The sequence below is a fragment of the Lissotriton helveticus genome, chromosome 2_1 (genome assembly GCF_964261635.1).
Source record: "Lissotriton helveticus chromosome 2_1, aLisHel1.1, whole genome shotgun sequence".
NCBI classification, from domain to species: domain Eukaryota; kingdom Metazoa; phylum Chordata; class Amphibia; order Caudata; family Salamandridae; genus Lissotriton; species Lissotriton helveticus.
Genome location: NC_136059.1, coordinates 2,035,985,007 through 2,036,057,095, shown reverse-complemented (window position 1 = coordinate 2,036,057,095; position 72,089 = coordinate 2,035,985,007).

The following is a 72,089-nucleotide window of genomic DNA, read 5'->3' as shown; positions in this document are numbered from 1 at the left end:
TTATATTTTAATTAATTAACAATTAATAATTAATTAACAATTACTATTATATTACAGATTTAATTAATTATATTTAAATTACTTCCCACCCTATTCCCCTATAAACCCACAACCCGCTACAGAATAATATTACACAAAAAATTAAAAATATTATTAACTTACCTTAAATTCGATATTTTTGTTGTCTATATTATGTCTAGTCGATATTATGTCCATTCTATATTTTTGATTCGATATTATGTCCATTTTAGTCGATATTTTTGTTGTCTATATAATGTCTAGTCGATATTATGTCCATTCTATATTTTTTACTCGATATTCTGTCCAGTCGAAAAAAACAACTCGATATTATGACTGCACACCAACCAGAAGGCAGACACCCCGAGCACGGGGCAAGCAAAAGCACCCGAAAGGAGCAAAAAGCGCCCAAAAGTGAAAAAGGCAGGCAGGCAGGCAGGGCCGGCACCCAGACAGGCACACACCCCGCTCAAACCAACAGAAGGGCAGGAACCCAAGGGCGAAAGGAAAGTACAGAGAGGCCACACACCCGGGGAGACTGACACCCAAAACCCACCAGCAGGGAAAGGGCACAGCACAGCCAGGAACGGCAGACAGGGAGTGACCCAGGGCCAGGCCCACGAAGAACAAGCGTCCACCGAAGGCAGAGCCAAAGACCCAGCGACAAGGCGCCCCCAGGACAGAGAAAGAGCCCAACAGCCCCCCCCCAACAAGGAAACAAGGGGAGGACACAGGAAACCCGCCGAAAGCCAGAAGGCCCTAGCAGGGCCGAAGCAAAGCACCCACAGAGGAAGCAAGAGGCGACCAGCAGCGGAAACCTCAGGAAACCCAGAGGCACGAACCCGGACCGAGCCCACAGGAACGCCAGGAACCGAAGGACAGAAGGCCGCAAAAAGCAAGCCACGGCCTAGCAGGAAGACACCCCACCATGGACGGCCAGGCAGCAGGAGGACCAGAAGCCACAGCCACAGGGCAATACAGCCGCAGAGCACAGCACAAGCGGCAAACGACCCAAACCAAGCGGCAAGCACCAGAGGGAGAGGCCGGACGGAAACAGAAAAGAAAGCCAGCAAGAACCCCGGAACAGAAAGCACAGGAAACCGCAGCAGCCGGAGAACGAAAGAACAGGAGCCCGGCAAGTCCCAACCGGAACCCCCAAACAGGACACAGGCCAGGGGAACAGGAAGAAAAAGCCCAAACCAAGGCTCAAGGGCAAGCCAACCAAAGAGGCACGCCCAAGGCAAACAGGGGAGAACAGAAGCGTCCCCAGAACACAAAAAGGAAACACAGGGAACCAGGGAGCAGGCAGGAAGCGAGAGGGAACGTACACCCCTCAAAGGGCACAGGCGTACCCACCAGGGCCGCAACAAGGGCAGAGCAGGGGGGCCCGAGCAACAGGGGACCCCCCGTAGCAAAAAAGACGGCCAGGAGAACACCCGAGAGAGCCAAAAGGAGGAGGCCAACCCCCACGAAGCAGGAGGATCCCAACACAGGAGAAATACCCCAGAATTGAGGAGGCACAGGGAAGGCAAACCAAGGCAGCAACAGAAGAGCCAAGGCAGCACAGGAGACCAAGCAACATGCGGACACGAGCGGAGGAAACAGTGCAGGAAAACAGCACACACCCCACACAACCGCCAGGGAGACGCCCAGATGACTACACCCACCAGCAACCATCACGGACGGCAGCAGGCAAAGACGGAAACATGTCCAGCAAGGCCAACCTGTCCACACACAACCCAACCACCACACAGCGCACAAGGACAGTGAACAGGAAAGAAACAGGGATCGCCGTTACACGGCACTTACCATGGAGGCAGGAAAAGGGCCACAGCAGCACCCCCCCCACCCCCAACAGACTGTCCAGGCGCCCACCAGAACACCAGCGCTGGGCAGAGAAGTCCGCCCCGCCGAGGCCACAGCAAGATCCACACCGGCCACAGGCAGGGAGCCAAGGACCCGGCCCAGGAGGAACCTGCAAAGGAAAGACAGCAGGAAAGGCGGACATCAAAGAAAGAAACAGGGACCGCTACGCGGTACTCACCAGGAGGGCAGGAGGAGCGCCCCAACAGCTCATCGCCCCCAAGAAACCTGCCCAGGCGCCCACCAGGACATCAGCGCCAGGCAGAGCAGGTCACACCACACGCACATCTGGGGAAGAAAAACATCAGCCCCAAGTGAGGACACACCGGAAAAGACCCGCCAACAAGAGGCAAAGCGAGGCAGAACCAGGAATGGAGACATGGCGCCAGCGCCCGTGGCGGAATCCAATGAGGACTCTGTTAGTGCACATCCGGTATGTGGAGACGTATCCAGCTGCATTATCGACCTCAGAAGGAAGAAAAGCCGAATGGACCCGCCAGGATCTGAACCAGCGACCACAAGGTGGAACACAGGCCCCCACTGCACGAACCAGAATAGCAGGGAACACCAAAGAGCCCAAGTCCGCCCGCTCGCGCAGGCCAGACCACCAGGAGTCGCCCAAGCAGCCACCGAACACAGAACCCAGCACAAGGAAACAGACTGCGTCCAGTCTAAAAGGGAAAGGTGGCATGAATCACATGAATGCATCACAGACAGGACTTGAATAGTACAAACCCCGGAATCAGGAAGCTTGCAGCGCCGTAACCAGCAAGCCACCGAAGGCACATATAAAAGCAGCGAGCGAAGGCTTCGCCGCGCAACAGACACGGGCACAAGAAAGGAGACAATCACCGCAAAGCGGGACTCACCCGTAGTGGGGGCCGTAGCACCATGAAACAAGGCCCCCACATACCCAGCCTGCACCAGAAACCATCCAGCGTCCCGCCCGCCAGCCACAGGAGCACCGCGTCTCCCACCCGGCCAAGCTCGGGGAGACGCGCCCAGGCAACCCGGAAGTACAGCGGGATGACGGCGCACCAGCCGCAAAGGGCCGGCAATCCCGAAAGCAGCCAGGAAGAAGCCCCGCGACCCAGCAAGCCAGGCAGGCCGGGAGGCAGACCACCAGGAAGCAGCACCCCTGCCCGCGAAGCCAGGCAGCCGGGCAGGGGAAGCAGAGAAGGACCAGCACGCCAGCCCAGCAGGAGCGGGCGCCGTCCGGTAGAAGAATCCAGGTAAGGAAATTACATCACAGCACACACGAACATCCATACTGTCGGAGACAGAAAAAAAGAACAGGCTGCATGCTGGGCTGGTACTGCTTATGTACTCCCAGTGGGAGGGAGCAGGTAAGGTATCCCAGCATGCTCCTTTTCTTTTTTTCTGTCAGGGAGATGGTTATCTCCATATTTTCAGGAATGGGACGAGGTCAGGAGGGACCTGGGGGTAATGAATGTGTTAGCATGTACAACTTGATAATACAATTTTTGATTTTAAGGCTGCGAAAAAACCTGAAAATATTAAGCTAATTTCACATTTTACCAAATTCGACTCCCCTCTGTTAATAACGATGGCTGGATGACTGGTGCTGCGAGTACTATTTCTATGATATTTTAGGTTTATCGACGTGACAGATTCGCTCCGAAAGAAATGACCAAACTACCAGCTGTCCTTTGTGGAGCAAGAGTTTATGGAGTGATCTCATCATAGCTTTTTCTAAGAACGATTTCAATGAATTCCTGAGTTCAATGGAAAAAAAGCAAGTTGCATATTTCCCCGCGAGGTAAAAAAATAAAATGCACAGCCTGCTCCAGGAATACAGAAACCATTATAACCAGAGGGGAAAATGTCACATCCACAATTTCAGACACTAATCAGTAGTCAATTGGGAGAAAACCCCAGGCAAAAATCTTTATAATTGTGCTGTATTTTAAAAAGTTTCTTGCTGCCAAACTATACTGGAATAAGGTGATTGATATCCAAAAATGTATTAACTCGTTGTTCTCATAGGGCCGGCAATCCCGAAAGCAGCCAGGAAGAAGCCCCGCGACCCAGCAAGCCAGGCAGGCCGGGAGGCAGACCACCAGGAAGCAGCACCCCTGCCCGCGAAGCCAGGCAGCCGGGCAGGGGAAGCAGAGAAGGACCAGCACGCCAGCCCAGCAGGAGCGGGCGCCGTCCGGTAGAAGAATCCAGGTAAGGAAATTACATCACAGCACACACGAACATCCATACTGTCGGAGACAGAAAAAAAGAACAGGCTGCATGCTGGGCTGGTACTGCTTATGTACTCCCAGTGGGAGGGAGCAGGTAAGGTATCCCAGCATGCTCCTTTTCTTTTTTTCTGTCAGGGAGATGGTTATCTCCATATTTTCAGGAATGGGACGAGGTCAGGAGGGACCTGGGGGTAATGAATGTGTTAGCATGTACAACTTGATAATACAATTTTTGATTTTAAGGCTGCGAAAAAACCTGAAAATATTAAGCTAATTTCACATTTTACCAAATTCGACTCCCCTCTGTTAATAACGATGGCTGGATGACTGGTGCTGCGAGTACTATTTCTATGATATTTTAGGTTTATCGACGTGACAGATTCGCTCCGAAAGAAATGACCAAACTACCAGCTGTCCTTTGTGGAGCAAGAGTTTATGGAGTGATCTCATCATAGCTTTTTCTAAGAACGATTTCAATGAATTCCTGAGTTCAATGGAAAAAAAGCAAGTTGCATATTTCCCCGCGAGGTAAAAAAATAAAATGCACAGCCTGCTCCAGGAATACAGAAACCATTATAACCAGAGGGGAAAATGTCACATCCACAATTTCAGACACTAATCAGTAGTCAATTGGGAGAAAACCCCAGGCAAAAATCTTTATAATTGTGCTGTATTTTAAAAAGTTTCTTGCTGCCAAACTATACTGGAATAAGGTGATTGATATCCAAAAATGTATTAACTCGTTGTTCTCATAGGTAACATTTTCAAGTATGCCTCCAGGTTGTTAGAACCTGCATTGTAATCCATTTGCAAGATACAATGTGGGAAAATGTAATGAATTGTGAGAGCCAATTTCCCATTATATTTTTTGTCCGTTGATTTTGTTAGGTCTTGGAGGAAAACGACTGTAACATATTCTTTAAGAGGTCAGGGCCAGAAAAAAAAACCCTACAGCACGGTCTTTCTTCTAGGTGAGGAGACCAGGCAGACATGTTCAACAGCAGACGGATATGGAAACGAGCCACTCGGGCTACTGAAAAATCAAACCTGCTCTCATGAATGCCAACTAAAGGTCATTTGTACAGCTCCAAACAAGCAAGAGTGTGCTAACCCAGGTAGCCTTAGATTTTGATTTCTTCACTCTGTTCAGCTTAACGTTTAATAACATGTTGTTATTTAACAAAGTACATAAATATACAACTGGATTTATATGCATTATATATAGTTTGCATGCTAATTAAACATATTTAAATTAGATTTAAAATCGTCTGCATGTGTTGTGTGATTCCTTCTACCGGTATATAAGACCAGTGGCATGGCTAGTTACGTTCTTGAGAAATAATAATCAAATCATGTTACCTACCTTTGTCTCCAACAGTATATGGAGCAATGTAGTGTGAAAATTAACTTACTGTTATACTTTCTACCCACCAAATCTAAGACTGTCTTATATATACACACACACACACACACGTAAAACATGCAAGCATTCCTTTCTATGAACAAAACCATATTTTGAGATGCTCCTGCAGAACTAACAAGAACTGACAACGCCCAAAGGTCTGGCTATAATGTGCCAGATCATGCAAAAAGAATTTGAAAGTGCCCATGTTTTATTATATTAGCACATTAAACCCAGTGCTGTTGGCTTTGCTAGTACCTGCTAATTCAATAAAGCCTCTCATAGGATGGGGTCTTTGTGACTGAAAACAGTCCAGGGACGGGGGGCTTTGTGCCCCGCTCCACGTGAAAAAAAACACTGCGCCCCGAGGGATGAGATCCCTAGGGCCAAAATTGGCCTGGTGAGGGGGGGACACATATCATCCTCTTCTAAAAAATAAACACTTCTTCCCCCGGGCCTTAGCCTACCCCGTGGGTTTTTAGGAAAGAAGCACAGGAGCCTACTGATCCATTGCCACTTGTCAAAACATTTCTATAAAAATAAGGGTTTTCGTCCCCAGGCCAAGTCCCCCACCATCATGCCAAGGGTATTAAAGTATTCCTACCCTGCCCCTTGTGCCTTTTATTTCATTATTTAGGACTCAAGACTGACACACAAGTCCTAGGATGGCTGCAACTACTTCATGATTGAGGTGGTGGCAGACAATCAAATCTCAGCTTGAGATCTGTTGGGATCTGCAGAGGTTGCATGTCCATAGATATATTACATTTTTTTTTTTTTTTTGGAAAAGCAAGACTTTATTGATGATTCCAACAACATTACATTTAAGCGCCTACATCCCTGAGGCCGGCTGAAAGGGCGTCATAGGTACAATATATAAACAATTACTCCTGTCCTCTCTGGCTGTGGGCTGTCTATGGATCATTAAACATGTTGGACCTCCAAAACCCTCAGTATACGGACAGTACAGCTGCTTGCATTTTGTATTTTATGTAAACAATAAAGAAAAGAACTAAAAAACATGACTCAATATCCACAGCCACAACTGTACTCTTGCGTTCCTGTACCTGCTTATTCCCGTTAGGCATCGCCTCTGTATGTTGCACTCGAATCCACCTCCCCTTGTGCCCAACCCCTTCCTGTTGTATTCTCTGTGTCACATACTGCACAAGGCCCTCATGCATGCCATTCCATATTCCCTAACAATTAAACATTGTCTATCTCTTCGTCAGAACTATCGCTATCGTCCTCTGGCAGTGGCTCGCATATGTCCCCTCTGTAGGAGTTCCATTGTAGCCAGACCCCATTCCACTTGCGCGGGTTGTCTCTCATCTTGTATACTGCCCTCTCCGTTATCATGAGTGTGTCCATGTTTCTGCTCCATTGTGCCAGTGTGGGGAGCTCCGCCGTCCCCCATTTTTGCGCAATGTCTCGTTTGGCCACCATGCAGCCTATCGTGACCCACAGCTTACCATAGTGCGTCAAATCAGTCGGCCCCCAGACATTTAACAGGCATACACGTGGGGCCAGTGCTACAGTGGTGTTCAGTGTCTGTGCGATGGTACGGAGCACCCGCTGCCAATACCCCACGAGGCGTGAGCAGCTCCAAAGTGTATGCAAGAAGGTGCCCTCCTCACCGCACCCCCTAAGACAATAAGGATGATCCGCCCTCTGCAATTTATGTAGAGCCACTCTTGTGTAGTAAACCCTGTGTAGGATTTTTAGTTGTACCAGGCGGAACCTAGCTGATATGCCAGCTTCACGAGGGGATGCAATAGCTGCGTTCCAGTCAGATTCATCAAAATCCCCGAGTTCCTCCTCCCACTTATCTTTTAGCTTTTCCTGTGGATCAGGTAGATTATTGAGCAGTTTACTGTATGTTAGGGAAGTCGCACCCTCCTGCATACAGTCCGTAAGCAGACGGTCTTCCAGCGGGGAGGACTCCGGGGGTGTGGTGTCCGGTGGGAGCACTGCCAGCAGGGCATGTCTGATTTGTATGTATCTATACTGTTCTGTGTTTCCCAATTCGTACTGTTGTTGAAGGGAGGCGAAGGAGACCACTCCCTCCCTGGACCACATGTCACCCACAGTTGATATCCCAATGTTGTCCCACTGGGCGAAGCCCTTAGTACGCCTCAAGTGACCTAGAGCCTTAGTGTCCCACAGCGGGGTGAGTTTTGTGACGATTCCGTCCCAATGTAGTTTCGATTGCGCCTTATACCATAACTGTACTGTGTGTCTGGTGGGTCCTATCAGTTTCGTCGCAATACCCTTGTGATACAAAGGCGCTAGCACGCTGCCAGTACCCAGTTGGGCCCTATCAGCCTTAAACGCCGGGTCGGCCTGTGGGGCGTGTATCCATTTGTTGAGAACCTTGAGCTGTGTCGCCCAGTAGTACAACTGCATATTGGGAAGTGCAATACCACCGTCGTACCAGCTCCTGTTGAGTTTCGCGTGAGCAATTCTCGCTGGCCGATTCCCCCACAGTAGACCTGATATCAGTGTAGTCACCTTCTGAAAGTAACTGGGAGGTATTAATGTCGGTGTATTTTCGAACACGTACAGAAAACGCGGCAGTGCCATCATTTTGAACAATGCTGCTCTGCCCAGCAGCGTCAGTGGAAGTCGTTGCCAGTGCTGTACGTCATTACGCAATCTAATGAGGGGGGGTTGTAGATTACGACTAGAGAACTCCGCCGCATCTCGGGTGACATATATTCCCAGGTATTTAAAGGACGTGGCAGCCACTTCCAGTGTGCACGAGTCCGGCAGGGTCAGGAGTGGGCCCTTAAGTACATAAATGGTCGATTTCGACCAATTAATGGTGTATCCTGACACCCGCCCATGTGAGTTTCAGATAGATAGGAGGTTTGGGACGCTGCTGTCCAGATCCGTGAGATAGATCAACATATCATCAGCGTACAAAGACACTCTGTCCTCCCAGCTAAGATCCCATCTAATCCCCTTCAGTAGTGGCGTGTTCCGAATAGTGATCGCAAGAGGTTCTAAAACCAATGCGAAAAGGATGGGCGAGAGTGGGCATCCCTGCCTGGTTCCCCGTGCCAATTGTATGTCTCGCGACATGTGACCGTTTGCCACCACTCGTGCTACTGGGTCTTTGTATAGTAACCGGATCCAAGTGATAAATTTGGGTCCGAACCCCATGGAGGTGAGGACCGCAAAGAGGTAGCTCCACTCCACCATGTCGAATGCCATTTTGGCATCCAACGATAGTATCGCTGCCGGTTCCGTCAACAGTGGGGTTCTCGCCAAGACTCCCTGCACTCTACGAAGGTTTAAGGCCGTACTACTATGCGGCATAAAGCCAGACTGATCTGGGTGGATCAACTGATCCAAGTATGGCATGAGCCTGTTTGCCAATAGTTTCGCCAGAATTTTCGCTTCAGGGTTCAACAGCGAGATAGGTCTATAGGACGTACACTCATTAGGCGGTTTGCCCGGTTTCGGAATGGCCACTATAGTCGCCATCCGTTGGTCCGGAGGCAGCGTGCCGTTCTCCCTACTATCCACATACATCTGTAGCAGGGGTTCACTCAGGGACTCCGACATTGTTTTGAACCATTCAATTGGCACCCCGTTTGGGCCCAGAGCCTTGACCGGGTGGATTGCATCAATAGCCAATTGAATTTCGTCAATTGTTAAGTCGGAATCAAGATCCCGTGTCGCCTCTTCCGTCAACGTTGGCAGTGCCACCTGACCCAGGGCGGCCCCAGCCTCCTCCTCTGTCACAGTCACCGCCGGGGTGTATACCTCACTGAAGTGGTCGGCCAGTGCATTCACTATGTCTTCCGGCCGCGTGTGTACCTTCCCATGTGTGTCTGTGAGTTGTAGTATGTTCCTGTTGCCCCCCTGCTTCCTATCTAGCCAAGCCAGGAGCTTACTGGCTTTGTCTCCAATGTCATATACCCTGTGCTTGGTGGCCGCAATGTCCGCCATGGTCAGTCGTTTCATATGGTCAGCCAGAAGGCGTTGGCTTATCTGTAGGGAATGCAAAGTAGCACTTGACGGATCTGCCATATGGGCGGTGTAAGCTTTGTCAAGTTTCAGTTCCAGCTCTGAGGCTTCCTCCCCCTGTGTTTTCTTGTGATGTGCGATCGCTGCTATAGCTTGTCCCCTGAGTACAGCTTTATAAGCTTCCCAAAGCACTGACGGTGATCCCACCGAGGCCCGATTTTCTTCAAAATAGTGCTGGGTAGCTTTCTGCAGGTCCTTACGAATGGACGGGACTTTGAGATACCCCGGATAGATCGGGTAGATTCTCCTACGGGTCATTTCACGACTGGACAGTTTTAAGGTGATCGGTGAGCGGTCTGAAATACCCCGTGGCTTTATTTGTGCTTCTTCTATGGTGAGGCGACCGTTCCCAAGTGTGAGGAAGTAGTCAATCCTGGACAGACTATTATGTGTAGCTGAGTAGTAGGTGTACTGTAGTTGCTCTGGGTGCAGTATGCGCCACACATCCACCAAACCCTGCGCCTCCAGGAACCCGCTGAGTTTGTTAGGGCCATCGACATGTACTCGCACGGGAAATCTGTCACGAGTGTTGTGTAATACTGCATTAAAATCTCCCCCGATGATTAAATCACCTTCCGGGAGTTCTAGGAGGAACTTGCAGAGGTCTGGCAGTGCCACGGCATGTAGTGCTGGTGGGATGTACACTGAGACCACAGATAACAGCCTGCCCTCCCATTGGCCATGAACCGCTGCGAAGCGGCCTTGATCATCTATCTTGGTGGATTCGACGATGTAGTGGGAAGAGTTTCGCATTAGTATGCCTGTGCCACGCGACCCTGAGGTGAACTCCGCATGCGCCGCCATGTGGTAGCCTCGCCTATCCATCGCCCGTGTAGTAGCACCCATCAGATGTGTTTCCTGTAAAAGGACCAAGGCGGGACCCACTCTCTGAATTCCTTGAAAAACCAAACCTCGTTTAATCTTATCGCCCAGCCCTCTGACGTTCCATGACATTATTTGTAACGGGGCCATCGGGGTGATTTGATCTAGTCTGGCCATGGCAGTGGCTTGTGGCGGGGCCAACCCAGGATCTTCGGAGTCGAGCCACCTCGTTCCCCATGTGGGAGTCTCTCCCGGGGGTGGGCCCACCGCCTCGTATGCGGGGCAGTGCGTCCGACCAGAGGCGAGACATATGGGGCGACAAGAAATGTACTGTTGCTTGTATTGTAAAGTGACTTGTAATGCTGCTCAGTGCTCATGACGTGTTGCATTGTGTTGTGTTGAGTCTAACCACTAACTTTTAAGACCAAGTGATCTATAAAAATTAACATCCCCTTACCCACAACTGCCCCCCTCCCTGCTTCCCTGCTATACGGACTCGAACCTGCCCGCCTCCCCAACTTAGCAGAGTGCACTTCCCAATCCCCAACCATTGTACTTGCGCGCCGGGGCGAAGGAGTCTCCGAGGTCAGCGGCCCCTCAATCTTCTCCCCGGAGGCCCATCGCCCAGTGTCCAGTGGCGAGCCTTAGGCGTGCAGCACAGTAAGTTCAATAGAATTTAAGTCTGGAAGTCATTGCTCATCGTTATCCTCTTCGCCTGCATCGACTCTCAATGGTGAGCCCTCGTTTAGTCCCCCTCCTCCCGATGTTTGGGATTCCGGATGATGTCCAGCTATACGGTCCTTCTGCTGCCGGTGAGGTCACCGAGGGCGGGCGTTTGTTCTCCATCCCTCCAGCCAGTCCCGCGCAGACTCCGGGTTATCAAAGAACCAAGTTTTATTTTCAGCAACTAACCGCAACCTGGCCGGGAAGAGCATGGAATATGGGATCTCTCTCGCTCTGAGTTCTTTCTTCACCTCGAAAAACATTCGTTGCCTGCGTGCCACCTCAGCCGTGTAGTCAGGGAAGAAGGCCACCGTGGAGTTTTGAATCTTAACAGGAGGGGATGTCCGGGCAGCCTGCAAAGTGACATCCCTATCCCTGAAATTGAACAGTCTGGCAACAATGGGCCGTGGGGCCGCTCCCGGCTTCGGTTGGCCTCCCGGCACGTGGTGCGCCCTCTCCACCGAAAAGAATGTGGACAGTCCCTTTGGTCGCAGTTCATTTGTGATCAAGTTCTCTACGTATAAGTCCTTCTGACTCCGGTACGCCGATTATGCGGATGTTATTCCGTCTGGAGCGCCCTTCCTGGTCGTCGAGCTTCTCACGTAGTACCTTATTGTCTGTTGCCAACTTCTCCACCGCCAATTGAAGTTCAGACACATCTTCCACTAGTGATTTTGTTACCACTTCCATGGCGTTGACTCTTTCCGTCATTTTGTGGAAATCAGCTCTGATCAATGTAATGTCTGTCGAAATCGATCCTACCGTCGTTTGCAGCTGCGCCAGGGCCTGCATCACATCATCCAGTGTCGCTTTTTTGCTCCCTGGTACGTCCACGGATTTACCAGTTATCTCCTTTCCGGTCGTCGGGGACACAGCGGGCCTGTCGCAAGCATACCGGTCTATTCGAGTCTGTGTAGTGCCACTCTTCAGGCTCTTCCCCGCCATGTTTGCTGTTCCCGCGGTCCCCGGGCACTCCTGCGATGGAGGACCGCGTCTGCCCCTTTTACGGTTGATTTTGTTCACCGACGTTTCAGCCTGCGTCGGTGGCCGGGCAGGAGGCGTTGTATCTGTCCTGAATCGCCTGTGATGAGAGAATCGCGTTTTCGCCCCGGTATGCCTGACGGGGACTGCAGGAGGAGTAATGTTGGATGCGTCCCGCACCTTGTGCCTACGGGAGATGCCACCAGTCAGTTCCAACCCAGGGACCAAGTGTCCTTGAATGCCGTATCCCAGCTCTGTGTAGGTGTATCAGGCTTCCCCCATCGTTGGCATCGATCAGGGAGTGTCCCGGATACTGTCGATCGGGCTCACCCGCGGGACGTAGCCTCACTGCATGAAGCCCCTCTTCTCCGCGTCCCTAGTTGCTTAAGAGGCAACCGCCCGCTGCGTCTTGGAGTTGGTTCACACCCAGTCAGTCCACTATAGAGTGCCCAGTTGCTCCCTGAGTGCCACTTGCCCCTTGATGCCAGCGCCGCCGGGGGGGGGGGGTTACAGTGTAGTGCGGACGGCGGTCACAGTCCTCCGATGCTTTCCCCAATCAATTGGGCCAAGCGTGGTTTTCTTTCACCCTGGGTGCACACCGCCGGCAATTCAGCGCCTTCAGCATCCGCCGCCCACGTCCACTGCCTCTCTTGAGTCTGGCCGCGGTGTCGGTAGTCTGCAGGCCGGCCGGGCCCCGGTAGTAGTGTCCTCGCTCCCCACAAAATGGCGGCTCACCTCAATATCGCCATTCTCCACAACGGTCTATCACGCACGATCTGGGCGTTGAGGAGCGAGGAAGCGATAGCCGGTCTCCGCCTCCGCACTCCCGGTCGTGGGCTGGGTCCGGTCCTCCCGGTACACACACCGAGTCTCCGCGCACCCCAGCTGGACGGGTGGTCGGCGGGAACGTCCGGCGCGGGACCCCCGGGGCAGCTTCACTTCCTGTCGGGCAGGACTATTAGGGCAGTCCCCGGCTTGCTCGCGCCGTGCGGGCCGCTCCGCAGCTATGCCAGAAGTCGGCTTCCAGGCGTCGGATTTTCACGACGCTTCCAGCCGCTTGCACCGCCCGGTCCTGGGCTCCGGGTCCCTCCTGCGGGGATGATAAATGTAGCGGATTGGTTGTCGGATCTTAGGAGAGGCCGCCTCAGCCGCGGAGCCTTTCCTTTATGCTGCCGCCATCTTCGGCTGCTAGCCACGCCCCCCGATATATTACATTTTTGAGCACGTATCACTGAAACACTGCTCAACAGATTTACACCAAAACACAACAAGCACTTTTTTTCTGGACTTAGATCCAGCTTTCATTCAAGTTTGGTGTAATTCTGTTATGCAGTTTATGCTGTAGCTGTGTGTGTAAAGCTACTATGGCAGAGTGATGTAATATGTAAGGTCATACGCAATGCATTATGGGAGTGCAAGGTATAGTTGGCTCAGTTAACTATAACTACTGAATTTCACTGGTTTTTATGAGAACCTGAGTCTAACTATAACGTCCCTGTAACCTTTGTTTTTTGCAGTGAATTGCTAGGGTTTTTTCAATGCTAATTCCTAATTCTAATGGCCATGTAACCCTTGTTTTTTTCAGTGAATTGCTATGAATTTTTAAGTAGTAATGGTGTTTGCAGTGTGGTGGAGAAAGGTCGTGGGCCTCTGAGCAGCTCTTAGGAATCCCACTGTGTAGGACTTACAGAAAGTACCAAGAGGGCTTCTTGGCCCCAAGGTACCTCAGCATACAAGAGAACTACATTCCCCAACCAGTATTGCCCTAGGAGACGCATTTACAGAGTGGTGGAGAAAAGGACATGGCCTCCGAAGACCTCTTAGCAATCCTGCTGTGTGGGTCTTTGTGGAGGTTACTGGAGGGATTATTCACCCCAAGGACCCTCTGCAGCAAATGGGACTTCATGTCCCAACTAGTAGTTCACCAGGAGGCATGTGTGGAGAGTGGTAAAGAAAGATGGCGAGCCAACAATGACCTCCCAGCAACTCTGCAGTGTGGAACTTACTGAAGGTAACAGGAGGAGGAGTTGGCCCACAAAGACATCCATGGCGGCCAACAACTCCTCCTATTACCTCCGGTAAGTCCCAGAAAGAGTCACTGCTTAGAGGTCTTCGGAGCCTACATCCCCTCCAATGTGTGGTTTAGCCCCGAGGAGGTCGTGGTCCCCAGGGCTGCGAGGCGGCCATGTTCCTCCCACATTATTTTTGGCTAACGCCCAGGGGAGGTGGAATCCTCTCTGCCCCATGAATTATGTAAATTGAAAGCCCTTCGTGTTGTGGTGATCCCCGGGGCTGCAGGAGGGGTCCAAGTAGCCCCCTGCTTTGTTTAAAGATGAAGCCTTAGGGAGGTGGTGGATCTTGGGGTTTGACGGGTCTGCATGGCCCCTGCCTTATGTAATCTGAAAGCGCCGTGGAAGTAGCAGCACTGATGGGGTCGGTCTGCACAGCCCCCGCTTTGTTTATAGATGAAGCACCGGGCAGGTGTCAGTCTTCGTGGCTTGGAAGGAGGGCTAAGAGCCCCCATTTATTCATTGATATGCCCCGGGGAGATGGTTGCCCGCGGGGCAGGCCCGTACGGCTTTCATTTATTTTTCAAAGAAGCCCAGCGAAGATGATAGTCACCAGGAGAACATTGAGCCCGAGGAGGGGAGGCCTGTGTGCCCTCCTCCATTAAAGAAAATTCCCCTGGGACCTGGCTCACCAGGGCGGAAAATTAACGAAGCACAGGAGCACAGTGCTTTGTTTATTACATTTTTTTTTGCTGGACCTGCACATATTGCTGAAATGTCTTTTTGAGCAAAAATTCAGTTGTTGCCTCTGAGGAGTCTAGGGGGTCAGGGTGTTTTTACCCTGCAGTGGTAAGGGTTTTTTGGATGGCAAGGCATTTTTTAGGGTTTACGGTGGGCATCGGTTATTGACTGGTAATTCATTTTTTAGAGTTTAGGGTGGTATGGATTTTTGGGTGGTAAGGTATTTTGTAGGGTTTAGAGTGGGGGGTGGCAAGGGAACTTTTATGGTGGGTAGGGGGGTTTGGGTGGTAGGTGATTTGTTACATTTTAGGGTGGGTATGGGTTTTATGGGGCAAGAGCACCTTTTGCGTTTAGTGTGGGTATAGGGTTTACAGTGGTAATGAATTATTTAGGTTTTAGGGTGGGTATGCGTATTTGGGTAGTTAGGGATTTTTTAGGGTTAGGGTGGGCATAGGTTTTGGGTGGCAAGGGAACCTTTAGTGTTTAGGGTGGTGATGGGTTTGAGAGTGGTAATGCATCTTTTGGGGTTGAGCGTTTGTATGGTTTTTTGGGTGGCAAGTTATTTTTTAGTGTTTATGGTGGGTATGGGTTTTTGGGTGGCAAATACATTTTTAGTGTTTAGGGTTTGTATGGGCTTTAGGGAGCAAGGGAATCTCAAGGGTTTCAGTTGGGTAGAGTGGTAAGGTATTTGTAAGGGTATATGTTGGGTATACGTTTGTGGGTGGCAGGGAATTTATAGGGCTTTGGGTGGGTATGGGTTGTTGGCTGGTGAGCTATTTTTTAGGGTTTAGGGTGGGTAGGGATTTTTGGGTGGTGAGGGATTTTTTAGGGTTTAGAGTGGGTATGGGTTGTTGGGTGGCAAGGGGATTTTTAGGGTTTAGGGTAAGTATGGGTATTTTGGTGGTAAGGGATTTTTTAGGGTTAAGGGTAGGTATTGGTTTTTGGATGGAAAGTGAATTTTTAGGGTTTAGGGTGGGAGCATGTTTTGTGAGTGGTAAAGGAGTTCTTGGGGTTTAGGATGGGTAAGGGTTTTATGGGTGGCAAGGGAATTTTTAGCAATTAGGGTGGGTGTGGGATTTTCGGTGGCAAATGATTTTGTTGGGTTTACGGTGGGTATGAGTTTTTGGGTGGCTATGACATTTTTAGGGTTTAGGTTGGTTATGGGTTTTGGGTGGCAGGCTACTTTTAGGGTGTATGGTGGGTATGGGTTTTCGGGTGGTAGGAGACTTTTTAGGTTTTAGAGTGAGTATGGGTTTTGGTAGGCAAGGCAACCTTGAGGGTGGGTATGGATTTTGGGTGGTAAGGAATGTTTTAGGGTTTAGCGTTTGCAGGTTTTTTTGTGGCAGCAAGGGATTTTTTAGGGTTTAGGTTGGGTATGGGTTCTATGGGTGGCAAGGGATTTTTTTGCATTTAGGGTGATGTGGGATTTTCAGTGGCAATAATTTTTGTAGGGTTTAGGGTAGATATTTATTTTGGGTGGCAAGGACATTTTTGGGGTTTAGGTTGGTTATGGGTTTTGGGTGGCAAGGGTACTTTTAGGGTTTAGGGTGGGTATGGGCTTTTGGGTGGTAATGAATTTTTTAGGGTTTAGAATTTGCAGGTGTTTTTGGGTGGCAAAGGATTTTTTTAAGGTTTAGGTTGCATTGGGTTTTAGATGGCAAGGGAATTTTAAGGGTTTTAGGTGGATATGGGTTTTTAGGTGGTAAGGGATTTCTTTTAACCCTGGTCGGATAACTTCACTCCCCCAGCAGAGTTTGCAGAGATTGGCCTACTCTGCTCTCCATGACGAACGTGGGGAAATGCAAAACACTGCCTCTGTGGTGGACAGGAGTTAGCTGCTTCCTCCCCCCTTCCAAATACTTTAAAAATAATAAAAAGAAGCACTTACCTGTGTTTTTGCCTCCTCCCCTGCCTTGCCGCTCTCCTTCCTGCCCCTATCATTGTTAAAATGTAAAATATGATCTCTCTTGTTTTTTGATTAAGCTATGCCTCATCCATTTTTCACCCCTGCCCTCCTTCCAGCTGGGCTCTATCCTTGACACTACATCTCTATAAACATGAGTAAAGAATCTAGATTGGTTCATAGTAGACTCTCTATACATGCAGAGTCAGCGCAAAAGAACAGCTGGCGTCTGCTCTAGGTTTTTCAGACAATGGTTAATCCTCAAGTAAAGATTACTCAGATAGCATATCTTGTTGTTCAGCCTTAGGATCTGCCAGTTGCACAAAACACTGCGGCTGTCGATTCTTGCAGTTACCTCATTTGTGGGTTTTTCCCAAAGCTCTATTTATCTCTGGGCATCCCTTGTTTGTGATCTTTTGCTATAAAGACCCAGGCAACCCATTGTTCTGTGTGCTTCTCCTAGAGTATCTCTATGGTGCTTGTGGGCTGGGTCCCCATTCATGAATGCTAAATAAATTATATTTGGTTTGTACTTCACTCCAGTTTCGATTCCTCCTTACTTGTTAAGTACCCGTGGACTAAGGTATGACCCTGCACCAGTAGGCTATTAATATTCCACTTCCACAAATTGCCGCCCAACATGGGACCCCATCAAAGGCTTGCAGTTGGACCGAGGGAGAAGATCGTGTCGGTAAGATGAACTTCGCTGAGGAGCGCACCACCTGAAGAGACTAGTTCTCGTGTCCAAGGTGATTTTTCAGCTCTCCGACTCTCATCTTCCTGGCGGCTGCTTGCTTTGACTGGGGCTCTCGGATGGTCATTCTTTTGGATCAGGGAGGTTCGACAGGTGGGAGTTGAAGACTACAAATAAGGTAGATTTGTATTGAATCGGTTCTTTTGGTTATTTGGAATTTGTCTGGAATTTGTTTGGAATTTTGTTTGAAATCTGTTTGGAATTTATTGGGAATTTGTTTTGAACCTTCATTGGAACTTGCTATTTGGTATTGATTAACATTTTTTCTTACAGATAATGTGAGAATATTTTTTAATTTCTAACTGTTTATACGTTTTTTATATCTTATATAACATGCCTGTATTTAGCACAGTTTGGAGTTTTTTTTGCTGCGATAAGCAGAGCATTTTGGAAGCAAGTCAGCCGGCGCCACCAGAAGGTACGCTGAATTTTGAGATGTACATCAAATATGGTATTTCTCCCATCATGTATAATGCATTGTGGAACGAATATACTAAAGGGCATTCCTTCGTTGCAATGGCCATTAGAGGGGACAATGGACCCTCACAAACTTGAGTATTTATAGAAACTATTGTTTTAAAAAAAGTTAGTCCAGCTATGTTTGAAAGTTTGCGTATGTGGAGAAAAGAAGTAAAGGAGTGGCAGCTCAAGGCAGAGAAGATACAAAGGAAACAAGAAAGGAAGACAGAGTATCAAAAGTATAAGGAATTGAAGGATAAGGAAGTTTAGGAGAAGAAGGGATGTTTAGATCGAGAACATAGATTACTAATATCTAAGGAATATGTAGTCAGACCGACAGTAGCAGCACAAATCCACCAAGAAGATGTGGATTCAGACATTGATGGATTATTGATTGAATGACCCTAACCCCCATATGTACCTTTGACACTTCTTCCCTTTGGACCGCCAAATGTCATTCTCCCTGTACCCCCGGCACCACCACCTTTACCTGGAGTTGTTCAGCTCCTTATTTTCAAACCAGTACTGGTACATCCATAACCCCCCATTTCAGGCCACTGCACCCCCATCCCAGACCACTGCACCCGAAATGATTCATGATCCTGTACTTCCTGTATCTGTCTCGACCCCTCGAATTCTTTGTTCTACTGTACCTCAGTTTCGTCAGGACGCAATATGGTTGATAGTACTGAAGTGGTTAAGTGATTTAGAAATGGAAGTAGAAGAAATGATAGATCAGATATAGGATTTTTCAGAGAGCGAACTTTTTTGTCTGATAAATAAACGTTCTCATCAACTTATAGTTCAGTGGGAGATGACTACAGGACAGAACGGTTCCACTGAAGTTCGAGCTATTAATCCACAGTGTCAGATAGGGGCTTTCCCTGTAAATAGAGTTAATAATGAAATAGCAGCAATAATTGGATATCGTAATGAACTTTCTTCCTCTCCCCGAATAAGACCTATGAGGTAAGCCGGCCACAGTTCATTCCTAGAAGAGGGAATGCAGATAAGGGAATGCAGATAATGATGGCCCTAATGATCCCAATGCTAGAGCCCGTTGTTTTTATAATTGGATATATACGTCCTGGAAAAGGACGGATGTTCTTACTTTAAAAGCCTCCTTACCAGACATACGGAAAAATCCTAGAGGATTGTATGATGATGTACAGGCAGCCATTGATTCCTGTGTCATGACCTTAGCTGATATTGATATGTGTTTTGGTATGATCCTGCCACCGGATATGTGGCGACTCACTTTGAAACAGGATCATGCTGCTGATTTGCTGATTTAGGTGGAGACTGGGCTGCCATCAAAGCAGCCAACAGGGATAAGAAACCTGGTCAGAAACCTAGTCAGCTCATACTGGATCTACCTGGTAACATACTTATATAAACCGATGGTACCAGCAAGGAGAATACATTGGGCACTTCTCACTGCTTGTAAACAAAAACCGGGAAAGGCCGTCCCTGATTTCTTTACTCGCTTTCAGGAAGTGTTCCACCATTTTAGTGGTCAAGACACTTCTACACCTATGGGTGGGCATTTGTTTGTAGATAGATTTGTAGGAAATGTACTTCCAGAGATAACTGTTTGCTTAAAAAATGCTGAGAGTACATGGGCTTTGGTAACCCAAAAGCTATATTAGATATGGCTCAGTATTATCAGAATCAAGTGACCACTGAGCAAATACGTAAAGAAGGAAAACGAAAAGAATTGAAAACTAAGGTAATGATGGTCTAGACCTATGTACCCCAAGGTCGAGGTTGTGGTCAAACCTATGGTCAGAGTTTTAGGCAACCACCTCCAGTAGGGGCACCACATAGACAAACTCAACTAGGGCTGGATCAATATGCTTACTGTAAGGAGAAAGGGCAATGGCGTTCCAAATGTCCAATTTTAGCTGCTGGTTGGAGAGGAAGGGGACAACTGTATGGTAGCCGGGGGACTCCAGTTCCCAGACAGCAACTACAACAAGCTCAAGCTCCAGAGAAAAATAGGTCATAAAATTATTTTGATCAACAGAATTTTCAATATTCTATGGAGGATTTGGAATCAGAAGAAACTATGGGAACGGATTTTGCCTTGGACAGCGTAGGACAAGGATGACCAGTTGAGATAGCTGTAAACCAGTCAGGACCCTATATAACAGCCACGATACTTGGGCAGCACAGAACTTTTTGGTGGATACAGGGGCAACACTCAATGTGATATCTCAGAAACTGGTCCCTGGGCCACCCTTGTCTGGCCAAGTGATCACATCGATAGGGTTTAATGGAACACCAACTCTTAGCCCTGCGTCCTAAAAATTGCCTTTGCAGGTTGAGAATTTTAATGCTTCAGCCCCCTTTTTACTTCCCCCACATGCTCCTGATAATTTGATGGGACTTGATCTTCTGCAATATTTCCATCTGGAGTACGCGTCATTTTTGGGGGAAAGACATTGCCTAAACAATATAATTTTTCTTTATGTTTGGATATTGATTCTGTTCCTTCATGTATTTGGGCTACTGCTGACACAGATGTGGGAAGAATGAACATTTCTCCAGTATACATACAGGTTTGCGAAGGTGTCTCCTTACCAAGCATCCCGTAATGTAAATTATCGATAGAAGGTGAGGATGCGCTCATATCTATCATTGACGACATGATATGTACAAGAGTTGTTGAGGAAGTTTCCTCTAATGTATGCAATAGCCCCAATCTCCCCATCCTAAAACGGGGCAATGGAACAGGAGACAAGATTTCCCGATTTGTGATTATTTAAGAGAAGTAAACAAAATAGTGATTACTCAATATCCTGTTGTCTCTGATATTACAACCTTGTTGACATTAATCCCACCTACAGCCACTGCATTTTCTGTTATCGATCTCAAGAATGCTTTTTTCTCTATTCCTATACATAAAGATAGTAGGTACTTGTTTGGCTTCTCATTAAGGGGCCGCTCATTCAGATTTTTTTGGAGCTCCACAAGGTTATACAGAAAGTCCTAGTATTTACAGTCAGGCACTTAAATGACAGTTGGATGGACCTCTTTTGCCACCAGGAGTTACACTTGTGCAATATGTCGATGACATTTTGCTCGCTGTAGGTTCAGTTGAGCATTGTAAAGAGGCCACTCTTTCCCTATTGCATCAACTTGCTACTAAGGGACATAAAGTCTCTAAGAATAAGTTGCAATATTGTCAATTTGAGGTCACTTATTAGGGTCACATCTTGTCTAAGGAAGGTCCCACTCTGACGAAAGACAGATTTCAAACTATTCTAAAAATTCATATCCCAAGTACTCAAAAAGAAGTCAGGGCACTTATTGGCATTACTTCTTATTGCAGACAGTGGATTCCCAAGTTCTCCCTTATCATTAAACCTTTTTTGTCCCTTGTTACTAAAGACACTCCCTTTCCTCTACCATGGACATCTGAATGTCAAGAAGCAAATCACCAGATTCCTGCATCACTTTGTTCTGCTCCAGTGTTAGGAACTCTAGACTATGCTAAGCCTTATATATTATATGTACACAAGAGAGATAGATGTGCATTGTCAGTTTTAACACAACCATATGGTAGTAAGCATCTTCCATGTGCTAATTCTTCGGCTGAATTAACCCAGTGGCCAGAGGAATTCCAGGCTTAGAGCGGTTGTTGCCAGACATTTCTATATGACAATCTGATGGGATAGTGTTGAGTAACAAGCTTATGGTTATGGTACCACATTCCGTAGATGCACTCCTTAATCAGACTAAGACACAACACCTGACTAGTGTTCGACTTACAGGATACAAACGTATGCTCTGGCACCTCTAATCACACTCAAGAGATGTTTGACATTGAACCCAGCTACATTGTTACCTTTGCCAGCTGAACAAACTCATTATTTGCATGACTGTATTTTCCTGACAAAAAAACAAAGGGAAGTATAGATCTTAAAGATACACCTTTGTTAGATCCTGAGGGGAAATTATGGGTGGATGATTCCTGCTTGAAATTACCTGCTGGCTCGTCCTCTGCATCCTATGCCATAACCACATTACAAACTGTGGTAGAAAAAGCCCATATTCCACAAAAAACTGCCCAAACAGCTGAATTTATTGTACTTTTAAGGGCTTGTGAACTTAGTGAAGGCTTATCAGTAAACATTTACCCAGACAGTCAGTATGCATTTGGTGTGGCACACAATTTTGGCAAACTTTGGAAGGAACGAGGATTCCTAACCTCCCATGGTTCTAAAATACAGCATGGTGATTTGGTAAATAGTCTTCTTACTGCCTTGACATTGCTAAAGAGTGTAGCTATTATCAAATGTAGTGCCCACAAGAGAATCACAGACAAACTGGGACAGGGAAATACCTGTGCATATGAAGTTCCCAGAAACACTGCAAGTATGCACACAAGCAGGATGCATGTATTACGATCCCATGCTGAGAGATGGGAAACTATGTATACAGAGATCAAAGAAATAAAGCAGTTAGCTACAGAACAAGAAAAAACTGAATGGAAAAAGGAAGGAGAGTTAGATGATGAGGGATTTTGGAGGTCAAAAGATATGCTGAAATGGAAGTTACCTTGTGCTTATTAACTGCCCTTTGTAACCATGGCTCACGGACCTGCTCATGTTAGTGCCAAAAACACTATCTCCCAACACGAACAGGTTTGGGATAATCAGCACATTCGGAAAACAGCTGAAAATGTGGTTAAATATTGCATGATATGTCTACAGCACAATCCTGGGAAGGTATTTTCAACTCCTACTGGTGGACTTTCTCCACCCCTGTAGTGTAGCTCCTATTTCCCTGATAGGTTCTGCGCACTGGAATAACATACACTATAGGCTTGGCATAGGACTAATGTTAGTATGCACCTATCACGTATATTAAACGTAATTACTGTGTACCAGCTAGCTCAGAGGCCACTAGAAACTTCTTGAAGACAAGAAGGGAATAGCTTCTGGCAACCGCATAACATAAAACCCTGATCCCTCAGGATCGTGGAAATGATATACTACTTTTCATTCAGTCACTCATCACAGAGAAGTACATAGAAGAAACAGTTGGGTGTGTTTACAAAAAAAAATGATTGCAGAGTTGTTTTACTAGTACTGGTTATATGTGCTGCGACAACTGTTGGACAGTAGCAGAGAAATATGGCCAGCAGTGCAGTTAACTAAAAATGCATTGTATAGTTTTACCATTTTGCAATAGTAATGAACACATACATGAAATACAGAATGCATTAAGATAAAGCCTATACCCCTATGATGCCTAACTAGATGTATCTAAGTGTACCTAGCATGTTTGTAGGTCTTAGAGAACCAAGAATCCCCCTAGGATTTAGTCTAACCCCATTACCTTAGTGGGACTTCATCCTGATCTCGAGCTGGACACCCCAGAATGGGTGGATGGACCTCTGCCAGCTGGACTTGTGGCATGAGGCAGGTTGCAGCGTTCCAGGTCAGAGTGTTGGCATGGAAGTCTCGGTCCCCTCTGGTTTGCTTGGGCAAAGGGAGGTATATTTATACCTGATATGTGCCTTGGAATATTAGTATTGGCGGAAAGTCGGTCAGAGGAAGATGTCAGGAATGAACCCTTAGGGAACAGTGGTTCATGCACATTTAATGAGTTATTGGAGAAATCAATAATCCTGTGCTAGGGGAAATTCCAAGATCTTAAGGGTCTGTTTCTAAGAATTCATTGTGACGTAGGTTAGTCACTGTTGGACATGGAGACAACGTATTTAGGATGAACTGTCTTCTGCACCCAGAGCACACGTCAGATAAGGGACAGCCTCTTATGCTTGTTATTGTGAAGGGAGGGCTAATTTAGGTGAAAGGGCCTTAAGTGGGTGAATGGGCCTGCTTGTCTTTGTGGCACGAACGATTTGTGCCTCTGAAACGGCGCATCTATGTTGGCTCCTAAATGCAACACATAACAGCCCAGGCCCCCTTCGAAGCACTCAAAGTATGTATTAGTAGTGGGTTGTTCTTTTAGAAAGTGGGTGGAAGCTTATCCAACCAAAGACAACACAGCTTTGACAACAGCTAAAATTCTGTTAAAGGAGTTCTTCCCCTACGGAGTGACAATGGCCCTCACTTTACTGGCTAGATAATAGAGTACCTAATGAATGGTTTAGGGGTAAAACAAAAGTTTCATGCTGCTAATTACCCCCAGGCAGCGGGTGTATTAGAGAGGTACAATGCCACATTGAAGCTGGATGGGAGCAGCAGGGCTTGCCTTTGGTACTCCCTCTGCGTGTGTCTGTGCCATCCCCCTGTTAAATAAACTGAGGCTGAGGGCTCAGGGAGGAGACTAGACCATCTCCTTCCCAAGATGGCTGCTGTCGAGTGGCCCTGCAGAAGTAGGGAAGCTAAGCGTCAGTCCTTCCTACCCACAAACAGCAGAATGCTGCAGCGGACCGGGGAGGAATTGGCACGAAGTGTAGCAATGCAGGGGACTCAGGTAAGAGTCCCAAAAAATTAAAGTATGCTAAAAGTGGTAAAAGCTAAGCGCGCTAACGGTTATGTTATGTTATGTTAAGTGAAATTTGTTAAGCGCACATACACCGGGAAGGTTTCTTGGCGCTACAATGTCTTCAGAGTTCGAATGCATAATTAGAAAGCCTGGCAAAAAAGGCAAGTTTTTAGACAGCTTCTGAATTTAAGAAGAGTGTGGCAGAATCGTATGTCGGGAGGGAGAGAGTTCCAGAACATGGGTGCCAGCACAGCAAACCTGGCACCCCCGGTGCGCTTTAGTCTGTAAGAGGATGTAGACAGCAGTAACTTATGGGCTGAACGAAGGTTACGGGAGGGAATGTGCCTGTGGATCAAATCATTCACAAATCTAGGACTTTTCCCATTAAGGGACTTATAGATGATGCACCCGACCTTAAAGGCGCAACGCTGGATCACGGGTAACCAATGAAATTGTTTCAAAAGGGGGGTGATGTGAAGATGTCTGGGTTGATGAGTAATCAAACGAGCCGCCTGGTTCTGGACCATTTGTAAACGTTTGGTGAGAGAATGGGGAATGCCATAGTAAAGGGAGTTGGCATAATCAACATGGGACATAACTATAGCAAGAATGACCTGGATTCTGGCTTCATAAGTGAGAAACCTGCAGATCTTTCTTATTTTCCTAAGTTGGAAAAAGCAGGTCGAAATCACTGAGCCAATCTGAGCCTTCATCGTAAGGTCCTGGCTAATAATGACCCCCAAGCTCTTGGCCGTGGTTGATGGAGAGGGAGCTTGGCCAAGTTCCCTGGGCCAAAAGTGCGGGCCCCAAGGGTTCTTAATGATCCCTCCAGTGAGAACTAGCTCTGTCTTATCCGGATTGAGCTTAAGATGATTACTGTTCATTCATTGACTGATGAACAGTATGGTAGACTGAAAAGTAGAGACCGAATCCGGAGAGTTACTGATAGGAAAGATGAGTTGAAAGTCATCTGCATAGTTGAAAGTGCAGACATTAGGTGCTTTCAGAGCTCGGATGAGGGGGAGGAGATACAGGTTAAACAACAGGGTAGAAAGCGAGGAACCCTGAGGAACTCCACAGGAGACACTCACTCTGGGAGCAGTAAATGGTACTGTGCTGACTGCCTGGGATCGATTCTCAAGGAAAGATGTAATCCAGCCAAGGGCAGGTCCTGTGATTCCCGCGGCTCTGACACGATCGACCAAAAGAATGTGGTCGACCGTGTCAAAGGCTGAGGAGAGATCAAGCAGGACAAGGGCCTGCGGGGAACCAGAGTCCACCTTCTCACGAAGAGAGTCTAAGACCGTGAGGATCACGGCCTCAGTAGAGTGAGCCGGACGAAACCCCGCTTGGCTGGGATCAAGGAATTCAGACTCTTCTAGGAACTCATTAAGACATCTAGTAAAAATGTTTCCATGACCTTGGCAAGGTAGGGCTTGCTTAAAATTCGACTTTAAAATTCAATGTGTCACATACGCTGTACATACAATATAATCAGTGCAAAATCGGGTTATCATAAAACAAGACTGGCACCCAAGGTACCTGTCAGCAGCTTCTCTGCTAAGCTGTGCTATATAATTCTGCAAAAAAACAAAACATCTGTGATGTATTTGGGCTCTTTTTTCTTTAGTGGCAATCTTGGGGGACATATCTGTTATGTATCTACATATTTTCCCAATTTACTGCAGTATCCTCAGTAGAAAATGGTGGTGAAGTGCCTGCTCTGCATTCCAGAATCCATGTAAGCCCTGCATGGAATGTGGAGTGCCAAGTGAGGGATGTTGATGTGGGTTCTGGGAGAGTCCGATACTCGCTGGGAGCTCAAGAATACTGTGGCCAATAAAGCTATCACTTGAACACTACCACTGGTGTTGGGGTTATTGAAGAAATATCTTCACTACAATTTGTTGACAAATTTGGCCACATTGAAGAATCTAGTTGTGATGACCTTCAGCCTATCCCTACATTATCTTTGAAAACTGGACTACATCAAAACGAGTGCAACTCCATTATGAGTACGGTAAGCTACCTAAATGTGCCTTCCGGGCATTAACTGTGAGCATTTGTTTGTTCCCTGAAAACATTTGTACCTTGGATGGGGTTTGTTCTTTGGACCAGTGGTTGGACATCGTTGAGTGCATTCACTATCTCTACTGTGCTGTCATGCACTTACCTTCACACCCTTGTTATGCGTGCTGGGTTCCTGTGTACGGTTGGCATTCCTGCAGGGCATAGCTGCAAAGAGAGTTTTCATGCCTTCGCTCAAACTGGATCGGTATCTGGTTGCATGTCAGTGACGACTACGCATGCAGTGTCAAAGACGCATGAGGCAAGCCAATATTTTGGTATGGGATATACGGCGGTTCGTGGCATTTATAGAATGTCTACAGAAGGGAATGTTTTGTGATACACACACAGTGTAGCATGCCTATCCAGTCTTCCTGCTTCTAGATGTCCCAGCAGTTTGTGTCAATTACAAAACAGTCGGCCAAAAGAACACTATGTGATATGCACACAGCTTAGCTAGCATATTTATCCCTCCAGTGTCTACAGCTGATTCAGGCTACCACGCTTGATTGGTGATGGGGACACCTTTTTGTCAACATTTCACATTTGTCGGTCAGCACATCTGTTTGATTTCTTCTCCAGTGTGCTCGTGTGAAATGACACTCCAGTCTTTAGTGTATTACACCTCTGTGATACAAACACATTGTGACACTCATTGAAGGATGAGCTTTGTTCAGGCCAGTGAAGAAGCAAAATATATAATTCTGGGATACACCAAAAGATACATTTGTTTTAAATGTTGTGTCTCATCTTTAAAATATTTTCTGTGTCAGTAATTTAGATGTGCCTAAGTGGGATTTCACAATACCTTCAGATTATTATTGTTTGTTCCGGATTTAGTTTGAAAAAGAATGTTTGTTGCAGAGTTCCCTTTTATCTATCTAATACTAGCTGTACTTGTGCGAATTAAGAGCATGCAGAGCGCCAAAGCACCCTCTCCTTTTCTACAAACTCCAAGGGATCAGCCCATCCCCTGGTGCAACTGCTACAGTGCCTTCACAAAATATCTAGGGGTGATTTGGGGCACTGATATTGTCCTGAACATAAAACATTTTTGTTGAAACACAGTTTGGGATTTGAAGGGCAATCTGTTTATGAGCATTTAACACCTTACTTGATGGATAAGGATGATGAATATCAGATGGCAGTAAAAAACTTGAAAAACAGTTTGAGGTTCTGCCGAGTTTGATAGCCAATCACCACAAATGTTTCACTAGAGAGCAACAACAGGATGAGTCTATTGTTTTGCATGTAGCGGCTTTACGCACCTTTGCATCAGAATGTGAATTTGAAAATGTTACCTCCCAACTTCTTTGTGATCTGATTGTCATCCGTTGTTGGGGCAAAAAAGTACAGGAGAATTTATTGACCCTAAAGAACTCTACACTAAATAAAACAATAGACATTGTCGAAAGTGTAGATATTTCAAGTGAGTCAAGAAAGGAGTTGACAGGGAAGGATCAGAGTGGGGTGTTGTCAGTTAAAGATGCTGCCAATAATGTTAGTCAAGGGACAAGGTAAAATGTTACAAACGAATTAGTAGGGTAAAGAAGGATTTTTTTAATAAAATAAATGTGTGTTTCATATGTGGGTATCCCATACGTGACAGAAATGGTCAGTCTTACCTGGCTAAGAATGTAACATGTAGAATTTCCTCAAAAAGGACATTTTGCAAAAGTATGGCAGCCTGTTGGAGACAACAAATTTTAATGGGTCGATTCTCATTCCCCTCCATGCACAGATGATATTATCACTAATCTGGGCATAAAACTTTCAAAGACATTAGTGTTAAAGTCTTCTAAAATGTTTGCAGCAGTATGGGATTTCTCCATGGTGAACATGGCTACTGTTGCATGCTTCTGAGCGCCATTGAAAATCTCAGCAGTGTGAACACTTACAGATATCTTTTCTCTAACCCCCACAAAAGAGATCCAGTGTGTTGGGATGCACATGTATAGTCCTAACAATGATTCAAGAAGCAATTTGCTTAAAAATACGATGTTCACACACAAATCCAAATCACAAACACATGTAATCAGTGTCTTGGCAACTGGTCCACATGTCTGTTGTCAGGTGGATAACATGAATAGCACACTGCTGCAAAGCTTGTTCAAGCAATTCTAGCACGTCGTGATGTAGAGCTGGAACAGCAACTCTGGTGAATAAGGACTGGCTGCAAACCTTCCATTTCAGGGAGATGGCTGCCACAAATTCAAGAAAACCCACCACTTCCACAAAAGAAAAAGGGAGGAGGTCCAGCATTAACATTTTAGCCAGCTCCATGTTTTGTTGCGGGTGGTTGAGTTCGTACTGTCCCTGTGGCCTCAACAAGCCGAGAATGGTAGCCTGGATTTTTTTCTTTTCTGGTGCCACTTATGCAGGTGACTTCTTAAGAACAGGCATTGATAGGAAAAATGTGCGTTTCAGTGTGGCAGTCACTGTACTCTCTTGCCTTGTTGTTTGAGAAAGTCTTGAACAATGATGTTAATGCAGTGTGTCACACACAGGACCCTTAAATAGCCACCATTTGCTATGGCATTAACTATATTATTACCATTGTCCATGGCAATGACAATGTCATGGACGTTGGTTGCAGTCATTCAAAGACATTAGTGTTAAAGTCTTCCAAAATGTTTGCAGCAGTATGGTATTTCTCCATGGTGAACATGGCTACTGTTGCATGCTTCCGCGCGCCATTAAAAACCTCAGCAACACTTACAGATATCTTTTCTCTAACCTCCACAAAAGAGATCCAGTGTTCTGGGATGCACATGCATAGTCCCAAAAATGGTTCAAGGAGCAATTTGCTTCAAAATACAATATTTACACACAAATCCAAATCACAAACACATGTAATCAGTGTCTTGGCAACTGGTCCACATGTCTGTCGTCAGGTGGATAGCGTGAATAGCACACTGCTGCAAAGCTTGTCCAAGCAATTCTAGCACGTCATGATGTAGAGCTGGAACAGCAATTCTGGTGAATAGGGACTGGCTGCAAACCTTCCATTTAAGGCAGATGGCTGCCACAAATTAAAGAAAACCTACCCCTTCCACAAAAGAAAAAGGGAGGAGGTCCAGCATTAACATTTTAGCCAGCTCCGTGTTGTGTTGCGGGTGGTTGAATTCATACTGCCCCTGTGGCCTCAACATGCCGAGAATGGTAGCCTGGATTTTTTTTCTTTTCTGATGCCACTTATGCAGGTGACTTCTTCTCACCCCGACTAACACTTTCTCCACAAAGGGAGCATATAGCAATGTTCACCTACTTCTTGCTGACCAAAAAGAAGTCCCAAACTGGGGGGTCAACTTTCTGACGCTGCTGGTGCCACTTGCAATGTCAGATGAACTGGTAGGTGGGTGTGATGTTTAACTCTCTGCCGTACCTACTTCTACTGACCTGGTTGCGAATGTAGGTCACTGCCAGGACTTTGTAAATATGGCAGTTGGGCGTTGTGTTGGTGGTATCTGTGTTGGTGGCCTCGGTGGTGCCACATCCTTCACAGCAATTTGGGGCAGGGTAATGTCCATGATGACTGGCTCTTATTCATCCTCCTCTTCTACATGTACCTCCATAACTCTAAGGCTTTCAGGAACCTTCCTTTTCCCAAGCCTTGTCCTGTGGCATGTCTCACTTTCAGACTGAGGCTGGATCCAAGTGGTGTCTAGATCATCAGGGGGGTTTGGAAAAGAAGTGGATGGGCTAACCCTACTTTTTCTTGCTGGGGATCAGGAATTGAATGGATCTTCTGAAAGAATGGCTTGCTCTTTTTCCGTAGCAGAAAGCTCAATCTCCTGAACTGCCCATAATTTGAGAGGGACTACTATGTGTGGTTGCAGCTGTTGTTGTCCACTTATCTGAGTTTCCTGCATTGATTGCGATAATGATAAGTCAATTTCGTCACTGCTCGTCGGCGATGATTAGACTGGCAGCCTCCGATACAGACATGTGCTTGGGAATAGGTTGTGGGGTTGGCCCCCTGATGCGGGTTGCTGCTTCCAGCTTACTCCCTAGACACCGCTGTTGCATGTGCAATTTCTTGTTTCCCAAAAAAGAAATTGGGCGACATACCAGTGGTGGTAAGTGCTTTCTTCTTCTCACTGGCAACTTTCTTGGTACTGATACCTTTCTTCTTTGGGGCCATCTTGAAGCTGTCAGCAGTGGCACTTAGCTTCACAAGTTAAAGAGATGTCAGTGGTCACACGTAACATAGTGCGCAGGCCTTCTGTCTGGCAGTACTATGGGTGATGTTGTCTCCTCCTCTTGTGCACCTTAAAGCAAAGAAACAAGAAGAACATTAGTGAAACGCGGCATTGTTGCAGTTCAATTACTAGTATAAACAAATATAATATTTTTTAAAAACTAACAATTCAGTGTAACAATTTGTGAAACTTTGACAACAACATTATTTTTCATGATGTACTGTTCTGTACACTCAGGAAGGATAGGAAAGAAGAAGAACAACAAAAAATATAGATGTAACGATTTGCATTATGTGCATTTTGTACTCAGGAACAAACCATAGACAATGAATACTGCTCTGCATGTCATGTAGTAGAAATGGGGTTAATGGTTCATTGTTAGTTATAAAACTGAAAAAAAAATAAAAATTGAAAAAAATAAAAAAATAAAACTTTGAAAAAATGAAAAAAACCATATACAATAAATGAAAATCTAAAAAAGAATATATATATATATAAATAGGCAAAAAATACAAATTACCTTCAAGTGTCTAATTATTAATTTTATAAGCTGCTATTATCTCATTGATCATAAGGAAAAGGGGCACACCGGCTGAACGCACAAAGTGGTTGCCAGCCAGTACCACATGGTCATCATCAACAACTGCAACAAGCAAGAAGAACGCATTTGAAAACAAAGAGAAAACATGCAGGCCTATGGCAAAAGCACACTGATGCAACTAACTCCAATCATTTGCAGCTGGTCCCTTGCATTCTCGAACTGGATGGCCAACTGTAGGCTAAAGCTCAACAGTGAGAAAACTGAACTTATGTTTCCGGTGCAACTGCACAGGCCCTTGGAACAGGTTTAGCTGGCTAGGTAACTGGGGTGTGCCCCCACCTCCAAACCTTCCATCAAGAACTTGGGGATGTGGCTAGATCAGAATCTTTTCATGGATATCCATGCAAAAAACTCTCAGGCACCTGCTTCGGTATGCTACGTTTGATCCGGAAGATCATAGACCTCCTTCCAGATCAGGCTTGGAGAATGTTGATCCGGGCACTAGTGGTCTCAAGATTGAAACCACTACATTCGATCGAAAAACTCACTATTCGTTGTTTTAACAGGTCTGATACCAGTATAAAGTCAATGTAAGAGCTGCATCCTCTTCCCTTGAATGTAGGATTAACCTGCCTATTTTGTTTAATAGGTAACAGATCCATTGAGTGTTCTATACTGTGACCCTTCATCACCCTACTTAAGTCCCTACCTTCTGGGGTATGTTCAAAATGTGCCCCTTCTTTCGAAATTGCATGTTGTCCACTCTTCGGTAAACGGTATCAGTTTTGGACATAAGTAAGTGGCAGTTAAAATCCCCTGCTATTAAATTCACTGGGGCCGTTACTTATATTATGTATAGTCACTTAAACGTTTTTCAGTAGTAAATGGTAAAATGCATGGTCTCATATTTTGTGTCTAATATCACACTGTGCATCTGTGAACATTAAGGAATTATGGGGTATATTATCAAGCCTTGGCGATAAAATTATCGCCGCTTTATCGGCAGGAAAATGCCGATAAAGTGGAGATAATGGGCTTGATAATATACTCTATGGATTTCAAATCGAAGCTCTTGTTAGATGTCCTTCACGCGTGTGAAACCTATGGTTTATATATATATATATATATATATATATTACCTACTGGCGGTCGCCAGTAGGTATATATAGTTAGGATTTTTTCTCTATGGGCTTTTTGAAAATTCTATGTCGAATAACTTTGGCGTTTGAGGACGGAATTGGCTGAAATTTTCAGGTAAATGGCACATTATGTTTCTGAGCAGCCCCTGAAAATTTGGGGGGTTTCGTCAAGGGGGGGGCAGAGAAAAAAGGGGGGTCCCAAAACGTGTTTTTCCCACGCAATTTTCCATAGGGCGGTTGGCCTCACTTTTAGCTCGAACGGCTGAATGGATTTTCACGAAACGTGGCAAAATTGTAGGGACTGGTAGCCCGATGTGCCTTTGCTAGGTCTCAATATATGTGCTCCAGTGGATTTTGAGAATTTAACGTTCAAAAAAATATATATATCTGTAAGCGCGCTCCGGGCAGCGCCCCGGTTCGCGTACCTGACGCGTAACGGAACTTCGCGAAGCGAAGCTGATTGGCTCTCCGGTGTCTGTCAACATTCTAAACAGTCCGGAACGGCCGCCATCTTGTCTCTCGGTAGGATCGAGAGACAAGAGGAGGCCAAAACAAAGGAGGAAATGACCATAAGGGGGCATAGTAGATCCTCCCTGACCCCCTAGGTTTGATGTGGAGGCTTTAAAAGGGGCCCGCGGGGCAAAAAAAAATAAAAACATTTTTTTGTTTTTTTTGCGTGGGGAGCGCCCGGTACACGAACCGGGAAGCAGTCTGGGGAGCGTACTATAAGGAAAAAAGAATGATAGACTATGATATTTTGAAATATTGTATGTTTATTGATTGTTCTTTTTGTTGTTTTTTTTTGTTTTTTTTATTTAAGTAGCAGTATTTATGATTATTAAATATAAATTTATTTTTGTGATTGTGCACAGTATACTATAAGTCTGACTTTACATTATAATCAATTTGGTACTAGTTTATGAATTACATATAAAAATGATTAAAGACTCAAACAATTTTTTATTATTAAATATAATTTTATTTTTCTGATTCTTTTTCAAAATTTAATAGAACGTCTAACATTTGACTGTCCGATAGGTCTTCTTTTTGACTGAACATAACTTCCCACATTTGACCGTCCTCATATTGAAGTAAGAAATCCACAGATTCTACACATTGTAGAAGTTCATGGTCTCGTGATTCATCCATGAATTCCAAGTCAATGGGTTCAATGATTTCCTCATTGTTCATGTCTAGGACAATTTCAAAGGAAACGTTCTGTTCTCCTTCCATTTTTGTGCTGAAATTTGCATAAAAAATAAATATATCAGTAGAGATAGGGCACTGTTGGGTTTAAGTTCAGACAGGTACTTTTGAGGCGTGAAGTAGTACTATTAAAAAGTGCCTGTGAAAAAGCCTAAGTAAATTCATAATTATACCACAGAAACCTAAATCAATCCATAATTATAATAAACAAGCCTTTCTCAATGTCTAACTCTTACAGAGGGATAGTATATAACTATCTGAAAATGTTTTCAAATTTATAAAATAACATCTTACCTTTTAAAAACAAGTTTAAGTTGTGAGTGAAAATGATCTTGCAATGTAGTTCAGGAAGTAGTAGTCAAAATGGCTGTGTTTCTCTCTCTTTCCTTTTATATATTCAGGTACATAACCAATCAAATGTCAGGTAAAAAAAGTAGAAAATGAAAGTAACATTTTAATTGCTTGTCAATTCCAACACTTCAGATGTGTTTGTGAAGTAATTTACCTCAGGGTATTTAGAGAGGTCTACAGGCTAAATGGCTAAATGGAATTTCAATAACATTTGTGAAAATGGTAGGGATTGGTATGTAGTATGAGCTAATCTATATTTTGTGAAAGTGTCTCCAGTGGTTTTTCTGTGAATTACTTTCCCACCTTTTTTGAGCGAGCGCTTCCCGGTGCGCGCCCCGGTACGCGAACCGGCAGCGTTACGGGAGTCCTCCATTTTGTGTTTCGGTAGAATTGAGATACAAGATGGAGGGCAAATAATGTTGAGAATGGGTAGAAGGGGACACGGTAGACGTATCCTGACCCCCTAGGTTTTCTGAGGGTGGCTGAGGAGGCCCATGTGTGCGAAAAAAACCCATTTTTTTTCAAATTTTCGCGCGGTTAGCGTCCGGTGTGCGTACTTTGGTGAAAATTAGTGAAAAAGGTTAGAGTAAAATAATAATTGTGAGTGATCAGATGTAGGGTAGCTCTGAAAAGAGCTTTTGGGTCCTGTGGCTGATGTAGGTACCTACAAGTAGGTACCAATGCACAGTCTTAAATTGAGGATGAAAATTCTGTTCCCCTCATCAGAGAAGTGAACTCCATCTGCTCTGTAGATATCTTGCATGTAGTAACGCAAGTTATTGTTGTAGATAGAGCCCATTCCCTGGTCTCTCATGTAAGCTGAAACAGACTTATTTACATGCTTCCTCGATTTCTCAATTTGTGGACAAAGTTTGTTTGACCACCTCCATTTCTGTCTTTGGCATATATTTGAATATACCAAGGCAGTTTGAGGAAATAGTGCCATCAATTGCTCAAAGGCGTCCTTTAAAAGCATTTCCAGACCTACCCCAGTCAAAGTGCCCAAGTCATTTCCTCCACAGTGCACAATTAACAGGTCAGGTTTTGGCAAATGCAAAAAGGTTTTCACCAATGGTATCAATTGGTGACATCGTAATTCTCTGTGACCAATCCAGTTGATTTCCACATTTTGTAAATTGAGATTGTGTAAATTTCTGTTATCAGCATACCTTTGAGCCCAGTGGATGTAACTATGTCCAACAATCCAGACAGAAAACATGGTGAGAGGAGGTTCTGCTGCAGTCAGATGAAGTGTGGGAATGAAATGGCAGTTGAAATAGTAGGAGTATGTAATGAAAAAAACTGTGGAGTTTCTGTGCTAATGATTCAGTAGCAGTGATTGGTGGATTTTGATTGCTGAAAACAGAAAGTTAGGGTGCAAGGATGAGTTCTTTGAAAGATGTAATTTGAATGGTCAAGAAAAAATCATTTTATGAAAGATTGCACTGGATACGCAGGTGTACTGAGAGTTCAGAGTTCAATTGAAACATTGTTGTGTGAATTTGCAAACATGAGAGGTCTTTCAAGAGGTGGTTGCTATGGAAAAAAAGCAGAAAGGGCAGAAGGGGGAAGGGTGTTGATTTGAAAAAAGTGAGGGAAGAGTTTTGATTGGGTGACATGAGAGATATGTGTGATGAATTACAGCATTTCTGTGCCATTGTTGGTTGCAGCCTCTGGAGTGCATACCTTTTGCTCTGCTGAAGACAAATTGGTGTGTGTCTGAGACTGTTTTGAAACTCAAAAAGTATTTGCTAAGGTGAGAAAAGATTCATTTAATTTAAATAGAGAATAGTATGCTTTAAGGAGAAATTTATGAAGAAAGTTGTGTATTTAAAATGTTGCTTTGTGTCAAGTGTTTTACAAATAGATTTTGTTTCTGTGAGTTACATAGCCATGTTACATAGGCGTGTTAAAAGTGACGCAAAAATGGTGCAAGGGCCTTAAAAAATGCTTTCATGTGTCTTAGGGCATTTTAAGTCACTTCCCCATGAATGTAGGTATATAATTACTTTACATGATGTGTTTAAAAACGTTTTTTGAAATCAATTAGGTTTCTTGATATGTACTGCTAGAGTTTCATAGGTTGCTTGGGGCATATTTACAAGGGCTTTGAGTTCCTTTGATGTTATTTTTCCCATTTTAATTTAAGACATTTCCTTGTGGTGCAAGGTCCTTGTAAATACGCCCCCATGTGTGCTTGGCAAATTTAGATTTTGAATCTTTGAGTTACATAGCCATGTTAAAAGTGACGCAAAAATGGTGCAAGGGCCTTAAAAAAACGCTTTCATGTGTCTTAGGGCATTTTAAGTCACTTCCCCATGAATGTAGGTATATAATTGCTTTACATGATGTGTTTAAAAACGTTTTTTGAAATCAATTAGGTTTCTTGATATGTACTGCTAGAGTTTCATAGGTTGCTTGGGGCATATTTACAAGGCCTTTGAGTCTCTCTGATGTTATTTTTCCCATTTTAATTTAAGACATTTCCCCGTGGTGCAAGGTCCTTGTAAATACGCCCCCATCTGTGCTTGGCAAATTTAGATTTTGATTCTTTGAGTTACAGAGCCATGTTAAAAGTGACGCAAAAATGGTGCAAGGGCCTTAAAAAAACGCTTTTAATGTGTCTTAGGGCATTTTAAGTCACTTCCCCTTGAATGTAGGTATATAATTGATTTACATGATGTGTTTAAAAACGTTTTTTGAAATCAATTAGGTTTCTTGATATGTACTGCTAGAGTTTCATAGGTTGCTTGGGGTATATTTAAAAGGCATTTGAGTCCCTTTGATGTTATTTTTCCCATTTTAATTTAAGACATTTCCCCGTGGTGGAAGGTCCTTGTAAATACGCCCCCATGTGTGCTTGGCAAATTTAGATTTTGATTCTTTGAGTTACATAGCCATGTTAAAAGTGACGCAAAAATGGTGCAAGGGCCTTAAAAAACGCTTTCATGTGTCTTAGAGCATTTTAAGTCACTTCCCCATGAATGTAGGTATATAATTGCTTTACATGATTTGTTTAAAAACTTTTTTGAAATCAATTAGGTTTCTTGATATGTTTTGCTAGAGTTTCATAGGTTGCTTGGGGCATATTTACAAGGCCTTTGAGTCCCTTTGATGTTATTTTTCCCATTTGAATTTAAGACATTTCCCCGTGGTGCAAGGTCCTTGTAAATACGCCCCCATCTGTGCTTGGCAAATTTAGATTTTGATTCTTTGAGTTACATAGCCATGTTCCATACAGTGCTCACCTTCTGCGTAGTCTTTGATATGCTAGACTCCATCTGCACAATGAGATATCTAAGCAAAGGAAACACAGGTGATGTGATTGTGAAATGAGCAAAAGAAATTCCACATTTTTCAATTACATCACCTGTGTTTTCTAACATTACGAATCACATTGTGCAGATGAGGTTTAGGCCTGTCACAGAAGAGGTCTGGCCTTTGTTCAAGAGTGCAGTGGACATGACTCACTTCATTGGTAGGCCTGCACATGTATTATCTCCTCTGTACTCTTCAATAAGCCTAAATTTCATCTGCAACCCTGAGTAGGCCTCACCTCAAACAAATCTCTGGATAGGCCTCACCTTATTGTCATCCTGAATCAATCATTTAAAATGTTAGGGGCAGATTTATGATGGCCGTGCGCCTCTTATGCGCCGCTGTTGCGTCACTTTTGTGATGCAGCAGTGATGCAAAAGATGCACCATGTTGCAAGATAGGCCTCACTTCATCTCCAACAAGATACCGTCAGTTTAAACTGTAAACATTTAGGACTGTGTAGGGGGCATGGAGAAGCTGAATCTTCTGTAAATGTCAACATTTTTGTATACAGTGCTCAGCTTCTGTGTACTCTTTGATATGCTAGACTCCATCTGCACTATGAGATACCTAAGCAAAGGAAACACAGGTGAAGTGATTGTGAAATGAGGAAACAAAATTACAAATTTTTCAATTACATCACCTGTGTTTCCTAACTTTACGAATCACATTGTGCAGATGAGGTTTAGGCCTGTCCACGGACACAGAAGAGGTCTGGCCTTTGTTCAAGAGTGAAGTGGACATGACTCACTTCATTGGTAGGCCTGCACATGTATTATCTCCTCTGTACTCTTCAACAAGCCTAAATTTCATCTGCAACCCTGAGTAGGCCTCACCTCAAACAAACCTCTGGATAGGCCATACCTTATCGTCATCCTGAATCAATCATTTAAAATGTTAGGGACAGATTTATGATAGCCGTGTGCCTCTTTTGCGCCACTGTGCGTCACTTTTGTGACGCAGTGGTGGTGCAAAAGATTTGCTATGTTGCGACATATTTACAACTTGATGCATCTAGGCAGATGTGTCATGCTGTAAAGTCCTGTGCCACATGAAACCAATGCAGCAGTGATGCAAAAGATGCACCATGTTGCAAGACAGGCCTCACTTCATCTCCAACAAGATGCCGTCAGTTTAAAATGTAAACATTCAGGACTGTGTAGGGGGCATGGAGAAGCTGAATCTTCTGTAAATGTCAAAATTGTTGTATACAGTGCTCAACTTCTGTGTACTCTTTGATATGCTAGACTCCATCTGCACTATGAGATACCTAAGCAAAGGAAACACAGGTGATGTGATTGTGAAATGAGGAAAAGAAATTCCACATTATTCAATTACATCACCTGTGTTTCCTAACTTTACGAACGACATTGTGCAGATGAGGTTTAGGCCTGTCCACGGACACAGAAGAGGTCTGGCCTTTGTTCAAGAGTGAAGTGGACATGACTCACTTCATTGGTAGGCCTGCACATGTATTATCTCCTCTGTACTCTTCAACAAGCCTAAATTTCAACTGCAACCCTGAGTAGGCCTCACCTCAAACAAACCTCTGGATAGGCCACACCTTATCGTCATCCTGAATCAATCATTTAAAATGTTAGGGACAGATTTATGATAGCCGTGTGCCTCTTTTGCGCCGCTGTGCGTCACTTTTGTGACGCAGCGGCGGTGCAAAAGATTTGCTATGTTGCGACATATTTACAACTTGATGCATCTAGGCAGATGTGTCATCCTGTAAAGTCCTGTGCCACATGAAACCTGCGTCAGATTTCATGTGAGCGTTTTGTTGCAGGGTGGCCAGTCATTTGCATGAAAGCCCTGTAAAACTAACACAGTAAAATTAAGAAGATTTCACTGAGTCACATTTATGGCATTGCTGAATCAAATCCTTACGCCTGTTTGAAACAGCATCGCTGGACATGGTTAAATAATATCTGCAAAATGTTACTCTTGTTAAACAATTTTACAATTATAGTCTCTGAGATTTGCCTCTTACTCTGCAACATCTCATTGTTGTTCTCTTTCTTTAAAGATAACGACAACATCAAGCATGAGTGATAATGAGCAATCTGTTGATCTCGATATTATCATTGAAATTGTGATTGAAACATCAGTGGAAGTAGATCCCTTGGATGATTTAAATCCTGAGGATGATGAAGAACATGATGAGGATGCCGATTTGTCAGAATTGTATGACATATGGTGGGAAGCTGACCTGCTTGAGCCTATGGAACTATAAACATTTATTTTTAAAAGTTACTGGAAATGAAAAGTAAACATGTAAACCGTTTCATTTAAAATTAAACACAACTTCAAAAACAGCTTGTGTGTAGTGTCTTTAATAAAATAGTCAAATATGCTCATAAAATTAGTTCAGATTCACATATAAAACAGCACTCGTCAAATGTAGAAGCATTCCATTTCTTTGCTACTATTTGTGACTACTAAATTTGCCAATGCACTAAAAATTATTGTATGTAAAAATGACAAGTAGTGTGTTAAATTTTTGACGACTGTTATTGATTTACTGTTTGGTAATAGTGGTTAGTAACATTTTTAATTATATTTTACCACAGATTCAACTGCAGATCATTTCAAAAGGACATAATGCCATCTAAAGAACGAAACCGAAAGGCTACAAAACATCAACGACAGCAGCTTACTAAATGCTTGCAGCAGTCCTCTACAATAAAAACTTGTCAAGTCACCAAGAAAGCTCCGGGTAAGACAACGAAATCATTCCTAAGAAACATTTGTAGAAAAAAAAGTAGTACTACAGAAAATGTTTTAGTCCAGAAAAAGAGAACCAATTTAAACGGAAAGGAAAGGCCAATCAAAAATGTTACTGCTAGAGCAGGAGATAACTCTGTGCATGGTAGTAGAAGGAAAAATCAGTTTAGGGACATTCGTAGACGAATGTTCCGCAACAGGATAATTGGCAATTTGTTAAAAAATATTAAGAAAGGTCAACAGAAAGTGGTTTTTTCTAAGAGAAAAAAAAAGTTGAGAAAATTATTGATCAGGCATTTGAAATTAAGCGAAAGTTATTTATTTTGATAATCAACAGAATTAGGAAGCTAAACAAGGCAATTTATGATTTCAAAAGAAATAGTAGATGGAAGAGAACAGTTAATCGTAGTAATTTTTGTGAAGTTTTTTCAGGAGAATGGCTGCATAGTTCAAGTTGTGAGGCATTTTTTAATGAGGAGAGTTATTTCCAGGATAATGATTTGGTGCATGCAGTTGACACCAGTGGTCGAGCTTATGAGGTGAAAGATGGTTGTCCAGTTGAAAAAGAAAAACTTGTGGCAACAGAGGCAGAAGAGGTGTTAGGTAATGAGGTTTTAGGAAGACATCCTAAGGGACCAGTGTATATCTGGAAGTGTAGTAGTATTTGCAAAGTGCGACAGGATTCAATCAATTTGCTTTGTGATTTTGTACGGACATTTAATAAGAAAACTTTAAAACAGAAAATGAAGTTGTTGCAAGAATTAGATCCTTGCAGAGTGAGTGAAGTGACAGGTTTGCATGGTCATTCACTGGCCTGTCTTTCCAGGAGAGTCTGCCAGAGTGTTTTTCATCATTTCAGGATGCTAGCAGTGCATCATAATAAAGTGAGGAAATTAGTTAGAATGTTGTATTATGCTAAGAGTCCGGCAATTATGCTTAAACAATTATGCACTGCTCTTTTGCATGGTTCTGAAGTAGATGTGAAGAATATTAGTGAAGAAATTGAGTTTTGTTACTTTGCAAGTAAAGAGGAGAATGTTGAAATTGACCCAGAAGAAGAAGGTAATGTGGAAGATAGTGTACAGGTTTCCAGTACAGATAATTTTCAGAAAGAAATTGCCACGTTTCAGGTGAAATCAAGTGAGAGGCCTAATTTTACTTGTTTGTGTTGTCGACACACTTATTATAAGAATCAGACTAAGTTAGTGGATTTATATGCGAAAAGTGAAAGTGAAAATAATAGTGAATGGAAGGATTTTGCAACATACTTGATGGTAGAAAATTGTTTTGATTTGGGATTGGATCAACGTGTGTGTACTTATTGTTGTAACAAATTAAATCAAAACCGGATGCCTGCTAGAGCGGTTCATAATAATCTGGAATTGGTTGAGATTCCTTCTGAATTGAAGGATTTAAATACTTATGAATCTATTTTGATTCAAAGTGTCCATCCCTTTCAGGCTATTGTACGAATGGAGCCAAAGACAGGGAAATTGCCTCCATCAGATTTACAGAGAGGATTAAAGGGAAGAGTTGTTTATTTGCCTCTAGATTTGAAGAAAAACATTAATACAATTGGAGTAGAGAAAGTGGAAGAGGAACCTCTGTTTATCTTAGTTAATGGGGTTCCGACAAAGAGTAAGAAAATCTGGCAAGATTTAGTGGATGTTAGGAAAGTCAAAAAGGCAACATTGTATTTGAAGAAAAACAATAAGTACTACAAGAATGTATATGTTGCAGAAGAGGAAGTAAGTGAAGAAGAGGATAGCGATTTGTGTGCTGGTCAAATTGAGAAAGTAGAAGCCTCTAAAAATGAAGAAATATATGAACATTATAGTGTTCATCCTTTGCATTCCAAGGAAGTCATGGGGAATGCTATTGAGTTGTTTCAAATGAAACAAGCCAAAGGAAGTCCCATTAGTGTTTGGGAGGAAAGTTTGGAAGCTCGGTGTTTCCCACAGCTATTTCCAACAGGTCAAGGAGGAAGATATGATGAGCGACCTGATCAAATTCCTGCTTCTGAATACCGGACTTTACGATTGTATGCAGAAGATCCTAGGTTTCGTCAATGCATTCCCTATTTGTTTCATCTACTGTTTGAAAGCGATCTGTCTGGACTGTCATATGCAGTGAACTACATCTTGAAAGTGGTGTACACATGCAAAATATCTCGGCAAGTGACTTTATGGATAAAGTCAATGTGCAAGACAGTATTTTGGATTCTCACTTGATTAATCTCATGGCGTGTCAGCGTGGTACTAATGAGTACTGGTACCGTCGTCATGGTGATTTAAAATGTATGCTGAGGAACTTAGGAACTCCCACATGGTTCCTCACTCTCAGCTGTGCCGAGTATGGCTGGGAAGACTTACTTGAATTTCTACGAGAGGCAAATGGAAACATTGAAAATATCGAATTCAAGACACCCGGAGAACTGTGCTCCTTGGATCCAGTGAATGTATGCAGGTACTTCAATCATAGATTTGAAGCTATGATGTCTTTCATCATGAACAAGAAAAATCCACCTCTTGGAGAGGTGTTGGATTTCTTCTGGAGAAAGGAGTACCAAGCAAGAGGTGCTCCTCATATACATATGCTGCTGTGGATCAAAGATGCACCCAATTTTGGAACAGATCCGGATGACTTAGTGATGAGTTTCATAGAACAGTATTCTACATGTGCTGTTCCAAAGGGAAAGGAAGACAAAAGCCTAAGAGAACAAGTTCTACGCTTCTAAAGCCATCGTTGTGTAAAGTACTGTCGTCGTAAATTCAGAAACAAGGATAAGTTCTACACAAAATGTCGTTTCGCCTTTCCACGACCGGTGATTTCTAAAGGAAGAGTGAAATGTTTGATGTCTTCGCTGCGACATAATGTGATGAAGAAATCACCCAAAAATACGTACAATTTGAAAAGGGACGAAGAGTCCAAGTACATCAACGACTACAACCCAGTGATTTTGTCCATGTGGAATGCTAACATGGATATACAGTTTGTGGCTGATAACTGTATGGCTGTGGCTCGGTATGTGACATCTTACATCACCAAAAAAGAAAAGACAGAATTGAAGGATATGTGGGAGGACATTTCCCATGAAAAGAGCCTCAGTAAGAAGTTGTACAGTTTCAGTCTGAAGATGTTGTTGCATCGAGAAATCGGAGCTTACGAATGTTCTGACCGGTTGTTTTCAGCAAGTCTCTATGCCAAATCCAGGAGTATCATTTGAGCGAGTCTTGGTCTTGATGCAACGCGTAATCGAGTTCTGAAACCTGTACGAGAAATTGAGTATTTGGCAGAAAAGGAGCCAAACAGTACAGATATTTTGAAGACCAACATGTTGGATACATATTATCCAAATAGAAGCAGTCACCTCGAGAATGTTTGTCTGTATGAGGTTCTACAACATTACATATTCAAGAGGAACATCAAAGAAGATATTGATAAAGGAGTGTATGCTGTAATTGGAAGTGAGGGATGTCTGGTCAAGCAAAGAAAATGCCACTTGGTAAACCATCGAAAATTGAGTGGCGAATCTCCTGAAAGAAAAGAGTTTTTCTATTTAGCACATTTGCAACTTTTCAAGCCTTGGCGTGCAGAAGAGGAACTGCTTGGAGATTTCCTCTGTTACGAAGACTCTTTCAATGCGACCAAGGAGACCATAGAATGTCCTGTTTTTCCCAAATATCTAGAAATGTTGAATGCGGAAATCGAGCAGGAAGCAACGATTGCAGCCGAGATTGCTAGAGACAGTTCTCAGGACAGTCAGAGTTCTGTTTCATTGAGTCAGGATCCACTAGGAGGACCAGTTATCGAAAATGAAGCTGCCACTGCCATGATTGAAGTGGAAAGAGCCATGGCACATGCTCAGGAGGATGCGGTTAACTTAGAAGACTTGGAAAGACAACTCAACGTTGAGCAGAGGAAAATATATGACGAAGTTACCAACCAAATAGATCATGGATTAAGTCATGAGAAGAAAGAGTGCTCATGTACGTCGTTGAAGCCTGTCCGACTGTACGTGAGTGGAGAAGCGAGAACTGGAAAAAGTTTCCTCATTAAAGCAATTTCATGTTATTTGCAGAAAAGGACTGAGTCATCGCTGTCTTGTGTTGTCACCGCTCCAACTGGACTGGCAGCACATAACATTAAAGGTATTACTTTGCATCGTCTACTGATGCTGCCAGTGGAGCATGATAACAAATTACAATACCACAAGTTATCTGGAGATGCTTGTTGTGAAGTTTCGAGAGTCTTGAGGAAAATGAAACTTCTTATCATTGACGAAGTAAGCATGGTTTCCAATGTCATGCTTGCCTTTGTGCATTTGAGAATGCAAGAAGTTCTCAAAACAGAGTATGATGTGTTATTTGGTGGCAAACACATCATTGTTTTCGGTGATCTTCTGCAGCTAACACCAGTGAAAGGACAACCTGTGTTCAAAATGCTCACGCATGAAGATACCAGGAAGTGCCTAGGGAGTATTGGCAACGTCAATATATGGTTAAACTTCAATTGTGCTGAACTGCGTGAAAATATGCGTCAAGCTAAGGATGAAGATTATAAGAATATTCTACAAGATGTTAGAATTGGAAAAGTGACCGAGCATGGGAAAGAAGCTTTACATGCACGATTACTGTCAAATTTGTATCCAGAAGAAGACGTTGTGCCTGAGAATATTTTTCAGAAAATTACTGAGAAGAAATCTGGAATATTTTTGATGCCAATACATGCAGAATGTGCCATCTTCAACAACAAAATGTTGCATTTAGAAAACCAAGAGATTGTGAAACTGGAAGCTATTGACAGAGTAGAGCATATGGGAGCAACAATTATTTTGTCTGAGAATTTGAAATCAAAATTGGATTCATTAGAGAAGACTATATCCAAAACTGCTGGTTTTGAAAAGACTCTGAATGTGTGCTTAAATTGCCCTATAATTTTAAGAAGGAATTTACATGTTGAAAAAGGTCTGGTAAATGGATCAATGGGTAATGTTGTTGATTTAGAGAAATACAGAAATAGAGATGGAATTGAATTTTTAAAAATTAAATTTGATGGCATTGAGGAAGTACAGCTAATTGGTCGTTGCTCTGCTAGGTTTTTGCTTGTAAAAGACTTATATGTTCGCCGTAAGCAGTTTCCTGTTTACTTGGCATATGCGGTGACAATCCATAAATCGCAAGGTTTAAGTGTAGACAGTGCATTGGTGAATATTGGCAGTTCTGTGTTCAAGGAGGGTATGGCATATGTGGCATTGTCACGAGTCAGAACTTTATCGGGATTGTACTTGATTGAGTGTGATGTCACAAACATTTGTGCGGATCTAGATTGTGTTAAGGAATACAATAGGTTAAGAAGAGAGTATGCGCCACATTTGCCTCAATATCCTTTGTTTGAGAAACATGTGGTAGGCCGGAAACGAAGAAATGTGACCAATAGTAGAGAGGTTGTAGCAAAAAGACAAAAAGTCGATGAACCAGAAATTATAAGCAGAAAGAAAAAGGATTTTGTTGAAGATGTTGTTGGTTTTCAATTTGAAAACAGTTCTGGTGTCAACTGCTATGCTAATGTAGGGGTTAATGTTTTGTTTTCCCTAGAAAATTCAAAAGAAGAGATTGTGGTCAATTTGGATCAAAGATTTTGCAGTTTGTTGAATTCTGTGTTAGAGAAATGTAGCACTGATAGAACAAAAATAGAAAGTGTGTCTGAAATTCGAAATCTGTTAGACAAATGTTCAGGTCAAACGCAATTCTCACAAAATATTCAGCAAGATTGTCAGGAGTTTTTAATGTATATGCTTGATGTATTGCAAGATGAAGGTGTAGATGTAGATCACCTGTTTGGCATTTCTTATCAACCGGAACATGACTGCGAGAACTGTAGGGTATCAAGTACTACTAGTGTAGACTCAGAAACATTTATATATTTAACTTTGCCAGACAGTAAATCAGTGTCCTTTAATGAGCTAGTAAAAGCAGCTGATCACAACATGGAGTGTAGCCAATGTAAGTCTGAAATGTTGTCCACATTATTTATACGAACATATGGCCAGTATGTCATTTTAATGTTCCAACGATGTAGGCCTGATGGAACAAAATTGACAACTTTAATTAAAAAATTTGTGGCTTCGCAGTTGTCAATATCAGGAAGGACTTTTGTAACTGCAGCAATTATATATCATGACGGTCCTTCAACAACATCAGGACATTACACAGCTTATTTGAAGTCTAGAAACGGCTGGTCATTCTGCAATGATTCTGTTTTAACTTAAAAAAAAAAATTGCCTTTTGAACTTAAAAATTCTTACCTGGTGTTTTTACAACCAAAATTTTATGGAAAGAATCTCGGGATTTGCTCTGAGGAATTTCAAGAGGTTCTAATGGCTCCTACACTATTTGGCCTTGAGGATAAGTGTAGTACAGAGTCAAAAGTTATTTTTCAGTTTTAACTATTTCCTGAAAAAAAATAAGTTTTTTTTACAGAAAGTAGTGGGCACGGATTAGTTAAAGGACAACAGAGTATTTCCCAAAGCAAACGGTGTTCTTACCATAACACTTGACGTCATGGAAAAATAACTGCACTTTGAATGAGTTCAGAAAAACTGTTTCTTTTAATAAGCTAATTCAAGCAGCCAATCAAAACATGGAGTAGAGGTAATGTAAGTCTGCAATGCTGTCAAAATATTTTGAACAAACCCCTGGTTATAATGTCATTTAAAAATTCCAACTATACAAACCTGATGAAAATAAGTTTTCAACTTTAATTTCAAATGTTGTGTCTACACACTCGTTGATTTTAGAAAAAAAATTCTAACTGCAGCTATTATATGACATGATGGTCCTTTGACAACATCCACTTATTACACATCTTATTAAAAATATTCTTACTTTCTGTTTTCAGAAGAAAGAATATAGGGTAGGTAACTGGCCTATAATGATTCTAGGGGATGATATAATTGTATGTACTGTTTTAAATTGCTTTGTGATTAAAAGTGATGTAGAGAATTACATAATTGTAGTAGTCATAGAGGTAGTGTAAGTCTGCTTCATAGTAAGCAGTATCAGTGTCATAGGAAATGTGGAACATGAGTGAGCAAGAAGGGTAAGATATTACTAGTACAGGATTGTGAAAGTGATCTTGAACGTTTTCTTTCTGAAAGTTGCGGAAAAAGAAAATGACGGGATTTGCTTAGAAGAATTCCAAGAGTTATAAATGGCTCTTACACGATTTGGCCTTGTGGAAACGTGTGGTAGAGAGCGAGAAGTCATTTATTGTATGTAACATATTTGTCAAAACGATGGAGCTTTTCTTTCAGAAAGTGGCGGGCTGAAAATGATAACAGCACAACAGAGTGTAAGCTGTTCATAGGATATCCTTTGACGTCATGGAAAGTAAGTTAATTTTAAGGTGTTCTGATTTTTGATTGGTTATGTTATATGGGTTTTTTAAACACAATCATTTTGATTGTGTTTTTTTCCCCGCTGTTATATGATGAATACCTTCAAGTCACTGTTTTTAGTGAAATTTGATAAATTCTGAGAACAGCAAAAATAAACCATTTAACATGTATAATTAATTCTGTACTTTTTGTATTTATGATATACATTTAGAACTGTGTAGGAGGCATGGAGAAGCTGAGGCTTCTGTAAGTGTCAAAGTTGTTGCATACAGTGCTCACATTCTGCGTAGTCTTTCATATGATAGACTACATCTGCACAATGAGATACCTAAGCAAAGGAAACACAGGTGATGTGATTGTGGAATGAGCAAAAAAAATTGCACGTTTTTCAATTACATTACCTGTGTTTCCTAACATTACGCATCACATTGTTTAGATGAGGTTTAGGCCTGTTCCAGGAGACAGAGGAGGTCTGACATTTGTTCAAGAGTGCAGTGGACATGACTCACTTCGTTGGTAGGCCTGCACATGTATTATCTCCTCTGTACTCTTCAACAAGCCTACATTTCATCTGCAACCCTGAGTAGGACTCACCTGAAACAAATCTGTGGATAGGCCACACCTTATCAGCATCTAGAAACAATCATTTAAAATGCATTGTATTGTCACATGAATGATATCATCAGTGATGTGGTCATTGATGTCAAATGAGATGTCATCAGTGATGTCATCAGTGATGTCATTTGAGATGTCATCAGTGATGTCATCAGTGGTGTCACTGACCATGTCATGAATGATGTAATATGTGACATCATCAGCAGTGGATTGCGGGTGCGCGATATATAGTTAGTGCAACTAACTATATATGGAATTTCAATGGTTTTGTGTGAGTAAAATAAGGTTTTTTAAATGCTAATTCCTAACTATATATGGTCTATAACCTATGGTTTTTTCAGTGAATTTTCAAGGTTTTGTAAATGCTAATTCCTAACTATATATGGTCTATAACCTATGGTTTTTTCAGTGAATTTTCAAGGTTTTGTAAATGCTAATTCCTAACTATATATGGTCTATAACATATGGTTTTTTCAGTTAATATATATATATATATATATATATATATATATATATATATTAACTGAAAAAAACATATGCATTAGGGGTGTTATAGTGAGCTGGATATTTCACTCATACAAAACCATTGAAATTTCTCTATTATAGTTAGTTATACTAACTGTAACTCTTGCGCCCACAATCCACTGGTGATGATGTCACATATTACATCACTCATTACATGGTCAGTGACATCACTCATGACATCACTGATGAAGTCTTGCTGATGACGCCACATATTACATCACAGTAGTCAATGTGTTTTGGTAAAATGCATGGCCTTATAATTTTTTGGGTAACATCACACTGTGCATCTGTGTACATTAAGGAATTATACTCGCCCCTTTTTGCATATTTTCTACACTCTTTTGTCATACTCACTCCACTCTAGTCTTACTCCTTCCTCTCTCATTATACTATCTTCTTTTTCTTATAATCTGCTCTCTTTTTATACTTTTTGTCTCATACTTGCTCCTCTTTTTGTATATTTCTCCTACTCTTTATATTCTCTCTTGTCTTTATATTCACCACTATAGTCATAGTTCGTACTGTCTTTTCATAGTACTCCCTCTCTCCTTATATGCTCAGTCTTCCCTTATATTTGTCTTTTCTCCACATTTTTGTCTCTGTGTCTAATTACATTCCTCCCTCTGTCTTCATATATACTCTTCTGTTCTTATATTCTCTGTTTCTTCTTATTTTCGCTGTTCTTTGCAGGTAGTCATTATTGTTTGCTCATACTTTTCTTTTTCTTCTCATACTCTTCTCTCTGCAGTCACATTTCTCCTCTCTTTTGTTATACTTCACACTCTCTACTAATATTGCCGTCTTTTGTTATTGTCATATTCCTCTCCTCATTTTCCACCCTGTTCTTATACTCCCCCTTGTTTTCATATTCTCCTCTCTCTTCTCTAACTTCTCCATGTCTCATCATACTACTGCGTTTTTCTTATATTCCCTTCTCTTTTCCATTTTCCCTTTTCTTCATATTTCTTTTCTATTTTAATTTTCTGTCCTCTATGTTTATACTTCTTAAATCTGTTCATATTATTTGCTCTCTTCTCTTAATCCTCCTTGGCTCCCTGCATACACTCTGCAGCACTTTCCTCATATTCTCCGTCTTTGCATACTGACCTCTCTCTTTATATTTGTTTCTCTTGTCATACTTCTGCATGTTTCGTCATACACTTTTGACCCTTCATAATCCTCCATCTGTTTATACTCCTTCTCTCCTCATACTGTATCCTCTGTTCTTGTACACCCCTTTTTTCCTTATGGTCCACTTTTCCTCACATTCTCCGTGTTCTCTTCTGGTACTGTTCTCTCTCTCCTTATACACACTGTCCTTTGCTAGTATTCCTTTTTTGTTCTTATAGTTGCGCGTCTTTTCACATATTCCTTCTTTTTTCTTTATAGTCTTTCTATCTCTTCTTATAGGGCCCCCTCTTTCGTCTCACTCTCTTTTTTCTTGTTATACTCTTTCTTCTCTCCTCATATTTCCATCTTTCTCTTCATACTCTACCTTACCTATTGATACTTTCCAGTTTATTCACACTCTTTTTATCTCCTTATATTGCAGTGTCTCTTTATACTCCCCTTTTTTATAATATTTTGCCTTGTTTCATACTCCTTCCTCTCTTGTTGTATGTCCTTTTATTTTCATAGTCCCACGTTTGTCCTCATAATCCTCCCTCTCTTCTTATAAGTAATATAATAGAATATTTCATATATTTATTTTTGTAATGTTATATATATTTTTTTATAATAGATTCTGCTTATCAATACTGAAAAAATACATCACGCCTACAAAAGCTCAAAAGAGGAAACTACAAAATAAAGGTGTTTATTTAAAGAAAAATCATCCACAACATTTACATGAAGAACAATGTGTTACCAAAAAGAAAAAAAGTCCTGGTAAGAGAACAAAGACTTGTCTGAGGAAAATATTAAACACTAAGAGTAGTGTGCACAAAGTAAAAATTATATTAGTGTATCTGAAACAAAAAAGAAAAAGAAGAATACAGAGAAAAATCATGCAAAATCAACTTCTGAAAAAACAGTGTATAGTAAAAGGAAAAAAAACCTATTTCATGAAATTAGGAAAAAAATGTTTTATAATAGAGTTGTGTCAAATTTAATTAAGGAAGTGAAGAAATGTAAAATAAAAAAAAACTGCATTTTATAAGAAGAAGAAAAGTATAGAACATCTAGTTGAGAAGGCTTTCAAATTGAAAAAAAAATTAATTGTTTTACTAATCAATAGAATTCGATACGCTTTTGATTTCAAAAAGTCCCATGGGGCTACAAAAACTACTTGACCGCTTCACCCATTTTTGTGATGCTAGAGGCTTGATTATTAATACAACCAAAACCAAACTAATGCCCCTGGCACCATCGACATTTTTTAAAAATAACATCAGATTAAATAATACCTCCTAGAACTTGTCGAGGCCTTTGACTACCTAGGAGTGAGGCTAAACAATCGGATGACCTGGTCTTCGCACCTTGCCAAAATGCTCCTCAATCATAAGAGAGTGTCGGGGCTATTTACAAACATCAGCGCCTCTCCTATAGTCGTCCTGTGGCCCCCGCCATTAAGGTCTACGAGGGTAAGGCCCTGCCCTCATCATTATACGGAGCGGAACTTTGGGGTTTCGAGAAGGTCACAGACCTAGTAATATCAGAGAACAAGTTCTTTAGAGACTTGCCCTCGCTTCCTTCATCGACCCCACTGGTTCCACTCTGCTATGACCTGCGGAGACAACCAATAAACGAGGTGGCAAGATTGCGCCCTTTATTGTTTTGGACACGCCTTAGAAGGTCCCCGGAGTTATACCACTATGCCACTGCACTGTCCGAACCAATAGAACTTGATGTGGGCCACAGGATAGCTTGGCTATCCAAATTGAAACAGCAAGTGGGGGACATAGGTCTGGGGGCCACCTGGGCGCCGCCTGGGCGAGTCAGAACCCGCCACCCAAAGTAGTTGTAAAAAAGGCCTTTTGGGAGTGGGTGGCCGCGGCCGCTGGAAGAAGCAAGAACCGCGGTACACTGACAGAAATCTACTTGAGCGTTAAGCCTGTGCCTAAATTAGAATCTCTCCTAGATCTTATTGAGTCCCCAAGAGATAGGGGCCTGTACCTGAAGTTTAGATTTGGCACCCTCCCATTAAACGACTTCAGAGCAGGCTGGCGGCACTTGAGGGGAACGACATGGGGTGCCCGGGCTGTGCCTCCCCTACGGAATCGATCGCCCACTTCCTCTTCGCCTGCCCAGCTTATGGCCAGGCGAGGAGGAAATAGCCGAAACCCGTTTGTTCCAACCTAGGTTTTAGAGACTACAGTGTGGCGCAGCGCATTCTGTCATCAGAGACCTCGATTCCCAGCCTAATTTGTGGGGTGGCCAAATATCTGGGCTGTGCCTGGCTGAGGAGGAAGAAACTTTCTAGGATGAGCCAAGCACAGGCTGTGGAACTGCCGACTGTCACACTGTAATGATGTACACTTCATCTTTTTATGATAAACCTTTTTTAACTGCTTATCTCATACATGACTAAATTGTCTGTTATTGCATGTACTATGTATTATATACCATGTATGGACATTGCTATATATTGCACCTTTGTAAATACTATGTTTTTTAACTGAGAGACGTTTTTCCCCTCTATCCCTTTTTACAACGTTTTTATACTTTTATGATATTGTATATCGAATAAAGTTATATACAACAATATATGGGCTAGTACGAGCTGGTGGAGAGGAGTGTGCACGCACAGCTCTGCTCCAATAAGAGGGGAATCGTGTCTGTCAGGCCTGGTCGCCTCATGGCCGCATCAGCGCTTGCATGGCGCGTCTCGCCCAACAACAGCTCCAGATGAGGCAGGGTCTTCCAGCGCCAAAATCAGTATCTGCTGATAGCTGTATAAGACACTACACTAGCTGCTTCAAAGTCAGAGCATCCGATCTCGGAACATTAAACACCACAGCGCCGCATTTATTGAACAATTACTTCCACCTGGGAAGGATATTTTACAGGATAAGTGCGCCGAGCTGCAGGAGCCTCACTCCAGTGCAGCCATCTTGCTTGTGCGCCACCTAGCACCCCCACGTCCAGCATTATCTTTAAGTGAAATAAACACAGCTCTTTTGCATGCTTCAGTATTGGATAAAAAAGTTTCTGATGATATACAGTTTTGTTTCTTTGGTCCTCAAGAGGAGTGTAGAGAAGAGTTTCATAAGTGTAGGTGTTGAGGAAGAGGTCGAAGATAGTACCATTGAGAAGTTTGCAGAATAAATTACAAAGTTTAAGGTAGTTTCTTGTGAAAAACAAACTATGTTTGTATTTCTTGTCGGCGTACTCACTATAGCACTCAAACTAGAAATGTTAATTTGTATTTAAAAAGAAAAAAGGAAAACAATGATAAGTGGGAACAATTTGGTGCTTATTTGTTGGTGGACGGTCGTTTTGAGTTGGGTAGTGATTAACGTATTTGTAAATATTGTTACAACAAATTAAAAGAGAACAAATTGCCAGTTAGAGCTGTACATAATAACGTAGAGTTTGTAGCTATTCCTCCGGATCTGGTAGATTTAAAAACATATGAGTCCATTCTTATTCAATCTCTGCACCCATTTCAGGCTATAGTTCTGTTGCCTAAAACAGGTAAACTGCCTCCAACAGATTTACAGAGATGTATAAATGAAAGAGTTGTGTATTTACCTAAAATATTGATACAGTTGGTGTACAGAGGGAGTAAAGTGAACCTGGAGTTATTCTAGTTAATGGTGTACAAACAAAGAGTTGGAAAATATGGCAAGAGTTAATAAATGTTAGTAGATGTCAGCAAACTTCAAAAGGCCACAATATATCTTATACAAAACAATATTTATTCTAAAATGTATATGTTGAAGACCAAGAAATATCTTTAGAAGATGACAGAGAAATTTCAACTTGCCAAATCGAAAAAGTGGACAACTCCAGGAGTGAAGACATTTATGAACATTACTGTATACATCATTGTTGTAAATTGATACCATGAGGAATCAGGTATGTAGATGAAGTTTATTAATAAGCACAGCAGAAAGGACCCAACGCCTGCTGACCAGTCAACCAACTGACTCTGCAGAACTTGGAGTCCAGAACTTACAACAATTCCAGAACTGAATAAGTACCATAGAGAATTACTATTTATGGAATACACAACAATCTTAAGAGCATAGAGAATGTAGTTTACAACACATCTCCTATCTTTGCAAAACAACAATATTAATTTTGAAACATTTAGGCTTAAGCATGCTAGCACAAATAATCACTTAAATAAGAAGGAGGTTTACGGTACCTTTGAAGTCTGGGAAGAGAGAGAGATGGGGGAAGAGGAGTGTGAGGAGTTGAGATGGTGTCAGGCGTAGTATATGAAGAACAAGTATCCAAAACATCACCAGCACCATGACACCTTCTGGCAGAGGAGGAAGAAAAACTACTTTGAGATATAGGTGAACATTCTTGAGATATGAACATGTAACCACTACCCCTTTCCTTATTTGAGAAAACAGAGGAAGAAGAATTGCAAGGAGTGGAATATGAGAAATCAGGATCATTAGTTTTCTAATTTTTCTTTCTATACATGGCAACTCTCCTTAGATTCCATTTCTCACCATTTTCTAGAAGTACATAATCAGGAAAAACCTTCTTAACAGAAAAAGGTCCCCTAAATTTGCTTAAACCTTTGGAGTTTCTCCCAGGTTTGACTTTGACTAAATCTCCTTCACAAATTCTACTACTCACAGATGAGGAGTTCAAACTTGGTCTAGAATCAAAGACAACATCATTGTTTAAAATCTGCTTGACCCAAGAAGGAATGAGCTTCGACCCTGGAGACCTTCCACGCAAAATCTCAAAAGGAGATTTTGTAGCATTCCCATGGATAGTTGCACGATGTGCACAAACCATTTCTTGGACAAGATCAGATGCACAACGTCCGCTGGAAACAGCCAGTTGTATTGTTCCTTTGACTAATCTATTGATCCTCTCACATAAACCATTCCCTTGAGGATTGTATAGTGAAGTTCGGTGGTGAGATAAACCTGAATGAGATAGAAATTGTTGCATTTTCTGAGAAACTAGCTGGGTTCCATTATCAGTTATAATGACACTGGGATAGCCCTCAGAAAGAAATATAGTTTTCAAAAATTGAATAGTGGTCTCAGTAGTAATGTCTTTAACAAATTTAACTACAATCCACTTTGAAAACACATCAACGCACACAATTGCAAATCTTTGATTGACATTTAACTCTGACATAGGTCCTATAAAATCTAAGCATATGGTATGCCATGGTATATCAGGACAATTAATCCGTCCCATAGTACTATTGGTAGCAACTTTCAGACGTTTTTCACCCTCTTTACACAAGTTACACTGCTCAACCCACATGGCAACTTGCGCATCTATAGTAGGCCACCAAAAGTTTTTTCTAAGTCTTTGTTGAGTCAGGGTTTGTCCAAGATGTCCTTCATGAGCTATGTCGAACAACTTTTTCCGTAGACTGCTGGGTGGAACAAATTTGTCATTTCTTAGGAGAATGTCATCCCCACAAGTAGACAGCTCGTCTAAAATTTTAACAAAAGGACGAACAGAAACTTGTAGACAACTCTCCCTCCTAGAACCTTCTTTAAGTAGTTTTATGACATCTTTTAGAACTTCATCAGTTTTCATGGCATCAACCCAATCCTGGTGAGAAAAAGAACCAACTCCAAACGAAACAAGATCCTGTACCCAAGCGACACTCTCATCCAGTAAATCCAATGAAACGTCAGATTCCAATGACTTTTGTGGTAATCTCGAAAAGCAATCAGCTTGGAGATTCCTCCACCCTTGAATGTGCTCAACCTGAAAGTGAAAGTCTTGTAATTTTGCTGCCAATCTTGCCAACCTAGGAGAACCTCTGACAGCACCTCCAGGTGCAAGAATTCTAAGTAAAGGTTTGTGATCAGTTTTAATGACAAAATGTATTCCCCAAAGGTATGTGCGGAAATAATAAGTGCCCCAAACTACAGCTAAGGCCTCCTTTTCTATGACACTATAATTTCTTTCAGTTACAGACAAAGTTTTGGAAGCAAAAGCAACTGGACGCTCTCCATGATCATGTTTCTGAACCAAAACCGCTCCCAGACCATATGCACTTGCATCAACCAAAAGAATTGTAGGAAGTTTAGTGTCAAAAGGAGCTAGAACACCCGCTTCACAAATTTCATTCTTGACTAGATTGAACGCTGAGTCCTGTTCAGGACCCCACAAAAATGTTGTACCTTTTTTTAGTAAGATTCTTAGATTAATGGTTTTCTCTGAGAAATTTCTCACAAACTTGGAATAATATTCTATAAGACCCATAAAGGATCTCAGCTGGTCTTTGTCACTTGGGGAAGGAGCTGACTTTATTGCTAATAATAGGTCTCTTTTGGGCTTGATACCTTCTTCAGATATTTCATGGCCGAGATATTCAATTTTTTGGACAAGGAAAGAACATTTTTCTCTGCGCAAGGTGAGACCAGCATCATTAATTCTATGCAACACTTGTCTGAGTAGTAAATTATGTTCAGGAACAGAACTGCTAAATACTAGTATATCATCCTGAAAATAGACCACTTTTCTTAAACCTCTGAATAATTCATGTACCATACGTTGGAACACGCTTGCCGCTGATATTAAACCAAATGGCAAGCGTGTGAATTGGAAGATTCCCTCCGTGGTTATGAATGAGGTAATATGTTTACATGAATCCTGTAATTTGATTTGATGGTAAGCGTTTTTCAGATCAAGTTTTGAGAAAAACTTCGCTCCCTCAAGTGTGGATACTAATTCATTGATGTTTGGGAGAGGAAAAGTATCAGCAACCACATTCTTATTTACAGACCTAAGGTCAACACAGAAACGCAACTTATTGTCAGGTTTCTTTGAAATTACAACTGGTGAAACCCATTCAGACCCCTCAACAGGTTCTATAACTCCATTTTGGAGCATTTCCTCTATTAATTGTTTCACATCATTCCTAATTGCTAAAGGAATTCTTCGTAGTTTGTGTTGGACAGGTATATGTCCTTCTTTCAATTTTATCATGTGTGAATATCCTTTAAGTTCACCCAACTCACTCCTAAAGACAGAATTAAAATCATTCAACATCTACATTCAAAGGAAGTGATTGGAGACACTGTTGAATTATTCCAAATGAAGAAAGTGAAGGGAAGTCCCATGAGTGTTTGGGAAAAATGTTTAGAAGCTTGTCGGTGTCCACAGCTCTTCAGCACTCGAAAAGGTGGACGATATGATGAACGACAAGTAAAGATTCAAGCTTCAGGATATCGTATGACAAGTTTGTACTCAGAAGATCCAAGATTTCTACAGTGTTCTCCATATTTATTTCATCTTCTGTTTGAAAGTGACTTGTCTGGACTTTCATATGCAGTGAACCACTTTAAAAATAGGAATTCAGCTAACACATGTTTCTGCAAAGAAATTCTTGGACAAAGTTCAACAAAGAGATGATAATTTAGAATCTCAGTTAATTGATGTGATGGCATGTCAACGTGGTACTAATGAGTATTGGCATTGTTGTCAAGTAGAACTTAAATGTATGTTAAAAAACCTAGGAACCCCTACATGGATTGTTACGCTTAGTAGTGCTGAATACGCATGGGACAATTTACTTGAATTTCTATGAGAAACAAATTCAAATGTAAAAAACATTGATTTGAAGACAGCTGGAGAACTGTATTTGTTGGATCCTGTAAATGTGTGCAGATAATTTAATATTAGGTTTGAAGCTATTATGTCTTTTATCTGCAATAAAAATAATCTACCTCTTGGAGAAGTTAGTGATTTCTTTTGGAGAAAGGAACACTAAGCCAGAGGTGCTCCTCATATACACATGTTATTATGGATCAAGAATGCACCTCAATTTGGAACCAATTCTGATTAAACTGTTTTGGCTTTCATTGAAGACTATGTTATCTGTGCAAATTCCCCAAAAATGGAGGAGAAAATAGCATAAGAGAACAAGTTTTACAGTTTCAAAGACATTGATGTGGAAAGTATTGTCAACGGAAATACAGATCAAAGGGAACATTTCATACAAAATACTGTTTTAGATTCCCATGTCCAGTAATTTCAAAAGGCAATGTCAACAGATTCATGTTAGCAGTAAGACAAACTGTAACTAGAAAATCTCCGAAGAATACTTACAACATAAAAAGAACTGAAGATTCGACGTATATTAATGACTACAATCCAGTGATTTTGACAATTTGGAATGCAAACATGGATATACAGTATGTAGCATATAATTCGATTGCTGTTGCACGTAATGTTACATCATATATAACCAAATCTGAAAAGATGGAATTGAAGGAAATGTGGGAAGAAATCGCACAAGAGAAGATTCGTATTATTAAATGTACAGCTTTAGTTTGAAGATGCTTTCCTATCGAGAGATTGGATCCTACGAATGTTCGGATCGGTTAACATCTGCAAGGTTATATTCAAAGTCAAGAGGAATCATTTCAGTAAGTCTTGCTCTTGCTGCAACACGAAATCGAGTTTTGAAATCTCTACAAGAAATTCCATAATGAGCTTTGAATGACCCAGAAAGAGCAGATATTGTTAAAGAAAATATGTTGGATGCGTACTATCCCAAAAGGAGTCCACATCTGGAAAATATATGTCTCTATGAAGTACTGCAACATTATAGTTTTAAGTGTAATGTTACAGAAAATAGAAATGAAGAAAAATATGCTGTAATTGGATGTGATGGATGTTTGGTAAAACATGCCAAAGAATATCTTATTAATCACATGAAACTCAGTTGTGATACTCCAGATAAAAGGGAATTTTTCTATTTAGCATTTCTGCAATTCTTCAAGCCTTGACGTACTGAAATGGAACTACTTGGAGATTTTGACTACTAGGAAGATTCTTTTAATGCATGTAAAGATAGCATTGAATATACAATGTTTCCAAATTATCTACAAATGTTGAATGAAGAGATTGAACAAGAAAGTTTTATTGCAGCTGAAATAGATGGAGACATTTCTCACAATAGTCAAAGTTCTGCTCCACTAAGTCAAGATCCACTAGGAAAACCAATTCTTGAGAATGAAGCAGCAATAGCCATGAGTGAAGGTGTAACGGCAATGCAACAAGCACAACAGGACATTATCGAGTTGGAAAAGTTAGAAGAACAACTAAATATAGAACAGAAAGAAATATATCTACAAGTGACAACAGATACAGCATGGTTTACTGCATGAAAAAATGCACATAATTTAAACCTATTCAAATGTATAACAGTGGGCAAGCTGGAACAGGAAAAACTTTCTGAAATAAAGTTTTGACCAGTTATCTACACAAAACCACTAAATCACATTTATCTTGTGTGGTAACCGCTCCAACTGGGTTAGCAGCACATAACATTTAAAAGGATTACATTACATCGATTACTTATGCTACCAGATGAACATGAAAATACGTTGGAATATCACAAGCTATCTGGAGAAGCTTGTTTCAAGAGTTCTCAAGAAAATTAAACTTCTAATTATTGATAAGATGAGCATGGTGTCATACTTAATTTTTACCTTTGTATATTTAAAAACAGATTATGATGTTCTATTTGGAGGAAAACATGCAATTGTATTTGGCGACCTACTACAACTTACTCCTGTAAAAGGGCAACCTGTCCATAAAGACACTAGGAAATCTTTTGGAAGTATTGGGAATGTCAACATTTGGGGGCCGATTCCGATTTGATAAAATCCCGTACGAATAGCCGTACGGAGCATTTTTCCCATACGAATCGTATCCTCAAACGTCCCCATACGTACAATGTAGTACGATGCGTACCCAAAGCAGTTCTCCGTCCGAATCGTACCAAAGCCCGTACGACTCAATAATCCGTGCGAATCACATTCGGAATGCGCAGTACGCGATGTCCGTACGGATCGAAGCATCATTTTCCGACCCAGCAAGTACGATTCGTCCAGTCAACACTCCGTACAACTCTTTTTTTACGAGAGCTCAAAACGTCCGGAAAAGCAGAATTCGACTCGAAATGCGCGCAAAACGGACCCCCGGTACAGTTCGAACACCCCATGATCTTAGGGGTATGGTTCGTACACCTAGGATCATGGGGTACGGTTCGTACACCCCATGATGGTAGGGGTACGGTTCGTACAGCTATGATCATGGGGTACGGTTCGTACACCCCATGATGGTAGGGGTACGGTTCGTACACCTATGATCATGGGGTATGGTTCGTACACCCCATGATCATAGGGGTACGGTTCGTACACCCCATGATCAAAGGGCTAAGAACCATACCCGTACGATCATGGGGTGTAGGAACCGAACCCCTACGATCATGGGGTGTACAAACCGCACTCCATGATCGTAGGTGTACGGACCGTACCCCTACGATCATGGGGTGTACAAACCGTAAACCACGATTGGAGGTGTATGAACCGTACCCCTACGATCATGTGGTGTACGAACCGTACCCCATGATCGTAGGTGTATAAACCATACCCCTAAGATCATGGGGTGTACGAACCGTACCCCTACGATCACGGGGGGTACGAACTGTACCCCTATGATCATGGGGTGTACAAACCATACCCCATGATTGTAGGTGTACAAACCGTACCCCTCCAATCATGGGGTATACAATCCCTACCCTTACAATCATGGGGTGTACAACCCATACCCTATGTGATTGTGTGGCTCTCCGTACAAATTGCTCATGCACGGCGTTTACCATACGAATCGAGTGCTCATTTCCCAGTAAAGATCGTACTTGTCGGGTCGTACAGCATGTTTACGATTTGTACGGTTCACTTTCAGGATCCGTATCGTACGGATTTTCCCTTGCTTTTCGTACGGTTTTCAACGATTAGGACGTATTTTTTTACTACGGATCGTACTACACGATTTGGACGGATGTGTACGATTCGTACGTAAACGACTACAAATTTGAATCATCGTACGGATTTGTTTCACCGAATCGGAAACAAGCCCTTGGTCTCATTTTGAAAATAAAGAACGTATTAAGAATATGCAACAAGCAAGTGATGAACATTATGGAAACAATCTTCAAGATATTAGAATTGCTGTTTTGATTAAAAATGGTAAAGAAGCTTCACAAAGTCAGCTTTTAATGAACTTGTTTTCAAAATAAAACATAGCACCTGAAATAATGTACAAAAAGATTGGAGAAAAGAAGTCTATAGTTTGTCTAATGCCTACAGTGTAAGAGTGTTCTGCCTTCAATCAAGAACATTTGAAATTTGAAAAATAACCAATAGTGAAAATAGAAGCTATTGATGAAATGGAACACAAAAGGAGTTACTTTTCCTCTCTCAGATAAATTACAGCAAAAATTAGATTCTTTGGAAGTGCTGGTGTCTAAGACTGCAGGTTTAGAAAAACTTTATATGTATGAGTAAAATTGTCAGGTAATTTTAAGGGGTAATTTGAATGTAAAAGAAGGTTTAGTAAATGGAGCAATGGGAAAAGTTGTTGTTTTTCTACATTTTGAAGACTACATTTGATCAGATTGAAGAGGTAACACAGATTGGACGTTGTGCTTTTCATTTTCTGCTTGTAATAGACTTGTATGTTCATAGAAAACTATTTTGTCTTTCTTTAGCATATGATGTAACACTTCAAAAATCTCAAGGTTTAAGTGTAGACAGTGCTTTGGTAAATATTGGAGGTACAGTGTTTAAAGAGGGCATGACATACGCTGCATTGTCTTGAGTAAGAACATGATCTGGTTTGTATTTGATTGATTTTATTTTATTTATAAAGTTTTCTATGGCGCGAACTTGACCCGAGAGGGTATCAGAGCGCTTTACATTTAGGATTGTTGCGTTACAAGTTACATCAGATACAAGAGCATAGTAAGGTACAGTGCACATAAACAGTGTTTCAATAAATCGGAGGAGGGACAGGAGGAAGAAGTAATTGTGGGTAGACGAGGTGGAACTATGCCCAATTTCCGGCTGGGTAGGTGACGGTCATGGGGGAGACCAGGGCCAATCTCCTCATTAGCTGTCAAGCAGCTCCACCGGTCATCAGCCATGTTGCTCAGGTCTCAGCGTTCAGGAAATAAACAGTTTTTAGTTTATTTGATTTGCAAAGGTTATATAGTGCTATCTAGACCTGGAGGTATCAGAGAACTTAACCAGGGCCACGTTGCATTAGAAGGTACATCAAAATGAATGCAAAGCGCAGGCTAGACCCGTAGGTATCAGAGCGCTGTGACAGAGGAACATTGCGTTACAAATTGCATCAGTTGCAATAGCGTAATAATGTACAGTAAATAAACAACGAGGTTGAGAGGATTTATAGGAGAGGAGGGGAGGAAGGAGTCGTAGCAGGGAGACAAGGAAGAACTGTGTCCAATGTCTGGCTGGGTAGGTGACGGTCGAGGGGGAAACCAGGGCCAATCTCCTCATCAGTTGTCTAGCAACTCCATCGGGCATCAGCCATGAGAAAAAGGTTAGTGCTGATGCAAGTTGTATAAGAGAGTATAATCGGTTAAGAAGACTGTATGCTCCTAACTTAGGTGAATATCCCTTATATGAAAAACCTGTAGTGTGTCTAAAACAAAAATATGAGAATCATTCAAGTGAGGTTAAAAAAAACATAGATTTAGGAACGGTATAGTTAGAAATTAGCATTTAAAAAGCCTTAGAGATTCACGGAAAAAAAACATAGGTTTCAGGGATGTTATAGTTAGTTGGACATTTCACTCACACAAAACCATAGAAATTCCTCCGTTAAAGTTAGATCAGCTAACTATAGCTCGTGCCCCCGCATTGCACTGCTGATGACGTCACGTATTACATCATTTATGACATGGTCAGTGACATCACTGATGACATCTCAAATTACATCACTAATGACATCACTGATGGCATCATCCAGTGAATGTGATTTTCTTTAAAATTTAAATATGTATTATATATATACACCAAGCTGTAATGAAGAATGGGTGGATGTATAAGTGTCTGGATGGAGGATTTAGTAGGGATGTGATTGACTGTTTAAGTGAGTGAATAAATGTGTCATGCATGGGTTAGTGACAAAAAGGGTGTCAATGTCTGTATTAGTCTGTCTGTTGCTGTCTAAGCTGCTGTATCAGTTGGTCAGTAGCTCCACAAGTGTCTATATGGGTTATTGATTAGTTGCATGAGTATTTTTATGGGTGACTGAGTCTGTGTGTGGTTGGGTGGGGGTTGTGTGACTCTGTGCATAGATGTGTGAGTGGTTGATTGACTGGGTGTATGAGTTTAAGAGATGCATGTTGAAACAGTTGTATGGGTGGGTGAGTGTGTGTTTGGGTCAGCTGGAGAGTGAATGTCTGTCTCAGTGGTACATGTGCAACTAAGTACATATGTAAAAGGCAGTGTATATGAGAATTGGTATATAAAAATGACTATATGTGAGAGTCAGCGATTGTGAGAGTAGCTATATAGATGAGTGTGTACTTATATCAGTGTTTGTATAATAGAGTTAGTATGTGTTACTATATGTTTGAATAAGTGAGGTGGTGTGTGTATTTGAGATGTCATCAGTGATGTAATCAGTGATGTCACTGACAGTGTTATAAATTATGTTATAATGTGACGTCGTCAGCAGTGCATTGCGGGGCGCGATTTATAGTTGTCTGAACTAACTATAACGGGGAAATTTCTAGGGTTTTGTATGAGTGCAATGTCCAACTAACTATATTATTGCTGAAACCTAGGTTTTTTAAGTGAATTTATAAGGTTTTTTTAAATGATAATTTCTAATTATAACGTGCCTGAAACCTGTTTTTTTTCCGTGAATGGCAATGTTTTTTTAAATGCTAATTTCTAACTATAACGTGCCTGAAACCTATGGTTTTTTCATTGAATTTCAAAGGATTTTTAAATGGTAATTTCTAAATATAATGTTCATTAAACCTATCTTGTTTTCTTTGTTTTTAAATTATCATCCCATTCTCATCCTGGTCAAAACTGCAAATCTCACCACTTTTCCATCGATACTTTCCGCCAAAAAAATCATCCCAAATGAGAGCCACAACTAACGCTAATGATATGCAAAGTAGGCGTTCCCTACTCCATATTTTCAACAACCAGTTAAAACTGCAATGCGATCCAAAAAGCAGGCGATAAGCCGAGTTAGCAGTAAGAAATCAACATCAGCCTTTAACTGCTGTAAGGAGGTCAACTATCTACAATGTGAATTGGAGCCCAACTCACAGCCACATCTAAAGACCAACACGTGATAGAGCTACTGATCATGCAGCTCCGACACCCAAGAAGGCCAAAACACCCACCCCCAACACCGCCAAGACCCTCTTCTGCACCACCACCCCTACTACTACAGAGGCAGCGCAAAAGAGGATAAAAACATTCCCAAAATGCCATGGCCCCTCAGCCGCATAATAGCTGAATGTAGGGAGTTGTGGGAACCAAGTATGTGTGAAGGACGCAATTCACCCATCAATAATATGCACACAATTCCAAGTGTAGCGGTGATGTGCTGTACAGACCTCACTATGCAGAGCACAAACCTCTCCATGTGGACATATACTATTGATACTTGTAGTATTGTGCGTAGTGAACACACCCATGTTTCCTCAGGCAGTGGGGAAGATCTCGGTCATGTATCTGTGTTGTTCCCCCCTGGAAGCAGAAAGGGAGTGGGCTGGTCTAACGTACGCCATTCCAGTGTAGGGGTACAAAAGGGGGTGGTGATGGACGGAGCATCTGAACCAATCAAACACTCACACCCAGTCAACAGATCTGGGTTTAATCCATCACCGTTCTTTAGCCCACTCTGCCACCCCAGTTCAGACATGGCCATTTGCAAATCAGTCTGACCCTGTGCCTCATGCCTCATGTTCATGGGAACAGTCCAGCCTGAACTGCCAAGCCATGCCTTCCCTGGACCAGATACAAGCTTCCTAGGACCGGTTTCTTGCATTACAGCCGTCTTCAGCCAGGTTTGCTTGAATCCAATGGCAAAGTGAGCAAGGTACTCACCTCTGAGCATATCCTGCCAACTTATGGCGAGCAAAGCGGTACAACGGGGGGTGGTGATGGACGGAGCATCTGAACTAATCAAACACTCACACCCAGTCAACAGATCTGGTTTTAATCCATCACCGTTCTTTAGCCCACTCTCCCACTCCAGTTCAGACATGGCCATATGCAAATCTGTCAGACCCTGTGCCTCAAGGGAACAGTCCAGCCCGAATTGCCAAGCCATGCCTTCCCTGGACCGGAAACAAGCTTCCTAGGACCGGTTTCTGGCATTACAGCTGTCTTCAGCCAGGCTTGCTTAAATCGAGTGGCAAAGTGAGCAAGGGACTCACGTCCGAGCATACCCTGCCAACTTATGGCGAACAAAGCGGTGCAAAAGGGGGTGGTGATGGACGGAGCATCTGAACCAATCGAACACTCACACCCAGCCAAAAGATCTGGGTTTAATCCATCACGGTTCTTTAGCCCACTCTGCCACCCCAGTTCAGACATGGCCATATGCAAATCAGTCCGACCCTTTGCCTTATGGGAACAGTCCAGCCCTAACTGCCAAGCCATGCTGTCCCTGGCCCGGAAACAAGCTTCCTAGGACCGGTTTCTGGCATTACAGCCGTCTTCAGCCAGGCTTGATTGAATCCAGTGGCAAAGTGAGCAAGGGACTCACGTCTGAGCATACCCTACCAACTTATGGCGAACAAAGTGGTACAAAAGGGGGTTGGTGATGGACAGAGCATCTATCCAATCAAACACTCACACCCAGTCAACAGATCTGGGTTTAATCCATCACCGTTCTTTAGCCCACTCTGCCACCCCAGTTCAGACATGGCCATATGCAAATCAGTCTGACCCTGTGCCTCATGGGAACAGTCCAGCCCAAACTACCAAGCCATGCCTTCCCCGGACCGGATACACACTTCCTAGGACTGGTTTATGGCATTAGAGCCGTCTTCAGCCAGGCTTACTCGAATCGAGTGGCAAAGTGAGCAAGGGACTCACGTCCAAGCATACCCTGCCAACTTATGGCGAACAAAGTGGTACAAAAGGGGGTGGTGATGGACGCAGCATCTGAACCAATCGAACACTCACACCCAGTCAAATGATCTGGGTTTAATCCATCACCGTTCTTTAGCCCACTCTGCCACCCCAGTTCAGACATGGCCATATGCAAATCAGTCTGACCCTCTGCCTTATGGGAACAGTCCAGCCCGAACTGCCAAGCCATGCTGTCCCTGGACCGGAAACAAGCTTCCTAGGACCGGTTTCTGGCATTACAGCCGTCTTCAGCCAGGCTTGATTGAATCCAGTGGCAAAGTGAGCAAGGAACTCACGTCTGAGCATACCCTGCCAACTTATGGCGAACAAAGCGGTACAAAAGGGGGTGGTGATGGACGGTGCATCTGAACCAATCAAACACTCACACCCAGTGAACAGATCTGGGTTTAATCCATCACCGTTCTTTAGCCCACTCTGCCACCCCAGTTCAGACATAGCCATATGCAAATCAGTCTGACCATGTGCCTCATGGGAACAGTCCAGCCCGAACTGCCAAGCCATGCCTTCCCTGGACCGGAAACAAGCTTCCTAGGACCGGTTTCTGGCATTACAGCCGTCTTCAGCCGGGCTGTAGAAGTATGAATAAATAAGCTTGGTCTCTGGGCGTGGTTCACTTGTGGGAAGGTCAATGAGTCTGCCAGAGCAGCGGGCCTCACCGTGCCACGTGGCTGCCGCCATGACCGCGGGCCTCCTCGACACAGGCCCCCTGCGAACCAAGCGGCATGGCATAGCACCACAGAATTATGTCTGGAGAGACTACTGCCTTCGATCTATACTGCGGACAGCAGGGATCACAATTCAGATGCAGTGGCGATTGCAGATAATGAAGTCCAGCAGGCAAGACACATTGCTCTCAGTGCCGCCCACCCAGACCACACATCATCGCAGGCTGTGTACATGCTGAGCGCCTGAGGTACCACTAACTCAGTGCTCCACAAGTCAATGCCACGTGGCCTTATCAAGGCAGAATTCTTTAGACAAAAGACATTGCTCCCAGTGCGGCCCAGCCAGACCACGCATGATCGCAGGCTGCACACACGCTGAGCACCAAAGGTACCACTAACTCAGTGCACCACAAGTCAACACCACATGGTCTTATCAAGGCAGAATTCATTAGACAAAATACATTGCTCCCAGTGCGGTCCGCCCTGACCACTTATCTTCACAGGGTGCACAAATGCTTAGTGCTCCAGGTGTCACTAACTGTGCAGCTCAACTCAACGCCATGTGGCTGTGGGCCCTTCCTGACCGCTGCCTCCGTCCTACACTGGGGTTAGCACGGTTCACAATTCAAGATTAGTAGCGATGCAAATTGTGTAAGAGACTATATGGGTTAAGAAGACCAAATGCTCCTTATCTGTACAGCTCAAGTCAACGCCATGTGCTGTGGGCCCTTGCGGACCGCTGCCTCCTGCCTACACTGCAGACAGCAGGCTCACAATTCTAGTGGAGTGGCGATTCCAGATGACGCAGTCCAGTAGCCAAGACATATTGCTCCCGTGCCACCCCATGGACCACGCAAAATCGCAGAGCGTGCACAAGCTGAGCGCCAGTGGTACCACTAACTCAGTGCACCACAAGTCAACGCTACGTGGACTTAATAGGGCAGAATTCATTAGACAAAAGACATTGCTACCAGTGCGGCACCCTCGGACCACGCACCATCGCAGAGTCTGCACACGCTGAGCGCCAGAGGTACCACTAACTCAGTGCACAATAAGTCATTCCCACGTGGCTTTATTAAAGCAGAATTCAGTAGGCAAAAGACATTGATACCAGTGAGGCCCACTCAAACACGCATCATTGCAGACTCCACACAAGCTGCTTTGTTCACTTGCCACTAACTCAGTGCACCACATATCATCGCTGGCTGCACACATGCTGATTTCCAATGCCTGCGCAGCTGTACTCAACGCCACGTGCCTGTGGGACCTTTCTGACCGCTGTCTCCTGCCTACACTGCAGTCATCAGAGCTCACAATTAATTCACTCTTCAACCATTAATTCCAAGTGCAGTACGGAACTAAGTATAACGTCCCTCAAAACCTACACAAAATCTTTTTAGTATCCTTGCTTCACGAACTTGTTTTATATCAGTTATAGCTTTAGTACAATATTCAAATTCATCTTGCAAGTCCAAACGAACACTGAATGGCAGTCTAAACTGCAAACAGCACAGCTCACAATTTGAGGTAATACGTTTGTGAAACCTACATGTTTCAAAAATGTATTCCATAGATGTTTCATCTCTTGTTCGAATCGCGATTGCAGATGACGTAGTCCAGTAGGCCCCAGAGTTTGCTCCCAGTGCGGCCAGCCTGCACCATGTGTCATCGCTGGCCACGCACACGCTGATTGCTTCTGATGCCCTTACCTCAGTGCACCACAACTCATGGACACTTTATGATAGAATGTTTTGTGTATGATTTCAGATCTGCCACCCTACCTCAGTGCACAGAAGTCATGGACTCTTTACGATATAATATTTTGTGTAATATTTCACATTTAGTGCCCTAACCTTACTGCAGCACAAGTCATAGACCCTTTATGATTGAATCTCTGTGTATGATCCGATAATTACCTTTGTACTTGTTACCACTACCAACCATTCCTGGAGCACTGGCTTACACTCACCCACCATACACGTAACTAGACATGTGACCATGGTAATTAAAAGGAGTTGAACGTATGTGCCCGTACCCAGTTCAACTTCTATCTGTGTCCATGTGTTCATTATGTTTGCAAGATGCTGCCCCTGGGTCCTACAACATTACATTCTGCTGTACACAGTGTATGCAACCATGTTACCTGTGGGGAAAACTTTGATTATGTTACTTTGTCTCGCTCATTGTACAAGTATGTACGTACAGACTGGACCATTAGAGTACTGTAAGGAGAGTGTATAGTCAATTTATAAGTGCATGAGGATTGCCGGAACTTTTTTCTTTTTGTTGCATATTTATATAGCGTAAACTCGACCCAAAGGTATTGGAGCACTTTACATGAGCACCATATTTACATTACACATTGAAGCACACGGAGATGTAATGTAATGTAATGTAATGTATGTATACTTGTAAAGCGCACTGTTACCTCGTTACGTGGCGTCCGGGCGCTGTATACCGCTGGGGAACCCGTCCTGGCTTTCCCTGTGAGAGGGCACCCCCAAGGTGAAGCCACGCATCCCCGGCGCTGCTAGGGCCGTTGTGGAGATTAAGCAAGCTATTGCCCAGAGTTGCAGAGTGGGACCCATGGTTAGCGTAGGCACCTAGGCGAGAATTATCGAGTCCGCGGACATTGACCCAAGACCCTGCCACGTCGGGAATTGAACCCTGGTCCCGGGCCGACCTCTGCTTCAGGGTCTGCCGCTTCTAACCAGTGAGCCCACAATCACAGGATGTGGACGTGACCCGAGGCTCGAACCCTGGTTTCCAGCACCAAGGTCGGTAGTCTAGCCGACGGAAGACATAAGTACATATGTTGGCGCAACCTAACTCCAAACATCTTGTTCGCTCTAGTTGGCTGCCCTCCATGTTCCAAAAACTACAACCTCAACTTTCCATGGCCCTCTGTTGCTACAGCTACAACACTCCACTGAATGAGCAATACACATTCACATCCACAGAAATACGTCATGTCCACAATCTTTCATGTGTGGAACCATGCATGAATGTAGGATCAGTGATTCCCCTTACCTTGTATGTTGGCCATGTTATGGGACTTCACTCACAGAATGATACATTTGCGATTGCGACCTGGGTGAAGGCAGCACTACAATACAGACACCTGCATCAGTTAATTCCTCATATACCTCACGATGGAACCACGCCCATAGCTCTGCAGTCATTCTTCACAAACTCACACAGCACTGGTATACGCCACGCCAGCCCACTCAGCTTAAGCTGACAGGGAAGGACAACAACACTACATGGCCCACATTTTCATTGTAGTGACCTGTTGGTCACAGGTCTAGTTCTAAGCATGCCCCAGCCACTCCCTCCTGGCTGCTACACACCCACACCACACCCATCCAGCACACGCGTCATAGGACACATGACCCTACCAATAAAATAAAATGGGCACGCGTGCTCAATGCCATTTTAGACTTGCTTGCAGCGAATGCACTGGGGCTGGCACAGGCACACAGCCAAGAAACTGGCAATTTCGGTCCACTGAGGTAAGGACATTGTAAGTACGGAGCGGGTGTGGAACCTACGGTGAAGGCCCGTCCCGGTGGTCCATGCACCTCATCTATTGTGTCCCCTGCTAGACCGCAGTGTAGGTCTGAGCCATGCACCAGGGGCACGTACTGCCACGTGCATGCCCTCACTAGTCACCGAGTTAATGGCACCACAAGGACTGAGCGGGTGAGCAACCTGCGATGATGATGGGTGCACGAGTTTGTCATCTGCCATGACGATAACAAGACTCAGCACCAAGTGTGAGACTTCTGGCTTGCAGAGCGGGGCTGCATGATGTGGAGGGTGTCCTGGCCACAAAAAGGTGAGCAGTGAGGCCTGGGTGCTCAGCGGCGGGCAGATACCTCTGAGCGGTAGGACTGGATGCGGTGCAGCAGCTTAAATACAAAAACGCGTCACAGCGATTTAGGCATACACAGTCGTATGTACCCTGGCTTTACCCTGTCTTATTGCATTTTGATTTTTTCTTCCAATAGCAGGACAGTTTTTAGAGTCGGTCAAATGTCCGTTGCACCCACTTCTATAGCAAAGTAGTTGACTATATATTTTTTTCATACTTTGTACCCTTAAATTTACCATCAAATTTTGAAAACATTTCCTTTCTCTCTTTTTTTTTAAGAAGGTAAGGTGTGTTAGGAGCATCGAAGCATGGAGGCACAAGCCTGGCATTCCTCTCACAGCTCGTGGATGTCACTCGTCACTTTGGGAATGTTATGTTTTAAATGTGAAAAGGTTGGGAGGTAGAAGTTAACGGGGGTTCACTCATTCTTCCTTTATACATGCAGCTTAAAAAACGTGTTCTGATGATCAATCCTCGTCACGAGAATTACTGTCTCTGTCTTTTCATTCCTGCATACTGGACTTTCCTACAATTACTAATTCTCTACTATCTTTCAGATGTGGACCTTTAGGAAGCACATCGGGCCTGATTCACAGAACTAACTTAAGACAAAATCCTAAACGTACTACTATTTTGGTATTCCCAGAAGGCACTTACTCGTTTTGGTATTCACAGAAGGCACTTACTCGTTTTGATATTCACAGAAGGCACTTACTCATTTCGGTATTCACATAAGTTAGAACTCCTAAATTTAGAACTCCTTAATGCCTTCTTTGAATACCAAAAGTCTTAAAATTAGGATTTTTGTCAGTTTAGGAGTAGTAAAGTTAGGACTCCTAACTTTTGAACTTCTAAACTGAGAAAAATACTAACTTTAAGACTTTCGGTATTCATAGAAGGCATTTAGGGTTAACCCTGGGCGTAGTGTGTGTAGTGGGGCTACGCAAAGTGGGTGAGAAACTACGCCCACGTGGGCACCTCGTGTAGCCCCACTACGCGCCGCATGCCCCCCTCCCCTACATACCTAATTTAATTAAATGGGCAAAGGAAAAATAAATAAAATGCACTTACCTTGTCCGCGGCGTCGCGGGGCTCTCTCTGCTAGTTCACGCCGCCGTCTACTAACCAATGCGCATGCGCGGGCGGCCGCGCATGCGCATTTCTCGCGAGATAAAGATCAGCAAGATCAACTCAGACAGGCAATGAAGAAAAGGTTGGAGAAGTACGAGACCAAAATCAAAATTCGCAAACAAGAAAAATTTGATTGCGATGAAAGAGACTATGCCGTGGGCAGGGTCCTAACTTTCGCGAAGAAGTACGAACAAACACGTAAGGATATGGCAAGCAAATATCAGGCATCTAAAGCGACACCTGCACAGAGGGTGGAAACCTCTGAGTCAGAAATTACAGAAGAAGAACAATCTGGAGATGAAGTGGCGGGCCCTTCTGCTACAGTACAGAAAACTCCTTTTCAACAGGAGTTCAACCTCATCCGACAGAATTGGTTAAGGGGGGGGGGGGAAACAAACCCCGGAGGAAGGAGGAAAACCAGAAGAGGTGGTCGGAAGGGGAAGAGGGAGAGCAAAACCAAATCAAAACGCCAGAGTGACAAGAAGCAAGAGAGAGGGCAGGTGATAACCAACCAAGATCTCCTGACTATTGTCAATCTCTCAAACAGAACTCTGACATCTGATGAAGAATCCATCTTGAGGTTAGGACTCACCTTCTGTCCCAATGATGGTATCGAATACAGCCAAACTAGAATAGACCTTTTTAAAGTCATTCAGAAAATGAAACTACACAAGTTTTATAGAATTAAACCTACTCCCAAAGAAAACAGACTCATGATGATTACCAACAGAGAAACAGATCTCCTCAATGTGAATGATCTCACGGCATGTGAACTTTTGGAAAATCTTCGAAAGGAAAGTAGTGGAGAAGAACCAGTGGAACCCACTACGTTG